The 66,709-nt window shown below is 40.1% G+C and overlaps 6 protein-coding genes across 8 annotated transcripts; 3 read left to right on the top strand and 3 right to left on the bottom strand.

Moving 5' to 3' along the window:
* The first annotated feature begins 6,166 nt into the window (after positions 1-6,166).
* On the top strand, positions 6,167-13,255 carry krt1-c5 (keratin, type 1, gene c5). Its single transcript, XM_072664341.1, has 9 exons — positions 6,167-6,565; positions 7,662-7,744; positions 7,851-8,007; positions 9,613-9,777; positions 10,253-10,378; positions 11,545-11,762; positions 11,849-11,874; positions 12,687-12,798; positions 13,179-13,255. Exons 1-9 carry the CDS (start codon positions 6,170-6,172, stop codon positions 13,219-13,221), a joined length of 1,326 nt encoding a protein of 441 aa, XP_072520442.1. The 5' UTR covers positions 6,167-6,169; the 3' UTR covers positions 13,222-13,255.
* Positions 13,256-15,354: 2,099 nt separating this feature from the next.
* Positions 15,355-19,356, top strand: zbtb26 (zinc finger and BTB domain containing 26). Of its 2 annotated transcripts, none has more exons than XM_072664342.1 (2): positions 15,355-15,415; positions 16,730-19,356. In XM_072664342.1, the coding sequence occupies exon 2, from the start codon at positions 16,737-16,739 to the stop codon at positions 17,961-17,963; it is 1,227 nt and encodes a 408-aa protein (XP_072520443.1). In that variant the 5' UTR covers positions 15,355-15,415; positions 16,730-16,736; the 3' UTR covers positions 17,964-19,356. The 2 variants fall into 2 exon arrangements, with proteins under 2 accessions (XP_072520443.1, XP_072520444.1); XM_072664343.1 differs by having other exon boundaries at positions 15,396-16,327.
* Positions 19,357-19,538: 182 nt separating this feature from the next.
* Positions 19,539-23,455, bottom strand: LOC140541636 (3-oxoacyl-[acyl-carrier-protein] reductase FabG). Its single transcript, XM_072664344.1, has 8 exons — positions 23,387-23,455; positions 22,995-23,165; positions 21,706-21,884; positions 21,509-21,602; positions 21,346-21,415; positions 20,672-20,708; positions 20,530-20,593; positions 19,539-19,776 (listed from the first exon to the last, which is right to left on the bottom strand). The coding sequence occupies exons 1-8, from the start codon at positions 23,408-23,410 to the stop codon at positions 19,618-19,620; spliced, it is 798 nt and encodes a 265-aa protein (XP_072520445.1). The 5' UTR covers positions 23,411-23,455; the 3' UTR covers positions 19,539-19,617.
* A 359-nt stretch (positions 23,456-23,814) lies between these two features.
* Positions 23,815-27,196, bottom strand: ppil3 (peptidylprolyl isomerase (cyclophilin)-like 3). Its single transcript, XM_072664803.1, has 6 exons — positions 27,044-27,196; positions 25,853-25,927; positions 25,641-25,734; positions 24,913-24,980; positions 24,704-24,822; positions 23,815-24,428 (listed from the first exon to the last, which is right to left on the bottom strand). The coding sequence occupies exons 1-6, from the start codon at positions 27,044-27,046 to the stop codon at positions 24,302-24,304; spliced, it is 486 nt and encodes a 161-aa protein (XP_072520904.1). The 5' UTR covers positions 27,047-27,196; the 3' UTR covers positions 23,815-24,301.
* A 2,379-nt stretch (positions 27,197-29,575) lies between these two features.
* On the bottom strand, positions 29,576-37,911 carry lrrc8ab (leucine rich repeat containing 8 VRAC subunit Ab). 2 transcript variants are annotated; one of them, XM_072664844.1, is made up of 4 exons: positions 37,805-37,911; positions 36,772-37,078; positions 34,500-36,603; positions 29,576-33,644 (listed from the first exon to the last, which is right to left on the bottom strand). In XM_072664844.1, the coding sequence occupies exons 3-4, from the start codon at positions 36,594-36,596 to the stop codon at positions 33,369-33,371; spliced, it is 2,373 nt and encodes a 790-aa protein (XP_072520945.1). In that variant the 5' UTR covers positions 36,597-36,603; positions 36,772-37,078; positions 37,805-37,911; the 3' UTR covers positions 29,576-33,368. The 2 variants fall into 2 exon arrangements, with proteins under 2 accessions (XP_072520945.1, XP_072520944.1); XM_072664843.1 differs by having other exon boundaries at positions 36,777-37,078.
* Positions 37,912-43,892: 5,981 nt separating this feature from the next.
* lix1 (limb and CNS expressed 1) lies at positions 43,893-57,388 on the top strand. Its single transcript, XM_072665122.1, has 6 exons — positions 43,893-44,137; positions 47,195-47,358; positions 50,292-50,432; positions 52,052-52,147; positions 54,110-54,187; positions 56,226-57,388. Exons 1-6 carry the CDS (start codon positions 44,092-44,094, stop codon positions 56,601-56,603), a joined length of 903 nt encoding a protein of 300 aa, XP_072521223.1. The 5' UTR covers positions 43,893-44,091; the 3' UTR covers positions 56,604-57,388.
* Positions 57,389-66,709: the final 9,321 nt, after the last annotated feature.

The raw sequence follows: 66,709 nt of genomic DNA, 5'->3' as shown, positions 1-66,709 counted from the left end.
TACTGCCAATAGAATAGGACGCTATCGAGAAGCATGAACATGAACCTGTTGGCACCATGCCTAACTCCAGGCATAGGCTAGAGGGGTAAAGCCCACAGCACTGAGCTGTGGAGCTGTGGTACTGTGTTCTCTGGAATGATGGTGTTGCTCCATCCAGTACTTTTGGGATGAGTTGGGGAGTCAGACATGAGGTGGGGGGTGATCTCTTGTCACTGAATGCAATCATCCTTACAGCAATGCTCCAAAACATTCAGGTTTTATTCTAATTTGATGACATAGACGGTAAGATCAGTTCACTGAACTGCTATTAATCATATTTTGAATGTGAAAAAAATGTAGGTGTGAGGTTAGTCTGGGAGATAGACTGGTCTCCTGTGTCTCCCGTACATTTGTCTTCATGAACGTTCTCCCACCTGCATGCAAGCGGCAGATTTGTGTGCCTCTGTCTTCAGTGGCATAGAGGGACGCCGAAACAATAGAGGCTGGAATTAAGAATCATGGCCTGATATGAATGAGTCAGGTGATCAGCCCTGCTCCCAGACTGGACCAGTTTCTCAGGGGTTTTGCCTTTCTGCTCTTTCTGACAGTCCATTGTCCCTGCTTCCTCCTGGCTAGTTTGGTCTGCAAAGGCCTGCCCCAATGTAGAGCAGAGTTCTCAGATTTCTGCCTAATGCAGCCTCCCTCTCATTGGTGTGTATAGTGTGGAACTGGACCAGTTCACATAGAACCAAGTCGAAACTCCTTGCAAGTTAAACAGGTTACGCAAGACTCACAAGTTTCACTAACTATAGTATACAAATCTGACCACATATATTTACTATTTGTAGACTGGGCCATTTTAAGTCACTCATGTAAACCCTTATAGGTTAAGTTTTTAGATGCGTCACTGAGCTATTTGTTTCAGGATTTAGAATTTAAAATTTAGGTATGTATATGGATTTAATTTACCAAAACATTATTCCTATACAAATATTGTAATATATTGAAAATGCATGACAATATATTCTGTCTATACTGTGAATTATACTGACAAAATCCAACCTTCATGAAGGTGGTCTTTACTAAAATGCTCCATTAGTCTAGTTATTCTTATTATATACACTATATGTCCAAATGTTTGTGGACACCTCTTCTAATGAATGCATTCAGCTACTTTAATTGCACCCATTGCTGACAGATGTGCAAATGCGCACATACAGCTTGTCTAGTCCCTGTAGAGAAGTACTGCCAATAGAATAGAATAGAATAGAATAGAATGGGAGGTTTCACTGTATTGAGACCCAGGTTTCACTGTATTGAGACTGTGTCTGTGCCCCGAATTAAACCCAAACGTAGAACATCTAGATCAGCTCGTTTTAATACTTTAATCAGTGTTAAAATCTCTCATTTCAACGATAACAGCAGCACCTCAGACCTAAAGCTTGGTCTACTTAACATTAGATCACTAACCTCAAAAGCAGTGATCGTGAATGAAATTATATGTGATCAGAAACTAGATGTTTTCTGCCTCACCGAAACCTGGATTAGACCTGATCAATATATAGCACTAAATGAAGCCACCCCCGCAGGCTATAAATATGTACATAGCCCTAGATTATCAGGCAGAGGAGGTGGAGTATGTATAATCTATCAGAATACACTAGAGATTATTCAAAAACACTGTAACACCTTCACTTCTTTTGAGCTTATCTACATTAATATATCAAATCCAGCCACAAATAAAAATGTTTTCTCACTGATTAATATTTATAGGCCTCCAGGGCCCTACTCTGAATTTTTAAAAGAATTTAGTGATTTTGCTGCAGACTTGGCAGTGTGCAGCAACAAAGTTATAATAGTAGGAGATTTTAATATTCACTTTGAAAAAGCAGACGATCCATTAACAAAGGCGTTTGTATCAATTTTAGATTCTGTCGGCATTATACAAAACATAACTGGACCCACACATTACTGTAATCATACCCTAGATTTAGTCCTGACCCTGGGTGTTAGCATTGATCAGCTAAATATTCTACCTCAAAGCTCAGTAATATCGGATCATTATCTAATCTCCTTTGAGCTACATCTAAGGCAAAATGTAAATTCTTCTCCCCAACACTGCCTAAAACGCACAATAACACCAATGACAACTGTACAGTTTACTAAAAATCTCCCACCCCTATCGACCTTAGCTTACACTCCGTCAGACCAAACGGAGCTCGTCAAATTAACAAACGATCTAGAGAATACCCTCCGATCAACCTTAGACAAAGTAGCACCGTTCAAAAATAAAATGATGAGGCAAAAAAGGCTTGCACCGTGGTACAGTGATCAAACTCGTACCTTAAAACAAACAGTGCGGAAACTAGAGCGTAAATGGCGGACGACCAAACTAGAGGTGTTCCACTCTGCGTGGAAGGACAGCCTTAGTCAGTATAGAAAGGCACTCATTAAAGCTCGCTCAGCGTATCTGGCCTCGCTGATCGAGAAAAACAAAAACAATCCCAGAGTTCTTTTTAATGAGATCTCTAAACTTACTAAAAGCCAGGCAGATACTCAACCCCAGATCCCAACATCTTTAACTAGTCATGTTTTTATGGACTATTTTAATAATAAAATAGAAAATATTAGACAACAAATCCAACCCTGCTTATTAAATCAAACATGGCAGTCACCCGATGTAGTTGCTTTAGAACAAAACTTAGTTGTAGAACAAAGGCTGGAAGCCTTCTACCCACTTCCACAGCCAGAACTAGAAAAAATTATATCCTCAGCTAATTGTACAACATGTACACTCGACCCGATTCCCTCTAAATTGCTAAAAGAAATTCTCCCAATTATAATCGGACCTCTTTTAACAATTGTAAATTCATCCCTTAGCCTTGGGCATGTACCCCAAACCCTTAAAATAGCAGTTATAAAACCTTTAATCAAAAAACCAAATCTTGATCCTAGCGTATTATCTAATTATAGACCCATCTCAAACTTAACATTCGTATCTAAGATATTAGAAAAAGCTGTGGCCCAACAACTCTGCTTATACCTGAGTAAAAATGACATGTATGAGAAATTCCAGTCTGGATTTAGACTCAATCACAGCACAGAGACAGCCCTAGTGAAGATTACGAATGATCTCCTTCTTGCCTCTGATCAAGGCTACGTATCTTTATTAGTCCTACTAGACCTTAGTGCAGCCTTTGATACAATAGATCATTCTATATTACTAGAAAGATTAGAGAAAATGGTTGGAATCACAGGGACAGCCCTATCATGGTTCCAGTCATATCTAACGGGACGCTTCCAATTTGTAAAGATAAATGATTTATCTTCAAACTACACAGAAGTAAGATATGGAGTTCCGCAAGGCTCAATTTTAGGACCACTATTATTTACATTATACATGTTACCACTGGGCTCAGTTATAAGCAGACATGGCGTTAATTTCCACTTCTATGCAGATGACACACAGCTCTATATATCAGCCAAACCTGACGATAAATTTAGACTACAGAAAATGGAGGACTGTGTAAAGGATATAAAACTCTGGATGTCACATAACTTCCTTCTCCTTAACAGTGACAAAACCGAAGTTCTCCTTTTAGGTCCAAAAGACTCTAGAAATAAACTATCAGACTTAATGTTAGACTTGGCAGATTCTCCCATCATTCCTGGTTTAGCAGCTAAAAATCTTGGCGTCACATTCGACTCAGATTTATCATTTGAGCAACATATAGCTAATATTAGTAGAACAGCCTTTATGCAGCTTAGGAACATCTCCAAACTAAGAAACTCCTTATCACTACAAGACGCAGAAAAGCTAGTACATGCTTTTATTACCTCAAGGCTAGATTACTGTAATGCGTTACTGTCAGGTTGTTCCAGCAGGAACCTCAATAAACTTCAGCTGGTGCAAAATGCTGCAGCCAGGGTCCTTACTAAAACTAGAAAATTTGACCATATCAGTCCAGTTCTATCAGCACTTCATTGGCTCCCAGTTAAATTCCGTATTGAATACAAAATTCTTTTATTAACATATAAAGCCCTACATGGCCTCGCTCCTGAGTACCTGCAGGATCTTATAGTATATTACGAACCATCAAGACTACTTAGATCTCAGGGTGCTGGCCTCTTACGCGTTCCCAAAATTCTGAAAACCTCAGCAGGGGGAAGAGCCTTTTCCTATAAAGCCCCCCAGCTCTGGAATAACCTTCCAGATAATGTTCGGGACTCAGACACAGTCTCAATCTTTAAATCTAAACTGAAAACTTATATGTTTAGTTTAGCTTTTGGTAATTAATGTTTCTTAGATAAGGGCTGCAGGTCCAGGGGTTCGCGGACCCAGGGAATTGTAGTACTCTGAGATGCTGGAGCTGTCGTCTCGCTGCTTACACGCGATCACTCAGGTTTGTTGACGGTGGAGCAGATAGATGCTGGTGTTCTCAGGGTGCACCCGTGTCCGTGTTACCTTCTGGCTCTCTCCTTTTAATTATGCTGTGATAATACCCAGATGCTGATGATCAACATTCTCTGCACTCCATAAAATTCCTCTTAGAACTAACTTCTCTCTCTTTACCTTCCCCGAGTAAATGGCCACCCAGCCCGATCTGCAGGAAGATTGCCCGCTGAGGTCCCCTCTACCTGCATCTAACCAGCTGCCACCTACCAGTCCAGCCAGCGGGTCCCCCCCAACCCGCCACCACCCATGGCTCACCCGCCAGCCGCTGCTGCCTGTTTGGTGGCCGTGCTGAAACCTAGATGGACTCGTGCCTGTCTGACACTATTAATATCACAACTATTAACTTTCTGTTGTACCTGGTTTGGTAATTTTTATCATTAATGTTTAAAACAGTCTGGCCAGAGGAGGATGGGTCCCCCTTGTGAGTCTTGGTTCCTCCCAAGGTTTCTTCCTCCAGCTCTGAGGGAGTTTTTCCTTGCCACTGTCGCCGTTGGCTTGCTCACGGGGGTCTTTGACGCTTCATGTTATTTCTTCTTTCTTCTCTGTCTCTGTTCTTTATTAAGTAATAATTATGTAAAGCTGCTTTGTGACGACAACAGTTGTAAAAAGCGCTATACAAATAAATTTGACTTGACTTGACTTGACTACTGACTAAATAGGGTGTCAGTGCTGCATCTGTGGTGTTTCAGATTGATGATCTTATTTGTTTGTAAAACTGTTGTAGGGTTTTTAAAGCAAAAGGACACTGAGCAGTATTATCTGGTCAGTAAAAATCATCTGGGGTAAAAATCATCTGGTGTTTTCGTGTTGATGTGAATCTGCTTCAGGAACAATGTTGAAGCAATTGGTAAAAACTACAAATAACATGCAGCCTGTGGAAGAATCTTGTTGTCTGGTCATGAGCAGTATAGCCAATCGCAATTCACCAACAGGCTGAACACAATCCACCCCCCGGAAAGAACACACTACCAGAGTGTATAAAAGACACCAGTGCGTAGATAAGGCAAACACAGACTGTGAGCATTTGGAGAGCGTCAATGTAAGTACCACATCTAAACTTTTTTTCTCTTTTAGTGACTTATGTGTATATTTGATTTACTTCAAATGTGTGTATGTTTAAAAATAATTATTTTTATATCTATAATTATTTATATAATTATAATAAATAATTAATTTGAATTACTGTTCTGTTTAAGGGCTGTCACTAATCATGTTCATTTTGATGATTATTTGAAAAAAAATGCATTTAAACAGAAATAAATATCTAATACACATTGCCATAAACGGTATCATTGAGCGAAACTTCATCACGCAAATAATCATTTATAGATAAATTGATCTTTTTTTCACAAGGGCTGGTATATGGTAACTTGTTCTATCTAAAGATATTTTTATGATATACATTGTGTATCTTTTTACATGCTCATGATGTTCACAATCTGCTCAGAAAAGCAGTTTGTGATTCCAGATAACAAAATACATCACAGTACTACTGAAATATTGTCATATTGCCCACCTCTTCACCCACTTTTATGTACATCTCTTTTACAAAATTGTTTCTTCTATGGCTTCGGTCTAATACCCCTTTGTTTTATTGTACGGTTGGGCAGTTGTTTAAATTTGGGAATAGGAAGGGGTCTGTGTAGTTTACAAATCCAGTAATTCCACTGTATTCACTCCTTTCTACAGTCAACCTACATATACTACACCAATCTCCTTTTCACCGTTGCCAAAATGACCTCCAGCCTGTCTGTGCGTACATACTCTGCGGGCCGCCAGCCTTCTTTCTCCAGCCTCTCTTTGCGAGATAGTGGCTCTCGTGGCCGCTCTAAAACACCAGTGTCCCTCTCGTCAGCCAGCACACTGTCTCTCTCCCGCTCTGTCTCCATGGGCAACGGGCTCAACATCCTGAGCAATCTCTCTCTGAACGGCCTGGCTGTAGGTGCCAGCGAGAAGGAGACCATGCAGGGTCTGAATGACCGGCTGGCCAGCTATCTCAACAAGGTGCATTCTCTGGAGAAGTCCAACGCTGACCTGGAGCTGAAGATAAAGCAGCTGATGCTGGAGAGAGCACCTAAGGGTCATGACATCGAGAGCATGATGGCTCAGGCTCATGCTATTGGGCAAGAGGTTTGTATGGGTCTCTCAAATTGATATATTCTGAGGGTCATGTTATAACTGTTAATTGTTGAAACCCCTCAAATTGCAAGGGTCTACATATAGGTCAACGCTTCATAAAAACAAAACGTTGATAATAGCTTCATTGTAGCGGTTGGGGGAGTACACCACACTACACCAATACAAAGATTTTGGGCAAGACTCCTAACAGTACCTGTGTAACACAATTCAAATGTATACTGATCAGCCATTACATGAAAGTGAAAAACATTGATTATCTTTATCTATAGTGGCATCTGTCATGGGTAGATATGACAGAGGGCCAAATTGTGATGGCAAGACAACTGGGTCAGAACATCTCTAAAACATCAGACAGGTCTTGTGGGGTTTTTTCTGGTATGCAGTGGTCAGTATCTGCCAAAAGAGTTCTAAGAATAGACAACCAGTGAACCCGTAACAGGGCATGGTCATGGGCACCTAGACTAATTGATGAGACACCACAGGAAGCCTTCAGAAATCTTGTGGAGTCCATGCCTCAATAGATTCGTTGTGTTGACACAAGGGGCACCTACTCAATATTAGGCAGATGGTTACCACCCTCACAGAAGGTTGTTACACAAAATAATTACAAAATAAATACACTTCCATATGCCCAAAACATTGTAGTATCTTTCTTCTTAGAAGATTTTGACCATTAACATATTTCTAACAGCCATACATGGCAGAGAAGCACATACAGGATGTTGGAAGGCAAAACAGCCCCTAAAGAAAACATCAGATTCAGATTTATCAGCATTTTAATATCATCAACATCACGTATAAAACCTCAGACACACGTAGATTCACTGATTGTTTTGGGCAGTAAATAAAATGACTGTATTTGCATTTTAGACATCACACACTCTGGTTCCTTTCACCATTATTGTAGAGGAATTTGAGTTAATAAAGTATCTCAGAACAGAATTACTGAATTATGAAGTTTAAAAAGTTGGTGGAATTTCCCTTTAAAACCGAAGCTTGTATCTACATGTACCTGGTACTGCATAATAGGCCTATGGTTCAAGACCATCTTAGAGTGAAACACACTGATCTTATTTCTGTGCTTTAGGTGAGGAAAAAGACTCTGGAGAACGCTCGCATTATGCTGGAAATCGACAACGCAAAGCTGGCTGCTGATGACTTCAGGATTAAGTGAGCGTCACCTCACTGGGCTTTAAAAGGAAAGGGATTCCATGGAAAATCCCCCATGGTGTTTCATGGTGTGTGTATCATATGCCCATTGTATTTCTGTTTGTAGATGGGAAGCAGAAGCTGCTCTTTGTCAGTCAGTGGAGAGAGACTGTGTTGCTCTGCGTAGAGCGAAAGCAGATCATGACCAGATCATCACAACCCTCAGAGGAGACCTAGACAGCCTGAAAGAGGAACTGTATTTCCTGAAGAAGAACCACGATGAGGTGATGTTTCTATTTAAAGAAACCCACTGTATCAGTTATTAGTATCACATTATAAGTGTTTCATATGAGCATGGCCTCAAAACAACCACAAACATCTAAAGAAGTGCAGTCATAAAAACACACTCCACAGAATGTTTTTTATAGGACCATATGTCCAAACCAGGGACCTTTTTGGTGTACATTATGGCAACAGATATCGCTTATCAGTATATGAGAGTAGTATAACATACCTGCCTTGTCAGTAAAGCAATGACAGCTGTGAAGCTGTTGATGTCTGCTGTAAATGGAAACACCCAGTCCATCTTTTTTCTCTGTAAATACTAGCACATAGATTCACATACAATAGTATGAGACAAAAGTCTGGATCTGAAGGCTGGGTTTGTTTAGACAGGCAGGTGCGGTGCTCACATGACATCACTCCACAAAGATATACTGCATATATACTGTAGCCCCCAGATGAATATAGCTATAAATGCCTATAATAATATGATTAAAGGTATTAATATATTGATTTATTTGCATATTATATATAACTATTACTTTCATATTATAGTGCAGTGTATATCTACTAATATAGAGTCTCTCTATAGTGGCTTAACCTTAGGTGATTCAGTTATTAGCCCTAACGCACAAACCATTATAATTTAGTTGGTAACCGTTCAGCACATAAGGCTGTATTAGTGTTTGTGAAGTGAGCGTGAAGAACTGAAGGGGTGCACAGGGTTTGTGGGGTTAAACTTTGTGCTTTAATTGTAATAGTTTAGATTCAGCTTGTGTCAGTCAGTGTACTGTCAGCATGTTTGTAAGCCAGTTTTCATGCCAAAACTGTTTTATGGTATATGAGAAGTAGATGGATGAAAGGCTGAAAGAGTACAGTAAGCCCAGAAGCAAAAGCATACTGCAGTACTGTAGAAATTGTGTGTGTGTAAAAACACTGTATAACATTCAAATACATAGACTTTATAACACAGATCTAAAGCTAAGTAAGTATAAGTATATAATTAAAGCTCTAAAAATGACCAATTTGAAGAACTGAAGCATTGGAATCCCCTACTTTAGGATCTCCACCCATCTCAACGATATTTACTTTGTATAGAAGCATTAAGTAAGACATCATTAATTTAGATCAGGGCAGAAACGTACGTTCTACTATACACTAAACAAAACAGTATGTAAATATATGGTTGGTGTCTGGTAGTGAGCAACACTGCCCTCCCTGTGGCAGGCTAGGGTTCAATTTCCCTGTCAGGCACTGCACTCACCTGTTACACAATCTGTGTAACATGATTCAAATGTATAAAAGCGTCAAATAAATACTATAAAAGTAAATAAATACAAATAAATAAATTATTTTTTAGTATCAAGCCCTTACAAATATGCGCTCGAGTTCATGGAAGCAAAGTTAAGGGATGTTTTTCTGCCAGTATCATGACGAATGACAAATAATTATAACAAATTCTGAGGACCCCCCCCCCCTTGGAGGTTGAGGGCCCTGAAAGAGTATGTGTACTTCTTATAATGAAAGAGCTAGAAATGCATTTGAAGCTAAAACATACAGTACATCCTTGTGTATATAACTACACTTTTGACTCTGTCTGTCTGCAGGAGATGAACTCACTGAAGGCTCGTTTGGCCAATGAGCAGGTGAATGTGGAAGTGGATGCCACCCAGGGGCCAGACCTAGGAGCCATTATGACTGAACTGAGGGCCCAGTATGAGGGCATCGCTCGCAAGAACAAAGAGGATGCTGAGATGTGGTATCTGAAGAAGGTCAGTTGGGATAAAGGATCCCCCCAGCAGGGGATAGAGACTTGCATGTTTCTTTTATCAGTGAAACCCTATCATTTAAACATGTAATCGCTATCTGATGGATCAGTTATAATATATTATATATATATATATATATATTTATAATATATATATATATATATATATATATATATTCTAATTCAGTTAAGAATTAGAATTAGTTAGAATTTTAATTTAATCAAACCACATCGTAAAAATAGTAAAAATATGTAATACATAAAAAATGAGTATAAAAAATTAAACGACTATGAACACATAAAAGAGTGTAAATGAATAAAATACAGTTGATTACCCCAGCCAATGATGTTGATACATACTTGGTAAAGAACAGAAAGCATTTACTCAAAACATACTCATTACTGAACCCAGATTTGCATTGCCGGGTTGAAAAGCTCTGTAGTATTCCATTGAAAATGTATTTGTTTGTGTTTGCCAGCTGGAGACAGTGCAATCGGAGGTGAAAGAAAGTAACGAAGCTCTACGGTGCGCTCAGGGCGAGCTCAGTGAGCGGCGTCGCTTCCTGCAAAGCCTAGAGGTAGAGCTGGACAGCCTACGCAAGCAGGTAAGCTTAACCCTAGGTAAAAACACTGCAAATGATGCAAATGCACAAATGTTCATTAGCTGCTATCCTTTCAACACAGCAAAACTTGTCAGTGACAGTGTCATTTTAGGTAGTTTTTTTTCTTCAGTGTAATCAGTCTGTCAGCAGTCTGGCAACATGTCTTTTCATTTAGCAGCTCAGGAAGCTGCAGGCTCAGTGCATCTGCTGTTTGCTATGTTTGCCTGTAAGCACACTGTAATTAAGTGTGCTTACCGCAGCATGATAGGCAAGATCAATTTTACCAGTGATGAAATGGTGCAGGACACTGAATATACTGTATAAACACTTCAGATCAGACACTTATCTTTGTAAATATTATATTTGGCTATGACTTTTCAGATACTATTGTACGGCAACCCTTCCTTTTATTGATGTAGCTTTAGCTGCTTTACTTTCGTCCTCATGCTCATCTAGTAAAGCTTTAAACACTAGAAGCAGTCAAATCAATAGATGGGTTATTATGGTTATAGATCGGTATTTGGGCCAATTTGTTACCAAGTTCCAATTTCCCACTAAAGAAAAGTAAAATAAAACATTTTGGGGGTCTGACAACAAAGAATAGGCTTGAACCTACTGTAGCCAGAAATACTAAACAATGCTAATTTTAGAATATCATTGCATAATAATATTGCATACAACAATATTGTATAGTATTATGATAAACCCCAATATATATGCCCAAATGTCTGTGGACAGGCATTGAGCTACTTAAAATTGTACTGTAAAATTGTAATTGCTGACACAGATGTGCAAATGCACACACACACAGTTTATCTAGTCCCTGTAGAGAGGTGCTGCTAATAGAATATGACTCTATGCCTAATGCCAGGTGTGGGCTAGAGGGGTATAAAGCCAGTGTAAGAACTTTGTACTCTGGAATGGTGTTGCTTTATCCAATACTTTTGGGATGAGTTGGGGATGAGGTGGTGCGGTGACCTCACTCACACTATTGTTGCTGATTGCAATCAAATCCTCACAGCAATGCTCCACAATCTAGTAGAAAGCCCTTCCTGGAGTGTAGAGACAGTTACTCCAACATAAGCAGGATAAACATTTTTTAAAAACCCTTCAATGAATGACCTGGTGTCCCTATTTATTATTGAATCAAACCGCATGGCTCTCTACAGGTTGGTGTTCTGGAGGGGAACCTCGGAGAAACCAATCAAAAGTATGCTATCGAGATGGAGCACATGCAAGGCACTCTAACGCAGCTTGAGGACGAACTGTCACAACTACGTCTGGACATGCAGCGCATTAAAACTGACTACGAACAGCTACTGAGAATCAAACAGAACCTGGAGCTGGAGATTGCCACCTACAGGAGGCTGCTGGAAGGAGAGGAGGTGTAAGTACTGATGTTTCCAATTAATCAGAGAGGAAATCAGGACAACTCTAAAATGGAATCACATTTTGTTTCTTTTTGTATTTTAGGGTGAAAGAGGTTGCAACCACTAAAAGTAAGTCCACAAGCAAACGGCACCACACAGTGAATTTCATAGGCTCATATTCAGCATTCCCACTTCTTATCATTTCAGTGTGAAAGCTGTGAATGGTTGGTCAAATGTTAATTTCATCATGGTTTTGACATCGTAAACATGACAAACTCAGGGCACGTTTCTGCAGTTTAGTTTCCATAAACTGATCAGCCATAACATTAGTACCACTTTCAGGTAAAGTAGAATAAACACACATGACATCTACGGTGGCATCTATCGAGGAGTATCATATATCAGGCAGTAAGTGAACAGCCAGTTCTTGAAGGTGATGTGTTAAAAGCAGTAAAATTAGGCAAGTATAAGTATCTGAGCCACTTCGACGAGAGACAAATTGTGATGGCTGGACGACTGGGTAAGAACATCTCTAAAACATCAGGCAGGTCTTGTGGGGTGTTCCTGGGATATGCAGTGGTCAGTACCTATCAAATGCAGTCCAAAAAGTCATTGACCTGACCCATGGAGGCTCCACCTCACAACTTACAGGTCTTAAAGGATCTGCTGCTGACGTCTTGGTTCCAGATTCCACAGGCCACCTTCGGAGGTCTTGTGGAGTCCATGCCTGATCTGTTGTGGTGGGCAACCTACTCGATATCAGACACTAATGTATTAGGTACTAATGTTATGGCTAATCAGTGTCTACGGACTGTATCCCATAAACGGTATGTTTAACAGTGTTTCCAGAGTGCATAACTTGGTTGTTGATCATATGGGTCCTTTAAACCAAACCCTTAACTTCTTTCTTTTTTGACACAGCCTTTTCTGCTATTTTGTAGAACAGCCTGAGGTGAGAACGCGGAAGATTGTGAAGGTGGTCACCCAGACTATGGTCAACGGCAAAGTGGTGGACGAATCCAGTGAGGTGGAGCAGATTGAGGAGCGCAAGAAGTGAGTCCTGCGCTCCTTCATTACCTCTCCATCAGCCACATCTCCAAGGAAATAAACAGCTCATATTAAACAACCCCAAAACTACGCGTATAACATTAGACTCGGGCAGACTATCTGTGAAACCAGTGCAACCTATGACAATAACAACACTGAGGCGGATACTGGCAAGACGTCAGTATCGGTGGTATTTGTTTACTGTTTGAATGTGAAGTAAATAAACATTGTGTTTGAGATTGCTGTGCTGTGTCAGGTGTCTCTCTCTTTTTTTTTTTACAGAGACAGTTTGATTAGTAGAAAAAGGCTTTGACTAGACTGCTATGAAAGCAGGTATCTACTTGTGTCATGGTCTTACAGTGTTATTTTTTCTTTTATTTTTACAGGTTTGATCCATCACGGAGTGTAATTCTAGAGCGGGTCATTTGAACATAACAGAAAGCCACAGTTTTCAGGATACAGACATTTTCAGCCAAGTATCACGCTGTATTCAACTGCTCTACAATGTAGTGCTAGATTTAATAACGGGGACAGAAACCAGTCTGGTCAGAGGCCACAATGTGGGGATGGTAGAAACTGAGCAGAGTTACAAAATCCCAGCGGCTCTGTGAGAACAGAGGGAGCACAACAGCCTTGGTACACAAACTTTGGTACACTATGGGTTCAAATGTCAGTTCTTTTGTAATGGTTTGTAAGTGAATGACTCTCCCTGGCCATGCCCACTCCGATTGTGTTGAACAAGCCTTTTTCACTCTTCTGTGAACACAATAGTAATCTTACTGATTAGCGGATTTCTACCGCTAGCTCTAATTCTTCCCTGGCCGCCCTGCAGGGCACTACAATGACAATGAAGTGTTAATGCCATGAACATTCCCGTGCATTTCTGGGTCACCTTATTATAGGAGGAAGATCGTGTATCGCTGATCATGAGCTACTTGACTTTCTACAGGAGTTTCTCAGGATATGAACTCTCTGAAGTAATCGTTCAAATATAAATCAACTGAAATGTTTGCAAAACATATATTTGTCTGTGTACTTTCTTTGAGTAATCTAAGGTCATGAGGAGAAAATCAAAAAGATAACCTATACCTACTTATGGGAGAGCTGCATAATTTTGGGGGATATGGCACACTTTAGCATCACTTTAACAGGCAGCTATTAGATGATGAACAGGCTTCTGCAAAAACGGGGATATAGAGTTAACAAAGGTGTGAGGGATTTGGTTCCCCTGAGGAAACGATGGAAGAAAGCTGGGGTAAATTCAATACTCTAAAACCTTCAGCCTCACAAACTGATTATGGCAACTTACCATAATCAGACGCTTTAGTCATATCCCAAAAAAAAAAAAAAAAAAAAAAAAACTGGCCTATGAAAAACTTTTTATATCTTTTTAACATAACTACAAACACACACATTTGGTCTTCATTTTAACAGTGCAGAGAGATGGAGGTTAAATGTAAAAATAAAATACAAATGCTGCGTTCTTGTGAGGAAAAAGTTAAGATACCCAACATTTATTACTACTTAAGAAGCCTAAAATCAGAATCAGATGCTCCACATCAGCTGCAGATGATAAGAACATGGTCAGAGAGGATTTTGGAGGAGCCTGTCTTATTTACACCTCAGACATTTAGTCTGGTTTACTCTTGACTGTTGAATTGAGTGGTGAAGTTTACCATAGTAAAATCCAAATAGCTCTCTGAGGCCTTCAGAAAGAAGGATGTAGACGCATTCAAGAATAGAATGAGATTAAAAATAAATAAATAAATGAAATTAAAAATGAAAGAAGCTTAAGAGCTAGTTTAGGAGCTGACCACAAGAGAAGTAAAGAAGCAACAATCCAACAGTCCTAAGTAATGTAGACTGAATAGCATGTATAGCACTGTACTGCAAAAAAATCTATTCAGTAAACTGGTTTAAGCCTTTTGGATTCAACTACTCTTAATTAAACTACAATAAACGTTAAAATAATATAATTATTATTGTTATTGTATATGTATACTGCCGCCTCCTGGTTTCTATTGCATGCGACTGCCCCCTGGTGGATAACACTGAAAGTGTTCATCAGTATATCAGATCGGCCTGATTGTGCAAACTAATTTAAAAATAACTCAAATGAACTTATTGTGATAACCACAAGGTATCTAAAATCTAATATAAATAACCTGACCTTTTCGAAATAACATTTAATTATTTATTTAAATATCTTCGCCTTCGAGTCATGTCGAGATGGGTGCACATGATGCTGCTGATTCTGTTGTTAGAGCTGAGTTTTTAGACAACAGGAGCATGGCTGGCTATTATCGTTTTCTTCTTTTCTTTCTGGATAAACTATTTCTCTCTGAATTTCCCAGTTTCAGACACCACTCGAACGGCGGGCAATGTAACAGTTACAGCTGTTTATCCCACATTTATCGGTAAAAATTTTTTTTTATTGATATTGAGTATATTTCTGTTCTCTCTGGTTTAATAGTTAACGCATTTAAAGGGAAAATAAAATAAAATAAAATAAAATAAAAACAGTGCCGCGGTGTTTCCCCCGGTCTCGGCTCCGCCCCTTCCGCCGCGCTGCTGCTCTCGAGCTGATTATGACAGAAGCTTCTACCTCATCCCCAAACAAACGGTTCGCCTTTACCTCGTCTTTCTGCTTTCTGCTCATCTAGCGTCTGATTTAGTTGTTTTATCACTTGTCTTTAAGTTGGGTTCAGGTCCACATATGCCACGTATTCATCTAGAAGGACAATTACGAGAATAGCCTGCTGCCTAGCTAACTTGCTAACCTTTAATGTGTTGTATTGCGGACTTGTCGGTTTGTTGTCTGGGAGAACTGTAGCGCGCGCTCGCTCGCTCGCTCGCTCGCTCGTGACTAGCCTGTCACCTGCACAGACACCCCCTTTATCCAGGCAGACGGTGATAATATTTGATTAAATATTTGTAGGCTTGTGTACAACACGACCTATTGTAAGAAGCTGGGGGAAATCCTGCCGTGTAAGTGCTCTCTCTGAGTTACGGCAAAGCGCCCACGTCGTTGTACCGGTCTGTTGTATTAGTGCTGCACAGGAGAAGCACGCCGGGCATGTCCGTGTCCGTGCCCGTGTCCGTGTCCGTGTCCGTGTCTTGATGCTAGATTGTCGATACACAGTGGTTAGCTAGCTAGCTAAGTTAATAAAAACACAGAGGTGGTGATCCTGTGGAGCCCCTGAATATAAAGGATTAAAAAATGATATTTAGAGACATAATTGATTCCCTCAAATGATCTGTTTCCCTAAATTAATCAATCGTTCCCTCGCTGTATAGAAAACACATCAGTTCAAGCAAGGGAATGATTTATTAACTGTGGGAAATGACAAAATATTATTTTTCTACATTAATAATATTACTTAAACGACAGATCTACATAAGACCGGTCTGTAGTTGCTTATAAATGTAGCCAGTGCTTCATTCTTTACAATTTTAGTAATCCATCTTTTTGATTTGATATGAAACACTCCTGAAACATTGAAGATGTTTGTTTTGTAAATCTGAAACATTGATGGTAAACAAGTAATATTATATACATATATAGATAGATACATTATATATGATATAAACATCTCATGTTACTTATTAAGTTGGAGAAGAATAACACCAACCTAAAGGCAGTAATAGGGGGGCATAGCATTCATTTGCAGTCAAGCTTTATTTATTTATTTTTTTGTAATAATCCGTCTTAGATGGCTTTTTTTAAAACATAAGATTAATTTAATGAAAGATGTAAATGTGCCAACATCACTGTAACTCAAATGAATAATTGGTGTAGTTTAATATTGAGTGAGGTGGAATAAAAATTTAGTGGTGATTCAAAGTATACTTGATATAAATCTTTAATGGAAAAGCAACAAAAGTCCATATTTAAAGTATGTACATTTAAGTAACTGCTCCTCTTGCTCTTTTTCAGGTGAACCATGGCGCAGGACGGTGTTATTCTGCAGTTCAGCTTCGCTACATTCGGGGACTCCATGCTACAGAAGATGGATGCTCTCAGAAGAGACCGGCGCTTCTGTGACGTGATTGTCCGCATCAATGACCTAGAGATTCCTGGTCACAAAGTTGTGTTAGCAGCTGGCTCTCCTTTTCTCAGAGACCAGTTTTTCCTTCAGGACTCGCAAGAAGTGGAGATATCTACACTCCAGGATGCAGAGGTTGGCAGAAGACTTCTTCTTTCCTGCTACACAGGAACGCTTGAGTTTCCTGAGCTGGAACTGGTACATTATCTGACGGTTGCCAGTTTCCTACAAATGGGTCACATTGTGGAGCAGTGCACACAAGCCCTGAATAAGTTCATTAAGCCACACAAGGCTGACGGTACCCATCACTCTCTTCAGCCTTCCAAAGTGAATGTACAGCAACAAGACCCGTCGCTTATTGAGACAGTGTATGACGATGAAGACGGGGACAATGACATTGAAGATGAGAACGATGATGATGTGATTATTGAACCGAGGTCTCCTCCTATGTTTAGGAATTCTCAAAGCAAGGGCCAAGGAGAGGAAAGCCCCATTAATATCATTAAGGTGGAGTCTGTGGAAGATCGGATGCAGGAGATGTCAGAAAGCTACCAGAGCCGGCCCTCTCATTCCCCCACGTTACACTCCCCAGAGCCACAGCATTCCCTCATCAACTCCACAGTGGAGACGCGGTCTGCTGAGATGGCTTCGAACCCTGGGCTTGAGTATCCGCTATCATCTCCTGGCCCAAGTGGCTCTGGAAAGGAGAACGTCTGGAGCTGCTCGAGAAATGCAGACAAAGGCCTCCAGTGGTACCACCAGTGTCCAAAATGCGCCCGTGTCTTCCGGCAGCTGGAAAATTATGCCAACCACCTGAAGATGCACAAGCTTTTCATGTGCCTTCTCTGTGGCAAGACTTTTACACAGAAGGGAAACCTGCACAGGCACATGCGAGTGCATGCCGGCATCAAACCGTTCCAGTGCAAGATCTGCGGAAAGACTTTCACACAGAAGTGCTCGCTGCTGGACCACCTGAATCTGCACAGTGGGGACAAACCACATCGCTGCAACTACTGCGACATGGTCTTTGCACACAAACCTGTCCTCCGCAAACATCTGAAGCAGATCCATGGCAAGAATAGTTTTGACAATGCCAATGAAGGTAGCTTGATTGAAGGGTTTTAAATGACCACTGAATGACCACGTATGGACTTCTGTAAAGAGTTTCATGGACCTGAAAACAATCATGTGTATATATCTGGTAGACCCTACACACATACTTATGGTCAATATGTACCTATGTTACTGGAACTACATTAGGTTGTATTGTTGTCTGGGTTATAATTGTACTGTATTCAAAGGCTGCTGTGTTTTTAGTCTTTTAAAGAATGGGGTTCTTTCTTAAGTGCTATTTGGATAATCTCTGATGTTAGCTGTGCAAGCCTGTCATGACAGTAAATGTTACAGACTAAACACTTCAACTTCTATTGGGCAGCTTTTATTGACTATTAAATAAACCTGGGTAATATCAAGTATTGGTATGTAGACATATTACATTCGGGGCCCTATATGGTCCAGTGGACTAAGGCACTGTCACTATGATGAGAGGATTGTTGGTTCAAATTCATCAGCAGCCGATGCCCAGAGAGAGCACAATTTGCCTTGCACTTGATGGGTAGCTTTTAATGACTATTAAAAATAAACTTAGGTAATATCAAGCTTTGGTATTACATATTACAGTCTGGGCCCTGGGTGGTCCAGTGGACCAGCAAATCAGAGGATTTGCTGATGGCAGCCGATGAGACAATTGGCCTTGCTCTCTCCTGGGTGGGTATATGGCACTCTCCCCGCACTTCGCACCATACGTCTGCAGGCTGGTGTGTTCAAGCGGCAGCTACCCTGGGTGGGTAGATGGCGCTCTCCCCGCACTTCGCACCTTGCGTCTTCAGGCTGGTGTGTTGAGGGTATGTGTTGCTTTCCTTCAGACGCGATGTTACTTAAGTGTCCAGTGGAAATTGAGTGGCTTGACTGTGCACGCCTCTCGAGGGGGTGTGTGCTAGTCTGCCTTTACCTGTAAAGCACCTTCTTTAACGGTGTGCTCCATAACTAATGCCAAAGAAAATGATCTACTGAAGGCTAGTAGCTTGGTACATAAGTATAAGCAAAAGATAAATGTTAAGATGTGTAAGTTATTCAGAGATCTTATTTCTCATGTAAATCCATCATAAATGTGACAAGTATTGTGGTAGCATTTCTTCATTGACATACTTTATGTCCAAATAGTGCTTTAGAGCAGAGAGAGGAACCGTCTGACTGTTTAACCTTAACAGATTTTATTTGTACTTGGATGCTGCCAAAAATACGCATGAAACCTGAATCATCACTACTGTAACGTTCTTCTGTTGCCTGTTCTGACCATGTAAATTCAAGCATAATTCTTTAATTCCACCAGTGAGGTAGCTTGCAACATTGTGACTCATTAATAAAGGGTAATGAATTTATTATTTAAAAATTATTCAAGTGAATTTTATTTTATTATATCCATTTTGATGAATAAATGGATTTTATAAACACTAAACTGTTCTATCGCATGATTTAAGAAAAAAGAAGCCTGTATTATATGAAATTCTGCCTGGGGTGCGTGTATGAGGGACAGCAAAAGTTAAAAGTGTAAAGACAAGCATCTACTAAGCTCTATTTGTATTTAGATCTGAGTGATAAAAAATATATACAAAAAGAAAAACGTCACTTCAAAAGAGATTTGTTCATTTACCTCTTTTGTAATTTATTTTCCTTCCCATCTATCGCACATTACCAGACTCACTGCAGAGACTGGATGCTAGCGTGGGCACATGGCATGCCGGCCTCCATCCACTGGCAGATTCACCCCTGTAATAAAGGTTGCAGCGTCCGATGCCAGGAAGGCAATAGAATGAGCTACTTCATCCACTTCACCTGGTCTGCCAAGGGCATGGGTGACCTTACACTTCTCAAGGAACTAAAGCAGGAAATTATAAGGCAAAAGGAACAGAGCAGAAAAGAAGGCTTGAGTTAATAAACTCTACTTGTGAGGCCAAAAAGGCAGACTTTTACTTTTCTTCAATACAATGTTTTTCATTTGGTTAAATCAGGCTCTGGTTCATTTCCCCCCTTGGTGTGATTTGTTTGGGAAGGTGTGAACACAGTAATCACACTCAGATGCAGACCAAAACAACCGCACCGAGACCCGTGAGAGGAGGTGATCTGACTTCAGTCCAACCCAACTATTAGGTGTACTCCGCAAGTTCGAGCTAAACCGTGATTTAATTTGGTATACTGCTCAGATCATTATTACACCTATGAACAAATGCCATCGCTCCATGTTAAACTGCACAGAAATATACACAAGTCCGCAATACTGGACTTCTTTTTTTAACCATATTTACTTTCCTGCTTCCACCCCAGAAAGGTCTGAAGAGAACATTCTCATATGGTTTGTTGTGATGCATTTTTGGTGGATTTTGAAACCATCACAGTACAGCCAACAATAAGGACAGCATGGTGCCTTTTTATAGTAATATACATCACAGTAGCACACAAAAAGCTTTAATTGCACATACAATGACCCTTGCAGACATGCATGTGTCCCAACTAATGTGCTGCAGCATTCAAGTGGACAAAGTCTCTGAATGTATCATAGCAAATAAAGGATTAATAGAGGTGTCCTGATCTGAAATTGTAAGGCTTCACACTTATTCCCTAAAGATCCTACCTGTTTATACTGTTCTTCATCCAGGCCTGCACGCTTATGGACCTCTGTAACAATTACTCCTGGGCTGTGACAGAAATACAGACACTGCAGCCGTGATCACATATGTAACTTACAACAATACAAACAATAAAATACAACTTACCAAACAGAATTGACACGCACTTGCTTGGATGCCAATTCTGAAAGACACACACAGACATCCATAATTTCACCTGGAACAACAATCCTAATTACATACACTACATGTCCAGATGTTTGCGGACACCCCTTCTAATAAATGCATTCAGCTACTTGAAGTTGTACCTATTGCTGACATTCATAGAATATGAACCTTTTGGCACCATACCTAATGCCAAGCGTGAGCTAGTGGGTTAAAAAGCCTCCAGCATTAAGCTGTGGAGCAGTGGATCTGTGTTTATTTAAAGTTATGGTGCTCCATCTATTACTTTTAGAATGAGTTGGGGATGATGATGGTGATCATCCAACATCCTGAGCTCACTAAAGCTCTTGTCACTGGATGCAATCAAGTGATCCTCATAGCAGTGCTCCAAAACCTCAAAGGCTTCCCTGGACAGTAAAGACAGCTACTCTTTTTAATGTCCCAGTATTTTTGTCCATATAGTGAATAACAAGATTGTGATACGATACCAATCAAATACAATGATATATAATAATGCCATAGTAATTCACTTAATTTTAAAAATAGATTTTGAATTTTGATTTTGGAAGAAATGAATGACCAGGTGTCCCAATACTTTTGTCCATATAGTGTATTTCAAACACATTCTTTGTAGATTAATAGAAAGTTCTCCTCACCAAGTGCTACACAGCGTGTAAACTGGTCAATGGCGGACTTGGACATGCAGTAAGCGAGCACTCCTGGAAACTACGGTGTAGAAAAGGGCAAAAGTCAGACCAACTGGAAAACACTGGTAAAATCAAATTCCCATGTGCACACTGGTGATTTATCCACACTCACTGATCGCTGGCCATTCACGCTGGACACGTTTACGATAGACCCTTGCGTTTTAATAAGGTGTGGCACACAGAGGTGAGTCAAGTGGTACACTGATCTGAAATGTAGATGATGTAGAGTGTAGAAAATGTAGATGTTAGTCTCTTTCTTTTTCACTCAAAAGAACAAAATATTACCCCCAAAAAATACAAACGTCTAACCTGACGTTGACGTTCATGACCTTATCATACTGTGCCATGTCTGCTGTTTCTATAGTGCCCATGGCGAGGATTCCTGCACTGTTGATGAGGACATCCAGTCGTCCAAAGTGAGCAATGGTCTGTTCAACAGTCTTCCTAACTGTATCTTCATCAGTCAGGTCACCTGGCACCAAGAGTGGCTGTAAACAAAGACAACAACAGTATAAACCCACTGTTTGTGAGTAGGGTGGTGATCAATCAACATCCTGACCTCGCGAACGCTGTTGCCGCTGAATGCAACCGAATCCTCATAGCAATGCTCAAAAAGTAGAAAGCTCTCTCTGGACAGTAGAGACAGGTTCTCCAACAAACGGAAGATACACTTCTTTTTTTATCATCCCAACTGAAAAGGTGTTGATGGATTATTTGCGTGTAAGAATACATTATGTACTCATAAACATGTTTATATGTGTATTCTGCTATAATGACCATGCCTGAGACAGTCAGCATTTCTGTACTCAAGGCTAGAGTAATACCCTTGGGGGGCTAGGCAGAGCCTACTTGGGGTGAATCAGAGGTGAACTGATTGGAAAAAACCCAAAATTCTGCAGTAGTGTGATCGTCAGCACAAATGGCCTTGCAGGTGTTAGCACTCTTTTAAAAAATAAAGTCGTAAGAACGAAGGACATAAGCGAATACAAAAGTGACAGGGTTAAGGGGTAAGGGGATTCCCATAGTAATATAAGCGGACCCAATCATGAGATATTATGATAAAAAAATATGCGTGGGGGTAGCCACAGCTAGATAAGGACAGTATATAAGGCCCAAGAGGAGCCTCACTTTTTAGACTGCTTTGGGAGAGTGCTGGCTGTCTCAGGCTAATGCATTACATGTAGTGCCTTAGTCTTCACCTTACTTTGTACACTTTATACAGAAATAAAGGTTGCACTCTGCCTTTCTATTGACTACGGAGCTGGATTCTTTTATGCACCATTTCTAAATGCTTATTAGCTGATTGGGGGAATTTATAGAGAAAAAGAGCCGACAGTGTCCCTATACTTTTGTCCATATAGTGGATGGACAGGAATGGCTTTCCATTATCCTCAATGTGACAGACGACAAATACTGTCTGATCAGTGGTGGTCCTTACTCTAACTGACCCGGACTCAGAGGGACGTGTTCCTGGGCTGAATGAGGGGTGACTGCTGTGAGATGATGCTGAGGAGCCCTAAGAATTGACAGGGTAACTCTGCACCTGTACCCCTACACAGTGCACATACCCAGCAACTGGATGCAGGAGTGACACCAACCTTAGAGGAACCACATTCCTCGCATTCCTTGGCCACTTTGGTGAGGTTCTCCAGATCGCGGCCATTCAGAGCCAGCTGGGCACCGAGCTTGGCGAAGAGCACCGCAGTTCCAGCTCCGATCCCAGAACTGGCTCCAGTGATCAACGTGACTTTATCCTTCAGTGAGCCGACCTAAAACACACAGCAGGTATTTTTACTCTGAGACAACGCCATGCACTTAGTAGTGCGACCTGCATTAAATAATAATTATTATTATAATAATAATAATTATTATTATTATTAAGAGCTGACTGTTCGGCAGCTTGCTAGCATTTCTGCATTGCTTTTTCTCCGACCGCCTGGACCACACTAAATGATCCCAGCACGGGGCTCCTCAAAGGGGGGGGACTTACTTTAAAAGTGTCCGCAGACGACATTGCAGATCTAAACGCTGTTACAGTGAACTCGCTTAAACTCTTCACGTGCTGGTTTAACGTCACTGCGAAACGCCAACGCATGCGTGGGCGTGGCCTAGCGACACCCACCTTCTAAAAAAAACTGGCGAAATATTTATAAAGCAAAAATTAAACCTCAATATTATCCATAGTTAGAATATTTAAAAACATAAATTGGCAAAGAAATGCGCACTAATATATATAAAAATTTAAAAAATAATAAAATGTGATCTGTGATCTGTTCCGGAAATAATAAAAGTCCGCAAACGTCAAAATAAAAGATACTCAAATCACTGCTCTGCAAACGGGGACCTAAATGCGTAAGGAGATATTTACTTCTTAATCGTATTAATCACTATTACAATAAAACATTGCCTCTCCAAATATTTACTTTAATGTAATACAATTTTATTATTTCAAGTGATTTGTGGACCACATTTCTATTGGTCCAGCAATCATGACATTTTCACACAATGTAACATGAAGTGTGTTTGTAAATAGGTTAAAAAAGGGACAAGGAAAAAAATGGAGATACAAGGTTTGGTTCCAAAAGCTACAGTGTGTTTGTTGTCAGAGAAATTCAACTGTGAAAAGCTCCCTCTTATTTTTACTTAAATATTTGCATATATTTAATGTAAAGCACAATCTCAGTCCACAGATTTACTTTTCACTTTTAGTAGTTATGAGCAGAAAAATCCTGAACTTTAAAAAGGAAAAATAAAAGATAAAATGTACATACATCATCATAATGTTTTTTAAAAAGTTGCAAAGTACCACCACTTTGTACAAATATTTAACATTCCCACAAGAATCCTTCATTCAAGGGTATTACTGTCAGACACAAAGCATCACCACAGTCCCTAAAGAAGACCATCATCCTGCAAATGGATTGGCATGGATAGTAACATCCTTAATGTGGACATCATTCAGCGGTCGAAAAGTCTTTTCATTGATGGGAAGTTTCTCCAATTCGTCCAGAGTTTCCAGGCCATCGATTATTCTAAGAAAGCAAAGCAATGATGGATTAGTGCTCTGTTCATAAAAACAGGTTCAATCAACATGCTACTGGCAAATACCATTTTCTTATTATTTTGCTGTTAATCTTAACAGACAAAGTGTATGCACAACTCATGAAACTGAAAAATACACATTTTTATATGTTTAACCTGGAGTTACTGTAATTACAAACATGCTTGGTAAATCGCCCAAAAAACATTGTAATGCTCTACACAAACTATCTTATCTCACAAGATTAAATAAATAAAAAGGACATACTTTCCAAACACTGTGTATTTCATATCCAAATGTGGCTGCTTGCCGTAGGTGAAGTAGAACTGAGATGCATTCGTATTGGGTCCATTGTTTGCCATCGCAACCACACCCCTGACATTGTGCTGATCAAAAACAAAAACAGTCTGTTCAGATAAAGGGCTTGTTATGATTAATATACTTTTGTAATGTGTTTTTTTGAAGCAATATCTTACTTTTAGGTGTTCACTAAATTCATCTTCAAACTTCCGCCCCCAAATACTTGTTCCTCCTTTTCCTGTGCCTGGAATAAAATTAAGACAGCAGTGAGTTTGAATTGTTTCACAACTGCCTTTTTACACACAGATTTATCAGATTATGTATTAAGTATAAATGGTACCTACACTTATTGCCCATTTTAATATAAACACCATATACAGTTGTATGTAAACATTTGGTCACTCCAGTCAAATTATGACTGTTGCCTTTGATCCCAACCATCAGTGAAAGGGAATCAACACAGCCGTGTTGCTGCTGTTTAGAAGTATGCACACTTACTGATAAGCTCTTTTTATACCCTTGGATTATCCTGTTTGTTTGGAGTAACTGTCTCTACTGTTTAGGGAAGGCTTTCTATTAGATTTTATCAACCACAAGAGTGTTAATGAGATGTTGGGTTGGGATGTAGGGATGTTGGATGATAACCACCTGACCTCATCTCCATGCCTGGCATTAGGCATAGTGCCAATAGGTTCATATGTATCTGCTAGAGAGTCCTATTCTACATAGACTAGAGAGCCTCACCCTAATGTTCCTCTCTTATTACATAAAATAAAGGCGTTAAATATTGATTTGATCTAGAACCGGTTTTATGCAGAAACACTTTAAACACAATTCTGCTTCTTTGCAGTATGGTGCTTTATATCACTGGGCATCCCTAAGAACTGATCATCTGAATGATTACCTGTGGGATCTCCAGTCTGAACCATAAAGCCTTTAATGTTTCGATGGAAGATGCACCCATTGTAGGAGCCACTGGCACACAGGGCGAGAAAATTCTGTAAAAAGACCATTTTGAATTTAAAACATATGACACGATCTACAACCGAATACTAACAAAATGAAATGTGAAATATTTTTCACATACTATTTTGTTTTTTGGGGTTTTTTTTTTACCTCACAGGATTTCGGGGCTCGTTCACAGAAGAGTTCGATTTTTAGTTCTCCAAGATCTGTGTGCAAAGTGACAGCCTAGAAAAAACAGAGATAAACAACTTTAAATAATTACTTTAGTCAGAAAAACACCCCCCAACAGGACCAACTACTTAGAAGATCAGAAATAACCACCCAGTGGAACCAACTGTTGGGATGGTCAGAAAAACAGCCCAGTGGTACAGACTATTGGGATGGTCAGAAAAACAGCCCAGTGGAACCGACTATCGGGATGGTCAGCCCAGTGGAACCAACTATTGGGATGGTCAGAAAAACAGCCCAGTGGAACCAACTATTGGGATGGTCAGAAAAACAGCCCAGTGGAACCGACTATTGGGGCGGTCAGAAAAACAGCCCAGTGGTACCGACTATCGGGGCGGTCAGAAAAACAGCCCAGTGTAACCGACTATCGGGATGGTCAGAAAAACAGCCCAGTGTAACCGACTATCGGGATGGTCAGAAAAACAGCCCAGTGTAACCGACTATCGGGATGGTCAGAAAAACAGCCCAGTGGTACCATCTATTGGGATGGTCAGAAAAACAGCCCAGTGGTACCAACTATTGGGATGGTCAGAAAAACAGCCCAGTGGTACCAACTATCAGGATGGTCAGCCCAGTGGAACCAACTATTGGGATGGTCAGAAAAACAGCCCAGTGGTACCAACTATCGGGATGGTCAGCCCAGTGGAACCAACTATTGGGATGGTCAGCCCAGTGGAACCAACTATTGGGATGGTCAGCCCAGTGGAACCAACTATTGGGATGGTCAGCCCAGTGGAACCAACTATTGGGATGGTCAGAAAAAAGCTAGGATAAGATGATCCTTTATTAGTCCCACAGTGGGGAAAAGTCCAGTATTACCAAATATTACGTTTTTTAGAAGTAAACTACTGTATAAACTACTGGTCAGCCCGGTTGTGCCATGTCAGGTCAGTTAAAGAAACAGCTTAACTGTACCAACATATGAACTATGATAACTACTCAGACAGCCTGAGGGGTGGGAGAAGTCGGGTTCTCCTACGCGTTTCCAGTTCCACCTTAACTGCAGTGGTTACGCGCTGTGTGTAGATGCTTCATTTAAGGTGGAACTGGACTAATCAGAGATCCACACTGAGCCACAAACAGGGTAAACATGGCCAGACTGTGGGGTCCTACCATTGCGCTTGTATCCCGTGGTTTCTCTTCAGCTGGCCGTTTGGACTCCGCTCAGACCGCAGTTGAAAGTGGCGGTGGAAAGTGAGCTCCACAAAAAACAATTCGGATTAAAACTGACCCAGGGAAGCATGGTTCCCCTTCTTTTTCGCGAGTGCCTGAAGGCGACCATCTCATTACCGCCACCTTGTGGCAGCCTTGGACAAACCAACATGTGGACCAACATAATTACAAGCTAATTTAAGCTCAAATCCTTAGCTTTTGTTATCAGAAGTTTATTCTGAGCAAGCAGAAAATGTAACAAGTAAAATGTACACGAATAGTAGGAAATATAATGCGGCATAGCTCTCACTCATAAGAATTCATGGGTGTTTGGTAGCTACCCTGTCCAGTGAGTATGCCGGGCCTTGGGCCCAATGATTCTGGGTGGGCTCCAGACCTACTGCAACCCTGACCAGGAAGAAGCAGATAAGAAGATGGGTGAAAGGGTTTCCCCATTTAGTTTAAGGAATTTAATAGTCAAATTTCTTTTAATAGTCAAATTTGTAATTCGGTATAAACAGCACCTCATTAAAAGCAAGTTTTCTGAACTAAGGTCTAGTCAGTTTTCTGAAGTCTGAGGATTCATTCTGTGTGCATATAAAACTTAAACAGTGGTCTCATCAGTTATGACAAGACATACCAATAGGATCTGGCTGGAGATGTGTACCTAGAAGCCAGAGGGCAGGCTGATCAGCCATAACATAAGCACCCCAACAGATCTGACCACCTCAATACCTCTGAAGGCATCCTGTGGTATCTGGTACCAAGACGTTGGCAGCAGATTCTTGTAAGTCTTGTAAGTTGTGAGGTGGGGCCTCCATGGATGGCACCAATGAGCCTTAGGAGCCCTCGACCCGGTCACTGATAAACCAGTTGCTTCTTTTTGTTTTTGAGTACTGCTGGTATGTACTGACCACTGCAGACCAGAACTGCCTCTCGAGACCTTTCTAATGTTTTGGCGATGCATTGACCCAGCCATCTAGCCATCATAATTTAGTTCTTGTCAAAGTGACCCAGTTTCCTGATATTCACACACCACCTTTAAGAACTGACTGTTTACTTGCTGCTTATGTCCCACACCTTGACAGAGGTCACTGTAGATGAAGATGACAAATGTTTTTCATATCACCCGTCAGTAGTGCTAATGTTATGGCTGACAGGTGTAATTAGCTTATTTTGTGCTAGAACACACCTGCTTTAATGATCATTTAGCTCTGTCCATTTAAAATAATAGAACTACAGTAGGCTACCTCTCACAGATGGCAACACTAATGTGTCTTTGTGTGATTGGTGTGCAGTTGGACACACTGGCACACTAAACACAGTACATGTTTTCGATCTGGGCAATATGGGATAAGCATCATATTAAAGAGGCTTTCTCCCAGTTTTTCCATGATGTTGACTGTACAATGCTTTTGGCTAACTGGGGTTTGGGCATGTTTATCACTGTGATATGTTGGACATAAATTTAAAAGAGGTACTCTCATCCCTGTTGATATTAAAGCCCGAATGTGCATGTCCTTTGTGCCCTCTGGCATTGTTCAAGACCACACCGTGTGCATGAACAAAAAGGCATATTGGAAAACATCTTAAAAACTGAATTTCTTACAAGGGTAGAGTACTGGCAACCAACAGTACATAACAGACATTGTTTATAGTAAATAGTGAATTGTGGTGATCGGGTGTCTGTTATGTTATTACCAACAGAATTCATAATAACCTGATGTAACCTGGACTGCAGACATGAAGGTCAGTAATGCTTTCCATTAGGCTCAAAAACAATTTATTGGAGAAATGCTGTTTGCATTTGCAGGCTTGCCAGTGTGCCACGTCTGCTAGCACTCCCACACCATCCTACCAGCAGCACAGAAGCAGAGGCCTAAGCCCACAACTCTCTGCTGCCTCAATTCCCAGTACAAGTCCTGGCCTCCAGAACATCTGACCAGATAAGTCGTGGAGAGTCTTTATTGTCTGAGCCCACTCCCAGACCATTTAAAATGTCCCCACTGCTATGCTACATTCTGCAAAGAGATATAAGAGCTTCAACACATCTTCAAAGCATCTGAGTGGATGCAACTCTGGGAACATCTGCTGTACTGAAAAATCAGGCTGAATTCTCTGTACTATCCCAGCTTTAAAGTGAACTCTGGGGCAAAGAACATGCCATCATGTGTGAATTGGAAGAGTGCTTGCATTTCCAGCAGTGGGCAAAATGTAGTGGTTTGATTTTCAGCCTTTGTGAGCAAGTCCATTCCCTAGATTATTGCTCTCAGAGATCAGCATCTTAAGAGATCTTAGAGCTCAGAAATCCTTGAAGATGTGACTGGGCATACGCCTTTTAGTGAAGAAACGCATGCCGTTTCCAGTTTAGGTTACAGTGGCAGGATCTACAAAAAACATCTGCTTTTCCATCCATTAATCAGAAAGCAGGAGAGTAGGTTGGCAGATGCATGGGCTGAATGTCTATAATTACTAAAAGAGACAAAAACTAAATTTTAATGAATGATTTGTGTTTATTGGGTCTTAAACGGATGGAACACCAACAAGGAGCACTAAATAATAAACAATACATGAAATATAGCTGAAAATAGCTTAAGTCGAGTATTCACACACTGATGACACACAAACATGAGGACTGTCCTTCTAATAAGCAATGCCATCACAACACTTCATTTACAGCACTATTTGATGCTGTTTTGGCACCAACATTTTCAGACTATTCATGACTGTTCATGAGTCCCAACAACATTGAAATGAATGTTCATACGAAATATTCATAAAGAGTTCATAAAACAGTTCAAATAAAATGTTCATATAGAGTTTTAGAGAGTAAAACATGCCAAGAGGTGACTGTGGCACATTTTAAAACCCAAGAGCTTAAATGACTTTCCTCGGATTTGGACCAATCAGTAAAGGCCTGTGTCCAAGTGGCTTAAAGAGTAGTAGAAAGGCTATTGCTTTTCGTCTGCTAATCGTAAGAAATCACAATACAACACAATACGATGCTATACAAAGTGTGAAATTACATAGTCAAATGCTACAGGTAATTTGTCTGAATGTCTACATCTACAGACGTGTGATGAAGACTATATAAATAATGGTCATTTCACGCTCAAAAGCCATGCTGTACTTCACTACACCGATTTACGTATGTGATAATATTAGCAATTAACATAAGACTCCTACCGCAAAGAAAGAACATAAAAAAAATAAAAAAAAATCCACCAGCTGTGGTAGTTAGTTACACATTTCATTAGTAGTCAGCAGTAGGTCAACATATGACACAACAAAACAACTCATTCATAGTTTAAAAAAAAAAAAAAAAAAAAAAAGGATTTTAAACTGAAATCATAAACATACTTCATATAAATAATAAAAGTGAACCAAGTAATCAAAAACACTATTAGAAAATTCATTGCATGGATATTTCTTTAAATTAAAACCATTTTAAAATACTTGGAATAAAAAAAAAAGTCAATAAGTCAGTACAAAGTTTAGTGGCATTTACCTGAGTAACAATTTAAGCTCTTAAAAAGGAAGAAAGAAAAATGGTCCTAACTTTAAAAACATCAATATTGAGGTAACAAAAACAAGCTGTAGATAAGTTATGGAACAGCTTGATCAGAGTTTGTCCTCTGAAATGGCAAAACAGCTTATGAGGGCTAACTCAGAGTCAGTGCTAACAGCAGATGTATTTTGAACATATTTCTCAGCATTAAAAACAAACACTCATTCATACAAACTACGCTGATCAGCCAGAACATTAACACAGATAAAGTCTAACAGAACACTGATGACGTGATTCCAAGGGCAGCTGTCATGAGGTGGGATAATTCAGTCAGCAAGTGAACAGTCATGTAATAAATGACAAGCATATGAGCAAGCATAATAATTTGAGACACTTGGACAAAAGCCATCAAAATTGTGATGGCTAGATGATTGGGTCAGAACATCACCAGATTGTGTGGGGTGTTCCTGGGTTATGCAGTGGTCAGCACCTAACAAAAGTGCTCCAAGGAAGGGCAGCTGGTTTTCTCAATAACAGGGATTCTACCTCACAACTTACAGGACTTCTGCTACTAATGTATTGATGCCAGATACCACAGGACACCTTTAGAGGTCTGGTGGAGTCCACGTTTTGAAGGGTCAGAGCAGTTTTGGCAGCACAAGGGGGACCTACACAATATTAGGCAGGTGGTGTTAATGTTATGGCTGATCACGGTATATTACACAAAAATAAACTGAACGTATAGCCCAATACTTCACAAGGTATATGTCTGATTGTCTCGTCAGCAGTGCATTGTTTTCCATACTAAAATGACGCATTCGCAACAACACCAATGTTAAGTGCAATGTTACAAGGACAAAACCTCCTCAACATGAACTCCTCTAGATGCTACTTTAGTGGAACAGTGAACATTAACATAAGACGTAACAGAAAAGATGAACCTTTGGTCGAAACAGTAAGAAAGTAAATTTCCCAATAACACTTTTACAGTAAGTACACTGGTGAAGGTAAGGTGCTGCCACGGCAAAGTGAACAGTAATCAATAATCTAGAAAAATGAAGGAAAAAAAAAAAGGAGTTTTTGCTTCTTGAGAAATAAAAATCATCTGCATGCTAAATATTCAGGTAATGCTATGACACCAATTTTCACACGAAGATGCAGGAGTGCGTTTTGTTCTGTGTGCTTATGTTGTTTTGCATTGTTAAATTAAACATTGTAAACATGCAGACACCTTCTAAATAATACTTACAGTACATTAGAATAATGACCCAAGTCTCTTTCCCAAGTCGTTACATAACCGAGAGATAAAACAAGAAGAGGACGAGCTCAGCATTATGAACATGAATAATGCATATGCAGTGGTGGCTGGGCTCCTGCTTTCTGACATACAATGAGTTACACTGCGGTCAACCTAAACAAATCAGTGCTCATAACACACTTTCTACCCTGCTGTATAGTGTCCTTGCATACAACAGAGCATCATTTTCACATATACAGTGGTATGCAAAAGTGTGGGCACCCCTTGTCAAAATGTGTTACTGTGAAGTACTTTTGTAACTTCATCAATCCACAGGACTGGTTTCTAAAATGCACCAGGTTTGCTTAACCTACAGGATGTTCCTTTAAAAAACATCTGACACTGAATTTTGTGGGGGGATGAGGAAAGGTTTGCTTTTGAGGATTCTTCTATGTAGATTATATTTGTGCAGGTGTCACTGCACAGCAGAACAGAGCATCACCACTCCAGAGTCTAAAAGTTTTCTGTCTTTTCTTGGACCTCAACTTGACCTCCACCATTTCGGTTAACTGCCATTTTGACATTTGACATAATTTTCTGATAGCCTTATTTAATTATTTTAATAATCAAACTGCTAATCCCATGGTTGCTGTTTGCTAGGAGGAGAGTATTTATTAAGTTCTAAAAATTGTATTTTCGCATCTATTGCAAAAAATGACTGTAAACAAGCCATAACTAACAAGGTAAATTATGTTTAAGACTATGCTCAAGTGAGCTCAGAGCTCTTGGGGTGACCAAGCATGGTGCTGTTTTTCGTTTTACTCTAAAACTGAACAAAACTAAAAAGGCACATATCTTGCTTGAATTGATTAAAAAGAAAAAGAAAAAAAAAAATGTTACAACTTTGTCTTTATTACAATGCACAAAGTCGATCAGTTTACCTTCTGCTCAGCTATTCCAGTAACAGCAATTTTTACTGGGGTGCTCAAACTTTTGCATGACAGTGTATTATGTCTTCTGCCTAACCGGTTACTCAGGAAGGGCTGAGCAACCAATAACTAACAATCAAAAACCAATAATAATTCCTATTAGGAAAAACACAAGTCCTCGAGAATGATAGCATTTACAAACTGAACTGAATTATTACAAATTCAGATTCACTCAAAGTACTAAGAAATAAAATCAAATTTAAGTGTGGAAAACCAGGCAACTGTAAAGTGCTCATGACACACTTGCTCACAAAAACTTGCTCACCTGGCTCATTCTAAATATTATCACCAATGTGTAGCAGATTTAATTTAAGGCAAAGATGAGCTGCACCTTCCAGATTTTTATTCTTCTCCAACTTAGAGAGCCACTGCACAGAGATCATAGAGCTCTTAGTGTTTCCCAACAAATGTATTTAATCCCATGAGTAGTCTGTTTACTACAAACAGTTGTTGCTTGGGGCCCTGCAACCATAATCTGGGCTGCCCCATATTGCCCGGGTGCTGTTTTCTCAAACCTGGGGCGGTACTTTCGCACCAGTATGCTTAGCGGTCTCACGCTGCCTCTTTTTCAGTTCTCCAAAACTGCTCTTTAACCTCTGAGGGGAGAGTGTTGAAGATGCTCTCTTCGACAATGAGGCCACTGCGCTTCAAGAGACGACACTCCCCAAGCTCCACAGGGAGGCCCTCCAGGCGGTTTCCTCTCAGCTCCAGTTGGGTCAGGTTGGTCAGCTCCCCAAAGCGAGAGGGCAAAGACAGCAGGCAGTTATTGCCCAGGTTCAGTGTGCGCAGTTTCTTACATTGGAACAGCTCCGGAGGAAGTTTTTCAATCTGTGGAGGTGATGGACAAAAAAGAGAGAAAAATGTTGGTTACAGATTCAATTTTAGAAATCTCTTTTTCATTTATTACATGTCTTGGGGTTAGCAATTTTGGGAATTTATTTTAGAAGGTGCCCAGGCTCTGAAATGTTTTATTAATCTAACAAAAACTATCTACGTACTACAGAATTAATAATTTCATAATGTTTAACACCATAGGTGGACACCCCTTCTAATGGATGCATTCAGCAAATGACTCTCTAGAGCAGACAAACATGAAGCTATTGTCACCATGACTTATGCCAGCCATGGCCTAGAGTGGTATAAAGCCCCCCAGCATAGTTCCAAAACCTAGTAAAAAAGCCTTCCCTGATAGTTACTCCAACAAATGCAGGATAAACTCAAGGAAGCCACAGTGAAAGAGCAGGTGTCTCAATACTTTTGCCAAGTGTAATATTCACCATATATTGAACATGAAAATATGCCATCATTATGATGCATTTAAATTGTGCGCATGGTACACATTAACATAAACACAATGTACACATTTAGGCATATTTTCACCATATTGTAATTATTTACAATTGCATAGTGACATAGTGAATTCGGAATTTTGTGTACTGTTACACCCCTGAAAAATAAAATATGTTTTCAAGGGTAATTCGTAGCCTGCAGAATTCTTACATGTTTTCTACTGTATAGGTAGAAAATGTGTATATATATATATATATATATATATATATATATATATATATATATATATATATATATATATATATATATATATATATATATTGATATTTCAGAATCAGTAGATAACCAATATTAAGGGCATAAAAATATCTGTATGCTTATGAACTCACTCACCCTGTTGGCAGTTATGGCAAAATATTGAAGATTCTGAAGACTCCCGATATCAGCTGGGATGCTGGTCAGATTGTTGTGACTTAAATCAAGATACCTCAGCTTGCGACAGAAAAACAGCTGATTTGGTATCTTCTCAATCTTGTTTCGATTCAAGTAGAGGCGCTCCAGGTTGGTCAAAGTGCCTATCTGGATGGGAATGTAGGCAATCTGGTTGTACCACAGTTTCAGGCAGACAAGTCGATGGAGATGCTGAAAACTGATGATCTCTTCAATGGTCTTCAGATTGTTATCCTTCAGGTCAATTTCCTGCAGGTTGTGGAGACTGAAGATGGAATGGGGGATGCGCTCCAAATCACAGCGAATGAGCTCCAGCTCAGTCAGGTTGACCATCTTCTTCATGCTATTGAGAACCATTAGCTTGGTTCCCTCATTATTGATTGACAGCTTCTGCAGATGCAATCCAACATCAGTCACTACCTGCGGCAGCTTAGTCAGGTTGCTCTTCAGCCTAAGAACCTTGAGTCGCTTTAGTTCTCGCAGGCCGTCAATAACAATATAACGATTGTTCTCGGCACTGAGGTTCCCTGTGAGGTGTAACTCACTCAGGTTCTTCAAGCTGTAGATCCAAAGAGGTATCTCCTTGATGTCAGTGAACTTAATGTGCAGCGATTTCAGGTTTTCTCTTAGAAAAGCAAGGGCTGGCGCTTCTATTTTAGCTGGCGTATGGTACAGCCACATCTCGCGTAGGTTTATGAGTTGGGCAATGATTGGAGGAATGGTGACATCAGGGATAAGCTCCAGCTTAAGAACTTCCAGCTCCAGTAGGTCGAAGACTGTGTCGGGAATGCCACTGAGCATGAAGAGGTGTAGTTCTAACTTGTCCTGAGAGTTCTTGGTGATTCTCTGCCGGAGTTTGTCCAGTGTCCACTCGTTGTTGAGGTTAAGCTGACGAAGTTTATTCTCACTGACTTCCGAGAGGAACACTGCAAAGCGCTTAGAGTAGAGGGGATCATACTGGTCAATCATATGTAACATAAAGGCAAAGTCATTTTTGACATCTGGAATGTCACTATAGCTGCTCTCTTCTCGGATGGACTCAAATGAGTACTTTTTAAGGGAACGCCTCAGCATCCAGCTAAGGGTGTACACACAGATCATGCCATACACAACAACAAGGCTAATATAAAAGCATGCTAATATTTTGAAGAGTGTGGCAAGAGGGTGGGCACAATTAAACATCTGGTAACCTGTAAGGTTCTCGATGTTCACGCTACAGTCCACACTGAACTTGATATTGTGAACATAGTAACCAGTGTAACAGATGATCAGGATGAATTTAACCACTTTGATAATAGTCTGTCGGATGTAAAGCCTGTAGACAATGTCTCCTTCCTCAACGTGAAGCCGAAATTTCTTAACCTTTTCAAACAACGCCTTAGCCTGCTCCCCCTCCTTTTTATCCAGCACGCCGGTTTCAGAGTGGTCGACAATTCCCTGCTCAAATCGAGATTTTGGCGCAGACAGCATCGGAACACTGGCCTCCACGTCTTCACTCACATATGACGCCTTTTTGTCGATGGAGCCGTTCATCTTCCCTAGAGCTTTAGGATCGCTCTCCTCAACCACGGTCTCAGACAGTGCCCGTGTAGTCCATGGTGAGTCAAAACACTTCAAAAGAATGGAGACAAAATGTTCCAGTTTGGAGCTAGTCCAAGGGAACTTGAACCAAAAATTGCTGCAAGCCAAGAAGATGAGCGTATGCAGCAGCACCAAATATGGGAAATACTTAGCAAACCAGTGAAGCGTGTTTTCATAGCACACAGCGTCGACATAGTTGTACTGGTGTCTGTCAAGGTCATATTGGATTCCTTGCGGCTCGAAGGCTGGCTCCAAATACTTCTGACAGGTTTGGTTTACTACCCATTTGCAGGGCAGGCATATCATCTTGTCCTGGGTGACTTGCAGAGTTCCTCCAAACACTGCAATCATCAGCATCACAACAGACAGGTAGTCCGTGAACACGTCCCACCATGGCTTTAAAATGCGGTAGGCAGGTTGGGTATCCACAAAGTACCGCAGTTCAGTGATGGGAATCATGATTTATCTGGGGGACAAAAAAACAACAAAAAAACAACAACAACTGATAAAGTACTTTGACGTTAAACATCCAGCTTTGTGCTTTATATCCACCATTTAGTCCAGTTAACTACAATAATTTAACATAAAAAACCTCTAAAGAATGGTTCTCAAACCATGAAACAGCCGAGCGTACTTTACCAGAGGCGATGACTCTCTGTTCTGGCTTCATTTGTAAGAACAAGTCTCCACCAAGAGAACAATTTGGCTTTCTTGTCAGCTATTATTAGCAGCTTCCGCTAATAACACTCAAGAATTGTCTCTTCTAGCTATGGAAAGGGAGTCCATGACCCAGAGTTCAGATCCTGTTTGTCTTGGGGAGGGCAGAGTCTCAAGTAGTGTCTCCTCTGTGCACAGTTATATGTTACCTAATAGTCCACATGTTCAGCCAGGAATTGGCACTCATCACAACCCCTGTTTTGTCAGGATGAGGCGCAGATTTCCTGTCAAGATAAAGAAGGGACACACCAATGTCAACACCATTTTGCCCTTCGATATTACAATAAAATATGGATTTAAAAAAAAAAAACCCACATTATTAAGCTTATTAGCTACGTATTTCGTACCTTTTGTCTTTAGCTATTTGTGTAACACTGAAGTTAGTTAGCCACACTGACACAAGCCAGGACTGAGCTGATAAGACCTTAACCTTAAATTAGCTAGCTAGCTAGCTACCTGTTGAAAACAGAAAAACAATAATACAAATAATTTATGGCCACAAAAGCAATCTATATTTGCTCAGTTAATGATAAATAAATAAACTGATGTCAGATCAGTTCACATCTAACGTTATCTAGCTAGCTAGCTAGCTAGCTAGCACTAGCTAGCCACTCAGCCAGCCATCCAGTACACAGTTAGCTAGTCTAGCTAGATAGCTAGCTAACAAGAAGCTAGCTAGCTAACATGGTAGCACTAGCTAACGGTTAACGTTAACTGTCAAACTAGAAACTGTCAATTTCTCCTTATTTTTACACCCAAAAATCGTCAATGAGTCGAGGCAATGAGTTCACAAATTGTAGGTTAGCAAGCTTAGCACCTTCGTTCTAGGTTATGGGACTTCGTTCTTGAAAACAATTATTAAAAAACAAATAAAATAAAATGTTCAAACGATAGAAAGGGATGTTATCTCGCTGGCTAACATCCTGCTGATAAATGTGGTGAACTCTTACCGAACTCTGTGGTGTCAGCTTTGTTCATCGTGTGCTAATCTGTCGACCTACACACTGGACCCCATGAGAAAGCACCGCTAGAGATGGGACAACAGCAAAACTGCAGCTATCCTTTCTCTCAGTGCAGCTCCACCACCACAACATTAGATGGCAGGGTGGACGAACAGGTCAGGGAATCTCCTTCCAAAGGCCACTCTCTGGTTCCTCTTAATGAAACCTTATCGCCATCTTGTGGACCAGAAATGTCATTTCTTCATAAACTGGCTTTGTATGTGGACCACACAGAGGTGTCACCCCTCCACAAGCCACATAAATAAACTGGCTAACTAGAGATGGAAGCTGAGGGAATGTCCAAATGTTTCTGGACACTCCTTGTAATGAATGCATTCAGCTCTGCACCCATATCTGACACAGATGACAGATGCACAAATACACATGCAGCTTGTCTGGTCCCTGCAGAGAAGTATATAGCCAACAGAATAGGTCTCTCAGAGCATAAACAGGAAACATGTACCATGCCTAAGGGGTATAAACAGGGGCGCCATATGGGGGGTTAGGATGAAGGGCCTGTGATTGACAGGAGAGCATATGAAGTATTATTTGAGAATTTGGTCAGGATTGTTATTAGTTTTAGGGTTTTAGGGTCCAGTGTAATATCGTTTAATGGGGCCTTTTTTTTTTTTTTTTAAATCCCTGACCGTACCTCTGGGTATAAAGCTCCCCAACGTTGAGCTGTGGAGCAGTGGAACTGTAGTGTCTATATACTTTTTGGATGAGTTGGGGAGTTAGGGATAAGGTGGGAAAGGGGACATCCAACATCCCGACCTCAGCAATGATCTTGTTGCTGAATGCAATCAAATCAAACGACAATGCTCTAAAATGTAATAGAAAGCCTTCCCTGGACAGTGAGCAGGTGTCCCAATACTTTTTTTGTTTTTACCACATAGTGTAGTTAAACTCTGACAGTTGTTCTTTACACTACTTTAGATTTTCATGATGAATGGACCAATAGAAAAGCTCCAAAAATCACTTTTTGACTCTTGTGGAGAACAAAAGAAGAGGACCAAGGAATTGAATACATAGCTTCAGCACCTGGGGAGCAGTTGGGGGCTGGGTGCCTGGCTCATGGCTCTTCTTTATGTATTTGTATGCAGAAATCACAAACAAACAACCTAACAGCCACTTTAAGGATTATGCCATTGCTAATTACAATAATTTCTAATTTTATTTTACAAAAAAATATTATATTGGTTTATTGTAATATTTAAATAGGAAAAAAACAGTGTTTCTCTGCAGTATTCCTCACATTTCTAAGGGTGTCTGATCATAATATTTCAGGACAAATCTGTAAAATAGTGTTTCTCTGCTGAACTGAAAAATAAAAGTTTCCACATCTTTTTGGGGTTTTTCCACTAAATTTAAATTAGGATGTTTTAATTTAGTTTTAGATTTTAGTTTGACAGCCATTGATGCCAGTTTATGCTTATTATTATTTTCTTTTTATTATTATTATTTGTTTTACAGTGTACTGCAATTCTGATTATTTGAACTGTAGTGGAAATGTATTGTAATGGTGTAATCATTTTTGTGTAAATTAAAATGCTAAACCTCCAGAATTAGAGGTACAGACACAGTCATCAATGTCACATAATGAAATGAAATGTAAAGACAGTTTATGATTGTATTCAGAGAATCTGTCGGCCTGGAAGTTCCTTTTTTGCATTTGCCTATTTTTATTGGGAGACCTGTTCAGACCCCAATCATGTTGGGTAGAAAACTGATTGTCGAATGGAACAATGAAAATTAGTTCACGTGCCATCAATCACAGCCTGACATAATCTGCTAACTAGGGTGGCAGTATCTCAGCGTGTGTCCTACTCTCTAAAGGAACTCTGGGTAAAAAAAAAGAAGGAAAAAAAGGGTAGTCTGCATGTTTCTGTGCTTTCGTGAGTCTGTGGTATTCGGCCACCCAGAATACATATACTAACAAAATCTATGGCATATTCCCCTCTGACTTCACTATAGGGAAGTGTATCTTACTGGCCATCTCTGACTGTCAGGAATGTCAGCACTGTAGTGCTAATGAGATCATAATTCAAGATGCTTACCTTATCCTCACATTAAGGGTATATTTTACTTATGTTATTGCTGTGCAATGTGAAACAGTACATATATGTCTGTACCTTATATGAACTTTTTTCTCTAATCCAGGATCATCTCCATCTACTAAATTCAAACCTGACCCACCTCAGAATAACCTACAAGCCCGATCTCTTCTACCGCACCTCCATCAGAAGGCAGTGCCAGGCTCAAGGAGGCTCCCATGTGTCACCGTTTACATTTCCCACAGCGGGAGGCTTAAACAAGGGCCACTTCATCCAGGAAGCCTGCAGGTTATGTCAACACAACCCTTTACTCCACTTGGCCAAGTTCTGCTCTTAGAGGCTCCTTTAAACAGTGCTTAATATAAATGTGAGGGTTGCATACAGTCTAAAGAATATACATCTTAAAACTTTGCCAGGACTTGCCATGAATTTTGTACAATATAATGAATGAGGCTGTAAAAATGCACTAATGCATCAATCTGACAAACCTATTTATTAGAATAACATTTATTAAAAAGTGTGCCAAAATAATTCTTAGGCTATTTTTACATTAGCAAATGTGAATTTGTATTTAAACTATTGTGTTGAATCATTGTAAAAATGTAATTTATAAAGCATTAAGTTTGGTTTCTAAAGCAAAATTGTTCGTCAGAGATTTACCCCCCCCCCCCCCTATTTTAAATACACACACACACACACACTAAAATGTTGCTAATAGGTATAGGATGGAATCAGTTTTTAATGCAGAAAAGCTTTACTCAGCCTATCTTTGTGTTTCCTGTCCAGACAAAGGTCATGCCTCAGATTAAGATGTAGGATGATTCAGTGAACCACATGTATGCAAGGAAATACAGGATATGGACAAGGTACTCAAACATGGACTCTGTCACACTCTGTGTCATACACACACACACACACACACACACACACACACACACACACACCTGACCTATAATGTATTCATTCATATGTCTCATTTGTATTGTATAACTGCAAGTGCTTTCAAACAACAACACCACCACCACCACCACCACATCCCAAATAATTCGATATAGTAGCAATCAGAGCTATTGGACTTCCAAAATTGTAACTTTTCAGGAGGAAAAGTTTTTTTATACATGTCATTTTGGACCATTTTCTTGATATCATGAAATAGACAGACTAAAATGGTTATACAGAGTATCATACTGGGACATGAAAAGTACCATTTTGTAATACTAATATGCTCTATGTGTATTATATAGACTCACCAAGGCCTTTATTAGGAATGTCATTCATAGTCATAGTAATCTACCAATCATATGGCAGTAGAGCAATGCCTAAAATCTGGCAAATGCAGGTCATTAGCTTCAGGTCATGTTAACATCAGCTGAGGCTGCAGTAGACACATGCTCACAAAAACAGGACAGTTGCAGAATGGTAAAATGTGGCCTGGTTTTAATGCCTGTCTTAACAACATGTTTTCCCCACACTGTGGGCCTATTGATATCAAAAGAAAAATCATGGCTTGAATGAATGAATGAACGAATTTGAGCACTGTTGCAGACCATGTGCATCTCTTCATGGACACAACTTGCTCACCTTCTAAGAGCTAATTATTTATTTTACACTGTATCCATCCTAGTCACTGGATCTCAATCTATTAGAACCTCTTTGGCATGTGGTAGTAAGGCAGCATTAAAGTGCACTTGTCTATGACAGAAAGTCAGCATGGACCAGGGACATTGCCGAAATCTTGTGGAATCCATGCAATGAAGAACTGAGGCTGTTTTGAGAGCAAATGAAAGCGTTACCCAGTATGAAAAAAGAAACACAGCAGTGTAAAATGCACATGCGCCACCATTTTTTAGAGCTACAGGTGGTAGGATAGTCTTGCTTTTGTCCTTTTTGTTACAGGATGGAGGTGTGGTGGACCCAAGAGCAAAGCCTCCTGGTTTATTTATTTATTTTAACAGGGAGATAAATAAACTGAGAAACAGATACCTAAAAGTGGAATACTACTCCAAGGAAACAACTCCAAACAAAGGAGACACACAAAATCGTGTAGGCTGCAACCGAAATGCTTGTTCACAAAAAATGTATAAACTTAAAGGCGGCGTGCTGAGCCCTTAGTTTAGCTCACACTTTAGACCTGGAGATTCCGTCCTAAATTAAAAATTCACTTGACTTGTTTCCTTTTTATTTCCTTCCTTTTCTCCTTTTTTCTCTCTTGTTTCTAGTTTTATTTCTTTCTTTCTTTTTTTTTTTTTTGCATTTTCTTCTGTTCTAGTTTTCTCTTTACCAGTTTACCGTCTGCCCCTCTACAAAGGTGCAGCACTGAGCCCCTGTTTGGGAGAGCTTTTATGCAGAGCCCAGCAGGTGTGTCGGATCAGCTGTAATTAGTGCTGGGGCTTCTGGGAAATGGAGTTTTTCAAGCTGCTCTTTTTGCTCTGCTTTTTTACTACACCACCTTGGCCCCCTGCTGGTGACTGGCAGACTGAACCCTTACAGTTTTCTTACAAAGTCAGGATATTTCATTCTGGAATTGTACAAAAGTATGCCTTCAGAAGCTCTTAAAAGAGCACATCAGTCCCTGAGGTAGTTGGAAAACACAGTTGGGCATTTGAATTTTTCTAAAGAATCCTAGTTTTACGCCCCAGGTGGCACTTTGTTTGTTACGTCTTTGCATTTTTTTTACTCACTTAAGTGAGAGAAGATTCTGACAAGAGATTATAAAGTATTTCCAAGTTAAATCTCATCTATTATAACTGCATGGTGCCTTTCTCTTCTCGTGGTGCTTTGCTCATTCATTTGGCTGTATTATTTCGACAGCTCCGCCCCATATAGTGATTGTCATTTATGCTAAACACCTCTCCCCTTTCCCAAGACATTCTCACAATGGCACTGTGCCCTGAATGGACTCCCTATTCCCTAAAGAGCCCACAGAGCAAAGACATAGGGAAGTTGGAAAGGGGGCATTAGACGTTTAAAAAATGCACTTTAAGCAATGGTCTACTGTGAATAGAGCTTAACACACTCAGCGCAGAGAGCTGTAGATTTGCAGAAAGAATAAGGAGGCAGAGAATAAGGTGCGCTCTAAATTCTTCATATTGAGGGCCCTATTCAGAAGCATGCTCTTGAATGCTTGGCGCTGTTCACTGAACAATTACCATTCAGGCAGAGCAGTTGAATTCAAACACATTTCATACTGTGATCTAAGCAGCAAAACGTCTTAAACTGAACAAAATTACACATCAGAATTAACCCAAGGCAGAATCCATTAAAGGCTTGGTGGAGTTTGGCCTATCTGGAGGACTGATAGGTGGCTGTGTTTCAGTTAATTTCAGTGTTAAATCTAATGGTGTGTTTGTTCAGTATCCTTTCTGGAAAGAAAGTTAAAAAATAATCATTGTCCACATTTCTTTACTGAACCATTATTTGGATATTCTTTATCATTTAAAAAATGTTTTACACTTGCTTTGTCTCATTTACAAAAATGGATCTATAGAACCATCCATATCCATATCTAAAAGTGATTACACCTTTTCTAGCACCTGTGAGGATGATAGTTCTTCGTTAAATTGTGTTATTTCGCATATAACTTGATACAACATTCCACATTTTTGTAAATTAAGTTCTCCTTGAAATCTGAGAAGATGTATTTTGGTGGCAGGAAACAAACCTTTAGTTTGTCTGAAAATGTAATATTCCTTATGAAAAACAATCTTTTGCAAGAGGAGGAAAAATCCACAGACTGCACTGTGATCTTTGATCATTCACCTTCTGAAGTAGAGGACGCATGTGCATGTTGGGCTAAGACAAGCCATGAATGAACAGAGAAGGGGGCTGCATTCCATTGCCAGGGCTTACTCGACTCAGTTGAGTGGATGTGTGCAACAAGCCGAGCATATGTGTGTGTGTGTGCGTGTGTGCAAGAGAGGAGGGGGTGAAGTCCGATGGCCAGCCTCACAGCTAATTAGTTCAGCTCTTGACAAAGGTGGGCCAGCCACAGAAGGGAACCCCTGAGGCAAGCTTAACAGCGCTACACACTCTGCAACTCAAAGGGGAGTAGCTCACACCAGTGCTCTCCAAATCAGAGCTGGGGTCTGCAGAGCAACATCGTTCTCCACTCCAGAGCATGCTAGAGGGCTTGAGGACTGTGAGAAAGTTACTACAGGACATTTGTGGAGACATTTGTGAGAGATGACTTCCATTCCAGACTCAGATGATGACAAAGCCTTTAAAGACTGTGAGTAGAACTATTACAACTATCAGTCAGTCAATATGGAGATGTGTCTGACAATGTGGAGAATACACATTACTGGAGTTATGATACTCACCTGCTTCTAAGATCATAATGATTAAAACGTCAGTGAGATGAACTGAAGTATTAAATAGCATGATAAAAAAATAACATTGAACATTACAAAGAACATAACAAAGAACATTGATTTTGATGTAGTATGTAAACAATGTTAAACTTCATTACATCATAGCGTTCATTCCTTGGTTATGGAAATAAAGAATAATAAACTAATCCTCGAAATGGATAAAAAGCAAGACGTTTCAAAATGACTGTAATGTCACAAACGCTGTGTGATGTCACAACCAATTCATCAACTGAAGTACTTTAGTTTGCTCATTAGTGTTGAAGTTATAAGGGGTGTTTCAGCCTGGACTGCTTTTAAAATGAGGCCTAATACGGGAAAACAGGGCAACCAATCAGAACGGGGGTCATTTACATGCATCAGCCTCAAAAAGACCATTTTGATGTATGTAAACATTGTGATGTAAACATGATGTCACAAACAATTCAACCCAAAGAACTTTAGACTGATCATTAATGTTGAAACTAAAAAGAGTGTTTCAGCCTGGACTGCTTTTAAAATGAGGCCTAATATGGGAAAACAAGACAACCAATAAGAACGAGGGTTATTTACATGTGTCAGCCTCAAAAAGAACATTTTGATGTATGTAAACATTGTTATGTAAACAAGATGTCACAACGCGGTGTGATGTCAAACAACTCATCCGAAAAGAACTTTAGCTTGTTCATTAGTGTTGAAGTTATAAGGAGTGTTTCAGCCTGGAATGCTTTTTAAATGACGCCCAATACAGGGCAACAGGACAACCAGAACAACAATCAGAACAAGAGTCATTTATATATACACATGAGCATTAAAGGCACAGAATAAATAGCTTGTGCCATTTGTTTTGTAATAAAAAGAGGGAGGAAAGTAGTCATGTAAAAAAAAAAAGGTCACACAAGTAGATAAAAAATGTCCAAAGTAATTACAGATCAAATGTAGGATATGGACTCTTTGATGTGTGAAACACTAGAATTAAAATGGCTCTATATTTGAATTAACTATATTGATAGATTTATTTTATTAAAAAGGTGAGATATGGTGAATTAGACAGGACAGATAGATTAGATAGGGTAGTTTCACACTATAATATAGTATTCAGCATTCAGCTACACTATGGACTGTGTTACACTGTGGACATCCGACCTGTGGGTGGTATCCACTGTGGCCTACTGTCTTCAAATAAACAGCAAGTCGGACATTTCTGCATTGTAAAAGCAATTCCACATTCCCACATATATGGTTCCCTTTAAAATAATATATATTGGGTTCCCCCTCACAATAATTTTGCCGACCCTTTATGAGGGATGGACCTGGTTAAAGCAAGACTGCGCAAACACTTACTGAGGGCATGAAGCATATTGAAACCATTTCATAGATTTTGCTATCACTCCCCCCTTTTGACACTTCTCCACCCCACACACTCAGGCCTGTTATAGGCCAAACACCTGCTCATTTGGTTAAACAAGCTTTCTCTTGTGTTGATGTTGGACTGCTGTTGGTATAAATGACATGACAGAGCTGGAGGTAAACTTTTCTGTTTTAAGCATGATGTCAGCTCTCTGTGGCACATCTCGGGCACCGATTTACTGAAGGGCCAAAGCCAGTAAGATTTGCACTGGAAAATGGGAAAAATGTGGAAAAATAATATTTATACTTTCATATGTGGAGTACCTCCACTCAACAGCTGTGCAAAGTTTCTGTGATGTACAAGGTGTGTATCGTTAAACGATGACAGTAATGTATTGCAAAGCAAAAAACTACCTTTGGGGAATCTGTGAAAACAACTCAAACCTCTAAACGAGAAAGAGAGAGAAAAAGACAGAGAGAGAGCCTGAGAGAGAGAGATTAGCAATACATTTGAGAATATTTCTGCCGGTCGGACACAAAACCACACTGTTTCTTTATAGATGGTATCTCTGCAGCATAGCTGACTTTATTACAAAAATCTAAATTGAACCTGAACCCCTAAATTAGACTTTGAGGGATATTTTAGCTTTGGCACAATGCTAACTGATGCTGGTCCTTCACACTTATCTAAGACCAGTATTGCGGTTTGTTTGTAACATTAAATTTAGAATTTAGCCAAGGACCTCCACTCCCAGATCAGCATAAAACTATCCAAGAGGTTTGGCACTTTCTTCTCCTGATGCCTTTTGATGAATAGTTCAGATAGTAGAAAGAGAATTCTTTGGCCCTCGACTCAAGTTCAATAAACATGAAGGTCCAAATCTTTGCCTGTAGCCACTTACTCATCTCAGGCCGTGATCACTCGACATTATACGCAGTTAAACGTAAACAGTCTTTATCAGGCTGAGCCATCTGTGAGGTGAATGTCAAACACTAGCAGGCAGGCTTCTTACTGAATTTCACTGGATGAATAAAAAGGTGAATTAATGATCAACATTTAATAGGAGGTGATTGATCTGGTTCCTCAGATGAAATGCAGTATTAGACTAACATGCATTCACAATCAAGTCTTAAGTTTGTAAGTCTTTATCTCTAACAAGGACTAATTTGAAGTGTCTTAAAATGATCCATAAACTTCAAGTGGTCCATAAATAGTGTTTGTCTTTATCCTGAACAATCTTGCCTTGTGCTCTAGAATCCCGCTTTTCTCACCTATAATAACTATACTTATGTTAGTAAATTAGACAGGTACCTACTACTACTACAATTACTAGTACACCTACTACAACCACCCCTACCACTATTACTATCACTACTACTACCACTACCACTATTACTACTACTGCTATCACTATTACTACTATTATTACTACTACTACTAGCACTTACAACTGCAATTACAGTAGGTAAAATACAGAAAATACAGTAAATAAGTAAATTACAAGAAAAATATAAGCTATAGGTCCTTTAAGGGCCGGCCTCACCAGTACTTGTTTAGTCATTATTAAATATCTTGTTTGTCGTTTTAGTGAATGTTGTAGGGATGCTTCATCAGTTCTGGGAGCAGAAGCAGGTGAAAGGAGCCATGGTGGAGACAGAGAATCTTGTGGTGTATGAATCTATCCCCTCGCCTGGTCCTCCATTCATCTGCTATGTCACCCTACCAGGAGGGAGCTGCTTTGGCAACTTTAAGGTAAGTGAACCGAGCTCTACCACCCAAGGTGCAGCGAGAGTGGTCGGGGTCACTGTCAGCAGGTTAAACCGCTCTGTATTTCAATGCCAGCATGCATCAGATTTGAGGGCAGTAAGCCTCCAATCTGTCAGTTAGAAGACAATTCCAGCATTGTCGGGTCACCTCAAGTATAAAGGGCATGTCTCAGTGTGGTCCGGCGCGTCCGCTCAATCAGTCCCATCAGCACTATCCCCCCGGCGCAGGAGAAGAGGCTCTTGTGTGAAAGTCAGGAGGCCTAACAGGTGGTTCTTATTAGCCCAATTACTCCAACTCACCGCAAATCAGGCTGAGGAGTTTGCTTTCAGCTCAAGTGGAATGTTCTTGAGAACATAGCAGGCATTAAAACTGGGGAAAAAGTGGTAACCGTTTTAGTTTATTTATCCATTTGTCAGGTTGAAAGAGTCGTCTGATTATGAAAGGGAACTTACAACAAGATAGAGTTTTAGTATTTTATCATTCATTCGTCATCTTCCTTTTAAAGTGGGCACGGATTTGAGCTGATTCAAATAAACATGACGTTCATGTGTGTTTACTGTGCATTTGTCACAAGCCTATAGCCACTTCAACGCTGTAATAGTTATCACACCTCCAACCCATACAAAGTCACTCTGCACTCTGCACTTACTTACTTGCTGGAACTGTGACCAAATGCTCAATCACACTGCACCCACCAGAGAACCTCCCCACTCACAGTACACTTGAATGTAACATCTAATCCAAAGTCTATAGGTAAATAGTAATGTAAACATTTTACAGATTCTATATTAAACCTGTACATTATAAACATTGCAATAATGTATGTATAGTATAAATTAATATGTATACATTCAGTATTTCTCATTTTGCATAATCCTGCATTTTTACTACTGCGAGGGACTATGTACCTATGTTTTTTACTCACCTTTACACCTGTGTAAACCTTAATGTGATGTATCAAAACATGATTTGATTTATAAAAACTGTAAAGCAACAAACATTTTAGAGATAATCTTACTGATAGTCTCTTGCTGTAACCCTCTCAGGTACTCCATAAGCAAATGGCAGTTGTCACACAAAAACTTTATATTTCTATTTTTGCTGTTTTTGTTTTTTTGCCATTTTGGCTTTACCTTGTGACTTCCATTGGCAGGTGTTTTTATTCTCCTGTAAAGTTGTTGTTTTGGAGACACAAGCCTTTTGCGTGGCAGCGACAATAAAATGGCATGACATGCCACTCCTAACATATTGTTTAACTATTTTTTTTTAAGTTGAAATTAAAAGGAAATGTGTCAAAAGCTTTTAAACTTTTAAAGCCTTTACATAGCCACATTTGTGTTTATAAGATACTTAAATTTAAAGAGTTATTCAATAGTATAACTCTAGATTTCTGGAAAAATTAAATAGTAAAAAAAGTTCATTTTAGCTTCAACCATTTACAAATACAGTTTAGCCCCTTCCATTTACATTGTGTCTGAAATTGTGCCCTATTTAGAAAAAGTAGTGTGTACTTTTTTTAGTGTACAGTAACAATCCCACACTGCATCTTAACATATAGCATAGAAACTATGTACACTAGCGAACATGGAATACCCATAATCCAGTGCATTGTTTGGTTTGAAGATTCATGCTCAGCTTCTCTGAGGAAGACTATCAGGTTGTTGCACAGCAGTCAGCCCACTTGTTCACTCGTTCCCATGTTTTCACATGTAGGGGATAGTGAATAGGGCACAGTTTCGGAGTTCCAAATGAGCAGCCAATCAGAACAGAGGTTCTTGTATATATATCAGGATTTAAAGTACTATTAAAGACTGAGTGAGGTTAGGAAATCATCATGTATAAAACCATGAAACCACAGATAAACCAACATTTCAAGGGAAAAAATGAAAATAGGATATGTGCTCTTTAGACCACTAAGGGTAATCATTTTATGTGAGAAATGCAAACTGCATGGTTGAGCCCTGAGGAATGAGCCAGAATCCCTCGCTCAGTAACCATAGTTCCGTCTTCAGAGCGCTGCTATTTCAAGGAACATTCAGGGCCAGCTGCTGCCCTTTGGTGGGACTGAGGCACACTGGGGAGTTAGCCACTGCTGTTTGAATAGCTATCCGTGCCTTTGATCAGCCTCTGGGCACCGGAGGTCTGCACCCCGCATGGCCTGTGAGGGCGTCCTTTCTGTGGACTCTTTTCACGCTCACAGCGCTGTGCCGACTCCACAGAAAAGCATTTCTTGGCCTTTTCCCTTTGGATCAAAGCCACACCACCACTTCGAGCCTTGATCATTCCTCATCCCCTCCCTCTTACACTCCTCACAAGTTTTGGCTGTCTCTATTTTTTTTTCTCTCAACCTTTTTTTTAAAATACATTCTTCATTCAGCATCAGCCCTGTGTGGCCTTTGCATAAAGTTGGTGTGGCACACAGTCTGTTTTTTCAGCATCGCTGGAGAGCCAATGCCTGATCTCAGCTCGGTTAGCCTCACAGCTGCCTCTGATCACCCCTGAGTGCTTGGCCATAATCGGATTCATAATCCTGTGATGGGGCTGGCATGTGCCTACGTGTTTAGCACATGCTTTTTGAGGCGTTATGGAACTTTAAGCTCAATCAAGGGTGTTTATGTTACTTGGAGAAACTCACATATGATGTAGACACGACTCCTAAACAGTTGACGTTATCATATTTCAAAAATGTAATGGACCGAGTAATTCTCTCTCTCTCTTGATCTCTTTCTTTTTCACTCTCTCTCTCTCTCTCTCTCTCTCTCTCTCTCTCTCTCTCTCTCTCTCAGGCCTCAGTCAGTTATTTGTGAGACTCATGTTGGTATATTTAGTTTTTTTTCTCTAAAATGAACATAATTAAATAATAATAATGTAATAATTGTATCTCCCTCCGTATGTCTCTCTCTCTCTATCCTCATCAGTATTGTTATACAAAGGCAGAAGCTAGACGAGATGCAGCTCGTGTTGCTCTGATGAACTCTACATTCAACGAGTTGCCCTGTCGCTGTATCACCCCAGACTTCATTGCCCGCAGTATAGAAGAAGCCGTCATCACTACCAGCGTGAGTATGACGGCAGCAAGACCAAAGCCTTTCACTGTAACCTGCTTAACGCTAAAAGCTGTTCAATACACTATAACCTTTTAAGCCCCGGGTTTAATGTTCTGTTATTAGTCATGTTATTGATACAGAAATTACTGTGAATCATTTGGTAATAGTTTAGCACATTTTATGAGGGTAAAGAACTGAAGTCTTGCCAAATGTACAGGGTTTAAGGAATTAATGTATATATACACTACCCCTGCTAATGAATGCATTCTGCTACTTTACTTTAAGTTGCACTCATTTCTGACACAGATGTGCAAATAAAATAAAATAGGACTTTCAGAAGAAGATCCAGACAACCCCCCCCCCCCCCCCAACTGAATCTGACTGCCAGTTCTGTTACATCAGCTAACAGTTGCCACCATTGACTAGCACTGCGTTGAGTGATGGGAGGAGAAGGAGTGTGTGATGGGCCACCCAGAGAGAGCATGGTCAATTATGCTCACTTGGATTCCCTAGTTTCTCACTCATTATATGTCCAAATGTTTGTGGACACCCCTTCTAATGAATGCATTTAGTTACTTTAAGTTGCACTCACTGCTAACACAGATGTGTGAATACACACAAACAAGTTGTCTTGTCCCCGTAAAGAGGTCCTGCCAATATAATAGGATTCTCTGTATCAGATAAACATGAACCTATTTCGTATGCTGGAGGGTTATAAATCCCCCCAGCATTGAGCTGTGAAGCAGTGAAACTGTGTTCTCTGGAATGATGGTGTTCTAACCAATACTTTTGAGATGAGTTTGGAGAGTTGGGCATGAGGTGGGGTTGTGATCATCCAATATCCTGACCTCACTAACACTCTTGTCACTGAATGCAATCAAATGCTTCATTTTTAATACCCTTGATTTCAGAAGAAACAATTAATGATCAGATGTCCCAATACTTTTGCCAATACACTGATTAAACATCAGGAATTCAAATAGAAAATGCAGCTTTACCAGTCTATCAATGCCTGATTTGGTTACAATGCAAAAAAAAAAAAAATAATACATGAGCACAAGGCCACAGTGCTGATAATACAAAGAAAAAAATGCCCCAGGCATGTTGGTACTGATACGTGCTAGCAGTTCTGTTCATCAGCTATGAAATATGAAGTCTGCTGAACCCCTGCACTTCATGAAGGAAGACTGAGTGTCACTGAGAGGATCCACTGTGTTGAAAGAAAGCAGAGAATATAAGTATTTATGCCTATGTGCACATTCTTCACTTAGTCCATATCAGGGTGCACTACAGGAAGCCTAATGATTAATTGACTTTGTTCCAAAACATACAAAACACACCACAAAGACGCCCTTCCCTTCTGCAACCCCCCAATAAACTCCCCAGCTCTACTTGAGGCTAACCAAGCTTGTCTGTGGGAGTCAGTGTGTGTGTGGTCTCTCTTCACTCTCCTGCCATTTCTCATGTTTAGTCTTAGCCTTTTGTTCCCCAGCAATGATTACAACTTGCTCTGATGACAAAGCAAAAGGGCAGTAGCAGGACCCTGCCCTCCCCCTGCATTTGTGTTTGCTACAGGCTGAATGATGGCCAGGCTGTAAGTCACTCTGTCTCCGATTCACTCTGGTTTTCAGGGCAACATGGAGGACGCCTCAGACCCCAGCACCAGTATAGGTGCTTACTGCCTCATGCTGCAATCCAACACTGGCAAAACCATGCTGGAATTTCAGGTTTGAAGAAAACATTTTTACATTTAAATTGACATTTAGTCAAACAAAAGATGCTGTTATCTATGAGGCATTAAATTAGAGAACAGTACACAACGCAAGAACTGAAATAACCTGTAATAATACTGTCCATGGTCTCACGTTGTTAACCCCCCTCCCCCATAGATTATAGTTTACATGATGATGAACAAGCGATGTAGTTCCCAAGAGAGTATAAGGGTTAGATTTAAGACTGGGGTTAGGTAAGTATTAAGTTTACAAGATACCAACAGCTATACGTGTTGACAATTTTACTGCAATACATTGTTTTCACTCCCCCCCATCAATGTAATGTAACGCCCCCACACTAACAGATGCTTGCTCTGACACTTGTAAAACTAACCATCTAGTCACCAGAGAGAGAAAGACCAATTATGCTCTTTCAGGCTCCGGCTGGTGATGGCAGGCATGACCCCGTATTTGAACAAGCAATCCATGGGACATAGTGTCAGCGGCTTAGTCTGCTGGGTCATTCGGGTCACACTTTTCTAAAAAAAATCAAGATAATTACCAGTACCCATGGCATAAGTTATGTTTACCTGACTAAAAATCTGGCACTACTAGCTCACTGTTTCTGTTAAAAAACTAAATACATTGTATTGAAGGAGGAAAGCAGCAACCAAAATCCTGAGGAGGGAAACTTTATTTTCAGTGAAAAACTGAACGCAGCAAGCTCCTAAGCACTGCTCACCTGCTGTACACTAACTAAGTAAGGCTAACTACATGTCTGTATGTAAATTAGTCACATAGTCACAGAGTCACAAAATATGTAGTAGCCCCATCATATCATATCATATCATACCATATCATAATAACATATTAGGACACACTTATGATAAAATCAAATGGCATTTCTAAAACATTCATTTTAAAGAATGAATGTTAGCTAACAATACTGCTGTGCTTGCTTACAATATGTTGTTTTTCTCATGCTGTTGATTATACTTTGGACATTAAAAGTAAACAGATCTAGAAGGAAAGTAGCCTTGCTTACAATGCAGTTGTCCCAATTTGTTTATTCTTGTCATGAGGTCATGTCTGAGCCCACTAGATGACATCATAGCTTGGTCTAGTTTAATATATAAAAACAAGTGTAGACTTTGGGGGCAAATTAAGCACAACTGTTTTGTTGTTGTTTTAGCAGCAAATCTTAAGGTCCACTGTAGGCATTTTAAATACTGTTGCTGTTAAAACCTAGTATTTTCTATAATGGTAACTTTACAAAAGTCAATATTAAAAGCGTTTATTCCATCCAAGTCCATTTTTAAGCATTTCTAATGTAAAGAACAACTGCCAGATTCAAATCATGTCAAAAGTGAAAAATGAAAAGACAGTGTTCAATGATATACTAGTTTGAATCTATCCTACAGTGGTAGTGTGTAACATTAACATCATTGCTTCAATTGCAGTTAAGCTTCTGAAAACATAAGGAACGTTGAAGCTACTCAGTGTTGGCAGCAGTTGCCCCTGAAAAGCCCCTGAAAAACATCTTTACTAGAGTTTCATCTAGGGCTAATCGAGGGGTGGGCAGCAATATTTTCCTTATTTAAAGCAAAATGCCTGAACATGGATGCTTTCCAAAACAAACATTTTGTTCCTACCCGAAATGATGCATGTCACTTTACCTGCACCACCCATTTGTTAAAAAATAATGGTCTTCTGTGTTTTCTGAACCTCTTGTAGACTCGGCATCGCTCCTTATTATGAAATCGATCTGAGGTTAAGAACAACATGACATTGGTTTTTGAATGTATAACGTGCTATAGAGCCCCATGTAAGCACGAGGACTTGTTATGCACCAGGGTGATGAGGTTTCAAAGTTTGTACAACTGTGTTTGATTACAGTCATTAGCTCAATGGGTTGGCCACCAGTAAGGCATAATGACTAATGAAAAAACACAGCTTTCTCTTTTTATTTTCTTTAAGGAAATAATGACAGTGTTTCAGCTGTTGCACTGGAACGGGACGCTGAAGGCTTTTAGAGAGAGGAGATGTAGCCGTCAGGTAGGCCCCGCTCTACAGTTATAACCTAATGTATTTTTAGTTTAAAGTGATAGTTTGGCAACAAGTCAGATGACACAGATGAAAAAAAAATGGCAAAGCCTGTAGTAAGGAAAGAAGCATGTTCATTACATACACTATATGGGTAAAAGTATTGGGATCTTTTACACCTACAGGAGGAGCTGGTCTTTTCTAAGCAGCTATAACAGCAGGTTTGAAGCTCTGCAGTTAGTGAGTCAGCAGATTTTATACATTTGTGGCAATGGAACTGAATGTAACTCCTAAATTCAACAATTAAGAGGTGTGTCAAACCAATACTTTTGTCTATATTGTTTAAATACACTAGAAGATCTATACAAATAAACAGAAACATGCTACATGGCTAAAAGAAATACTTAATCCTGAATTCTATCTGTATTTTAATAGGTAACAGTATGTCATACAGCAGGGAGGAATGAAATGCTGCACAGATTGATGATTACCATGCCCAAACACACCTGCTACAACTCATCGGTTAATTGCCAGATTTAGTAGGTGTGTAGCAGCATGGAAATCACAAAACTGTGCTGGACTTTAGACCCCCAGAGCATGAATTGATGACCCCTGTCATTTTAGAAAGCGCAAAAGCAAGCTTGTTTAGCATTTTTCCACTCACGCTTTTATGCAGAAATGTAATGGCAACTAAAAAAGAGAAAGTTCAAGTATAATTTAAGCATAATTTACAGTAATATGTAAACAATCAATCAGAATAGTTTCATGTTAAATGCTCCAGTCTAGAGATGCACTATATAGACAAAAGTATTGGGACACCTACTCATTCATTATCTTCTCCAGAAACCAAGGATATTGAAAAAGAGCTTTTCTTGGACTAACTGCTGATACTGTCCTGGGAAGGCCCTTTTACTAGATTTTGAGCACTTCTGTGAAGATTTAATTGCATTCAGCGACAGGAGCAATGATTAAGTTGGATGATCAACACCCCACCTCATCCCCAACTCCCTATCTCATTCCAAAAATATTGTATGGAGCACCACCATTATTCCAGAGAACACAGTTCTTCCACTGCTCCACAGCTCAATGCTAGCGGGGCTTTATTCCCCTGTAGCCAATGTCTGACAATAGGTTTATGCTCATCTGCTCTAGAGAGTCCTATTCCATTGGAGGGACTTCTCTACAGGAACTAGACAAGCACTGTGTGTGCATTTGCACATCTGTGTTAGCAGAGTTAGGTGCAATTTAAAGTAGCTGAATGCATTAATTAGAAAGAGTGTCTACAAGCATTTGGACAGGGGTATTTATCAAAAAAAAACTAGAGAAGCCTTTTTTTCACAGTGGTAGAAACCTGACGTTCATCACAGAAATGTATCACATGAATACACTGCCGGGTGCCTGGCGATAGTTTGGGCCTTCATAGATTTTGGACTAAAATATATTTTTTTAACTCCTTTTATGGTTGAGAGGTACCTGCTGTGCAATGGAAGAAAAATAGTAGCAATATAAATCATAACATCATTATTGCCTTTGTTGCTGAATGCAATCAAACCTCACAGAATTGCTCTAAAATCTAGTACTAAGCCTTCCCTGCAGAGTAGAGACAGTTACTCCAACAAAAGCAGGATACACTCTTCTTTAATACCCCTGATTTCTGAAGAAACAGTAAAAGAGCAGGTGTCCCAATACCTTTGTCCATATAGTGTACATCAGCAGTAAAGGTCTGCCAGTACCGTACCAACACTATTTGAGATTATTCATCTCAACATGGGCCGAGGCAAGTGAGTGATGATTTGGGGATACAATGTTCATCATGCTAACCTGGCAGCTATGAGCTTCCATTGTCTGTTGACTACATTAGCCTTGTAGCTCGAGTGCTAAGCTTGAGAAGCGAACCGATGACACCAAAGATGTCTTGGCTGATTCCCTACATTCAGAGAAAATCAATTATAGGCCACAGTATCCCTAAGTGCAGTTGTCAACTCCATGCTAACATCCTTGGAAAGATCAGGCAGTGCTCGCTGTGACCTCTGTCCATCCTGTGGAACAGGAGGTGATCAGCTACTACTCGCAGCAGCGACTGGACGAGTGCATGCGGAGTCACATGGCGCTGGACTGGCTTCAGAGGGAGAGGCAGAGGCCAGGGCTTCTGTCCCACGAGCTGCAGCTGGCCTTCAGGGAGTTGGCCGAGGCGCGTCAAGCCGGCAGGGAGCTCCGCTTTTATAAGGAGAAGAAGGAAATCCTCAGCCTGGCCCTCAGTCAGGCCAGCGCAGAGGAGCTGGAGGAGGAGGCCTGGAGGGCACAGGAGACTGGGCTGGAGTACTTGACCCACGGAGGCCTCTGTATGGAGGGCAGCATGGTGGACTCAACAGAACACTGTCAGTTTTATTACCAGGAGAGTGGTAGTGACCAAGAGTCCCTGGGCTAAGGTGCGTGCCCTGAAAGTTTGGATTTTAGACTCACTTTCAAAAGGAGCTGCCTGCCTTTGCATCACCTTGTCAGCTTACTGTGAAAATAAAAGACATGTTTACGCCTAAATAGGCTCCACTGTAAAGCAGAATTCTTCTATAGAAAATATAATAGTAAGCTACTAGTATATTTTGGGACCTCCGGAGAACGATGTGGTTGTCCCAGAGTTCTTTTGAATGTAAATTGTCTTTGTTTAGTTGTTTTCTATAACTTGCTTTATATTCAGCAAAGAGTATTTTTGATTTACTGCGAGATTTAAAGGGAATTTGAATCTGGATATGCAGAGTGAATGTAAATAAGCAAGCTCTTTTCTATACCAGCCACAAGGTGGTGCCATAACCTGTAATAGCTCACAAATATTTCAGTATGTGCGGTTCCACTCCCAAACACTGTACATGCTTTGTCCTTTATTGAACTGTATAAAAGAAAAACGTAATAAGCTTGGAGTGTATTTGCCAACATAAGGCACTGTTTCACATCAACAGTTGATCTTAGTTATTGTCAAGCTTAGAAGTGCCATAAAGCCTTACATACAAAGCATACACATGATAGTTTCTATTTACATACAACATTCTACATGTACAGCCCTACTTTTTATACATTTTCAGTGAATCTAAAATGTAATTTAGAGTTTTGTTGTGTTTTGTTGTAAATATTTGGACTTTTATGGGATCTAACAGGTTAACTCAATGAACTACATTGTAACGGGGAGTAGAATGCATCAATATTTAAATACAGTGACCTTGAAGCCTGCTTGTTTCTTGTACTGTCTTATTTTTAAAACAACCATCACTAGTGTACAGTAACAAGAACACTTTGGTTCTGAGCTACATTGGGAACATATTAATATCAAAGCTGATTAAATTTAATAGGTTGGGTCAACTGAATAACATATACATTGGTTATTTGTATATACATATGGATATGTACATTATATGGACAAAAATATTGGGACACACTTCTTAATGATTGAATTCATTCATTTTATTCAGTCTTATTGCCACAGGTGTATAAAATGTAAGCAGCTAGCCATGCAGTCTTCTTTTACACACATTAATTAAAGAACGGGAGGTACTGATCAGAGCTCACTGAATTCCAGTGTGGTACTGTATGTAATAGGATGTCACCTTTGCAACAAACCAGTTGGTAAAATTTCTTTCCACCATTCATGTCAAAGATATTTGATATCATTATATATATATATATATATATATATATATATATATATATATATATATATATATATATATATATATATATGATATTATATACACACACGTGGGAAATGGGCAAAGATGCCCCCTTTAAGAACAATGCCCATTTACTCTAACCTCGTTTTTGTGCAAGTTTATCATGTACAGGTTGATGATGCATAACCCCACACACAGTCAGGGGGAAAAAAACTGGAGCAGCAGTCAATTTAGTTATTATAGAACAAAAAATAAAATCTTGTAAAGGGACGTTTTGGACCACTATCGAGGCAACATGCCCCCACCACCCAGGTTAAGAAGCCCTCGGCAGACTCTTGACTCTTCTTTGTCTTCTATGTTTTTCAGAACACATAATTCATACGGCTTCCTAAAATTGTGCTGGTTTTGAAAGTACGGCACATTTTATAATGAAACTGGGGCCTCTTTCTGTCACTGGAATATAGTTTCTTACTGTACTGCATGTTTCTGAAACAGTCCCACATATTACATACATATTTTACGCCCATTATTTTCATTTGCTGTGTGTATTACCCAGAGATCAGATGCGAGAAAGGAGGGAGTCATTAGTGTAAGATTCTCCAATTCTTTCACTCCTTGAGCAATCACACAAAACTAGGCCATAATAGATCTTGTTTTTCCTCAACTTTTTTTTTCTCCCTCACTGTGGTTGCTAGGAGACTGTTGAACCTAAGGCAAGAAATCATGAGCTACAGCAGGGATGGGCATGTGTCCTCCGATGTGCTCTAAGTGGGAATTGATAATGTTATATAAGATGCTAATTTACTTCTTTTCTATGCCATTTCTGATTTAACTGAGCCTGAAGTTTTCACTCTCTCTCTTTCTTTATTTTTTTGTAACTCGTTAACTCAGAAGAAAAGAGCGTGAGAAGTGTAGTGTGGTGTGCGCGTGGTAAAGGTGGCCCTGCCACCCCACACACCCTGCCCACTCACCACCCGTTTAGGTTGCTCAAATAGCCCACTCATCCGTGGACCGCAAAGACTTCCAGTCTATAACCGCCTTGTTATTATTCGCCCTGAATCACTTATGCATAATGCATGATTTTGCATAAATTAATCAAATTACACAACAAGCCAGCTTCCGCTCAGTATGTTCTTCTCACACAGTCATCTGTGCCCGGTTGCTGCCTGTTTCGCTACTTTCGAGGAGGAATGATGTGTCCAATTGAATAGTTATAGAGGTATAGGCAGGAAAAGTGGCAGGATAATAGCATATTTGGCTCTGTTTTCAAGAGAACATGGTTTCCTCTCTCCAGGGAAGGAGAGTAATTTTCCAGAGCTAATGCTTGTCAGAGGCCTGATGGGCCAGACTTTGTGATGTTACTGCCTTTCTCCAATTTACTGGGCTAAAACCCATTTGAAATCAAATAGCGTGACATCCCATCCTTTCTGATTTTCGGCTCAGGGCAATGAGATGCAAATTACACAGTCCTGTTCTAACACTGATTGGGAGGAGGAAGAGACTCAGAGTATCGGGGTGAGTTATTCCAGACCATGTCTGTGTGAGGCTGATCAAATGGGAGCGAAATCATATTTTCATTTCGGATATTGAACAAATGGGCAGATGGGCGGGAGAACAGACTAATCAGGTCCTTTTAGAGGGCATATTGAAAATTCCTGGTCCTGATGAAAACCTTATGTCCCTACGACACTTTTCACTTTTTTCCCTGATGAAAATGTTCGTGTTACACACTCAAAAGGGTGGCAAAATGTTGTTTTTTTTTGGCGAGGTGCCACAGAAGAACTACTTTCGATTACCTAAAGAACCTTCCAGTGCATGTTTTGTTAAAGGCCAGAGCACATCAACTTAGTAAACATCTACAAACTCAACACATTTGACAGATGTAATGAGGGCTGTTTGTGAATGTTTGGAGGAGCTAAGCGACATCATTTTTAGGGGCCACCAATCATATTATTTCTTCAGGAAAGAAAAAGTTCTAAGGTGAACATAATAGAAGGGATATCAAATATTAAAATGGACTGCATTGCGTAACTAAAATAAAATAAATGAATAAATAATTACAAGAGTTTTTCTCTGATCAACACATGCTGGCAGGCCAGCTGAAGCCGTCGTCCGCTGGTATTAGCTGCGTTGGTGTGCCGTGGCCTTAAAGAACCTTTTCGATAGATGTGAGATGTTTGTTTTAGAACAAAATGTTCACTGTCCAGTCCACACAGTCCAAATTTAGGCAACTATGTTGGAAAAACAGCTTTTTAAGTTTACTGTTTTTAAGATATAAATCTCAAATATCTGAATATTCAGCCTATAGCCATTAGCTCCACTCTTTCACATCACAGATATAAGTCTGGACTGCTTTTTGAGGCACCAAGTCCAAGACAACAGCAGATCCTATAAGTTCTGTAAGTTGTGAGGTGGGGCATCCACAGCTCGTATTAATGGGCCTTAGGTGCCCATAGCCCTATAAGACTCTTCTGGTAGGTACTGACCACTGCATTCCAAAAACAGCAACAATGCGCAAATTGGCTGTGGCATTTAAGCCATGATTGATTGGTATCAACAGGCCCAAAGTGTACCAGTACAAAAAAACCTGAGGATGAGGATGTATACTGGTGTTTCTAATAAAGTGCTAAGTGAGTGTATGTGTGTGTCGCTGCAGTTTTAACCTGCACTGGATTTCAGGTTCTGTCGATTACCCTTCTCCACCTTCCTTGCGACAAGTATCCACTCCAGGTTGATTGAAAGATGAGGGGCAAGGTCAAGGAGCGAAAACCACTTCGCTTTCACCTCACCTATGAGAACACAAGACACCTTTTTATTTCCCCTTGCAATCCCTTTCTAATAGCCATCTTGCTCGCTCTTTTGCTGGTTGATGCCAAAACACAGTGACATGCCAGAGGAAGCCTGAAGTGTTGTCAGGTCTGACAACACTAGGGGAACTAAGGGTGAATCTCAGAACAAACAGCGGTGTTCTGTCCTACTCAATAAAAAAAACAGAGAGAGGAAAAATGGAGAAAAAAAGATCTCCGCTTCTGCAGTCATAATTTTGCATCTTTTTAACCTTGTGTGGGCCCTTCTGTCAAAACGTGTGTGCAGCGTTGTGATAGCTGAGCCGGGCCCAGCATGAGGGCCATGTGGCCACACTCTCCCACCTCTCTCTCTCTCTCACTCTTTCTCCTTCACTTCACACTTGAAGGACATCTCACCCTTCTCTTCTCCTCTCCTTCTCCTTTCTCTCTCCGTCTTTCTTCTCCTTCTCACTGTTTTCTGATTGCGCTGACAGCATGGCCGGCTCTCATGCGCCAGCTTTTGATGAGCTGGACATCGTCATGTAGCTTAAGGCCACAAAATGAAGCAAACAGCATTTGAAATTGTGTCTGCTCGCCTCAGTTGCCTTGTTACGGACAGATTTTTGATCAAACGTGTCAGCCTACCGTGGAAGGGAGTGACATCTCTGGAAAAGTGACACCACACCAAGAGAACAATTTGATATGAATGATGTCCAACAGACAACAACGGTGTGCAGGTAAACTGCTGTGTTGCTGTGTGGCTGTGCTGTGTGTGTGTATGCGCGTGTGTCCTTTGAAAAAAAAAATAAACTGAGGCAGATGGAACTGTCAGATTGTCCTCTATGCATAGCTGAGCTGCTGAAGCCTCATCCACTTTCCTGCTGAAGTCTGCACAGCAAAACACTCCGACATAGTGCCATCCACTCCACGTAACTAACTCCAAAAACAGCTCTGAAATAGAAACCCAGCATGAGCCTCACTCACACTCTTATTTACTGCTCCACGCTGTCAACCATGCAAAGAGAATTGGCTCCGAAGCAAACCTTTCAAGGAAATGCCGCAGATAGAGATGAACTTTAAATTGCTGGCTGAAGGCATGCTTTCATAATTGGAGGATCTGCTTAAATGAAGTCTTCATTTTTAAATGCGGCACTCTCGGAGTGGTCTTTAATCAGACTTTTAGTATAATAGTCCCCCTCGAATCCCCTCTTGGCTTATGACTAACGCTGCACGGTGCTCTCTAAGGGCAATGTGTTTCATCAGGAATAAATTGGTAAACTTCCATTCTGCCCAGCCTGTTCTCACCTCCTCTATTTCTAATGAATTAAACGTGTGCTTCTATGCCTCCAGGGCCAGCGCTCCAATCAATTTGCAGTATTTACAGAGTAATTGCGAATGACTGCACCTAACTGCATTACTGTATTAGAGCATAACCTGAATGAGATCAAGTACAAACAATGAATGCTGATGATCAGGGTTCAAGTTTTGTACAAGCACTTTGAAAAACTTCTTTAATGCATTCTTTAATACTTTCAATTAGAAATGTACCATAAAGATGTACAACAAAATTCAAGCATTTTTTTCAATCAAATTTCCTTCCTAATTTTAGACAGACAATTACCCAACCCACTCGTTACCCAACTACTCTCCCCCATCATATGTAATGCTCTGACACTTGGAGGGTGAGGACTGACACATGCCTCCTCCAACACATGAACAACCAGCCACTGCCTCTTTTCAAACTGCCGCTAAAGCAACACAGATGCCCCGCATACCCAGCTCTGATGAATCAGCTAGCAGACACCCCTGCCAGCCAACATCACACTTAAGTGATGTGGAGAGAGAGATAGCCACCAGAGAGAGCAAGGCCAATCAGCTCCGTCTACTGATGGCAGGCAGCATGACCTGGGATTTGAACCAGCAATGTCATAGTGGCAGCACCTTAATCCACTGGACCACTCAGTGACCCAATCTCCACATTTAACTATGCATGTAAAAAGCATGTCCAAACCCAGTCCCTTTGAGCTGTGCAGCACACATGCTACCTGCAGTAGCCCTCTGACTACCTGTTTGCAACCTAATCATGTCATCATGCAGAAATTTTGAAATAACTGTGGAATTCCCCTTTAAATCTAGTCATAGGTTACATAAGGATATTAAATTTATTTTGTGATTGGTGGTGTGCTAGACCTCAACCACATGCCTTAAAGGCCTTTGAGGTTTGACATAAAAAATGACTCTGTTAGATGTCATGACAACTATTGAACAAAAAAACCCATCAATAATAAATTGGTAAATATTTTATGTTAATATTGTGCACAGGAACAACTAAATGATGTAAAAATGGCATATTATGTTACACCCATTAAGAAGATTTATGAATATGTTCAGTCATGCAAATTAAAAATGTCTGTATGCCTTCCCATCCTTCAAAACCTTTCTCCTGATTATTGGTGAGGTGGAAGAAGGGGTAGGTGAAAAATGATATTGCTGGTTAATATAATTGTGGCTACTGGGCTGTGTGTATTTGCAAATTTAGCCTGTAATGGTCTACAAATTGCTCTGCTTCAGCGCTAATAAGCTAACGTACATTTTCACTTGTGTTTAATTGAGCTACCTATGTCAGTGTGATGCGAGTCCGAGAAATTGGTGATGTTTGTTGGGATTACTGCTAGTTATATTGAGGGCAGAATCTATTGACCCACTGCTGTCCCTCAGGCTGGTTGGTTCCTAGCTTAGCCATTGGGCATCGAGAGCTGCATATTGCAAGAATGTGCAAGCTTTTAAATAAAGAGCAGTTTTCTGATACAGCCTCTACTTTGCCATTGTTACATTATTTTTTCCCATCAAGTGGTGCAGTGCAATGGAGACCTAGTTAATATAAGTGATTGCATTTTAAATTATGTAATATCAATTTTGGTTTCATTAAACACGGGTCAGTTCCAAAAAGGTCAATTTAGAACTTAGAGCTTGCATTTTGTAGGCTGTCTTCATGGTTGTATTGTAGGCTTCCTAACTCAGAAACAGTTATTTAAGTTAAATGTATAGTATGGCAAAAAAGTATTTAGTCAGCCACTGATTGTGCAAGTTCTCCTACTTAGAAAGATGAGAGCAGTCTGTAATTTTCATCATAGGTACACTTCAGCTATAAGAGACAAAATGAGAAAAATCCAGGAAATCACATTGTAGGATTTTTAAAGAATTTATTTAATTTAAATTATGGCAGAAAAAGTATTTGGTCAATAACAAAAGTTCAACTCACTCAATAACCTTTGTTGGAAATGACATAGTTCAAACGTTTCCTGCAAGTCTTCACCAGGTTTGCACACACTGTAGCTGGTATTTTGGCCCACGGGATGCGATCTTGCGTGGGGCCCCAGAAGGGGGGAGTTTAGCAATGGTCTTGTATGTCAGCAATTTTCTTACAATTGCTTCCACAGTTGATTTATTTACACCAACCAGCTATCTACTGTAGATTCACTCTTCCCAGCCTGGTGCTGGGATTTTCTTCCTGGTGTCCTTCGACAGCTCTTTGGTCTTGGCCATGGTTAGGTTTGGAGTCTGACCGTTTGAGGCTGTGGCCAGGTCTTTTATACAAATAACGAGGTCAAATTCTTTAAAAATCCTACAATGTGATTTCCTGGATTTTTTTTTTTCTAATTTTTTGTCTCTCATAGTTGAAGTGTACCTATGATGAAAATGACAGACCTCTCTCATCTTTCTTAGTAGGAGAACTTGCACAATCAGTGGCTGACTAAATACTTTTTTTTGTTCAGCAAAGGTTAAATAGAAACACAAAGCAGAATTATGATCAAACACTAAAATGCACTCATCAGACCTTTCTGCAAATAGTCTGGGCATGGCCCTAATACTCTAATGAACGTGTGAGACTGACAGTCCTCCATCAATGGCAAATAACATTATTTTTACATTACCATGGCAACACACGCAGCCTTAAGACAAAGTTGTTGTGTTTTTTCGATTTTCACTTTGAATTACAGTTGTGATTTCACAGATCTTTAGTGTTTACTGAAGTTCTGATATCTGTAACCGAGTTACCAGCCCAGATATAAATACAACCTAGACTCACAAGCCCTGTTGTCCCTCCTGTCCGGTGCCCATCACCTCTCTGCTTCTCTGCCTCGGTGGCCAACTACGTGCTATGCTGGGAAGGGCAGGGCCCATCCGTCCTGGCACCCAGCTGCTTTAGCTTTAGTTCTCCAGGTTGCTCAGACTCGTAAAACTTGACCCACTTTTACGATGACTCAATCCACATCGAGAGGAGAGCAGTACTGGATAAATACAGCAGACATTTATTAAGCTTTGGGAAGATATTCAGAACACACACTCTGCACATTTGCACTGGGTGCTCTGAGGAGCCAGAATTAACTTGGAGGAAAAAACTCAGATTTAGGTTCCCAGGGGCTTTAAATCTCAGTATTGATACATCTTATTCATTACATAGTGCATGTGTTTTGGTCCATGTTTTTACTTTGTGTCTCGTAGTGGGTGATCCAGATCAATATGAAGGACTGATATGAATGTCAGAATTCTGAAAAAGAAACCTTGATTAACTAATCTAAAAAACACAGTACTATTATTCATTGTACTCTCAGTGTTTCTGAAAGTAATGTGTTTTCAGTTTAGCTGTTGGCATGCCTGAATGAAAATCTATTAAGATATCATAATTCTAAAACCTTACATACCATTTGAAAATATCGGAGTAGCATGGATTCTAGTGACACAATACAGCATATGCCATTAAATGACACCCTCATGCAAATACTTGTTACTGTGAAGGACCAAAACACCAAACGTACAATGCAACGACAAGCAACAGGGCCTTATTTGGTGTCTGAAGTTAGTTTTTTTTGTTTTGCACTGGAACTACAAGGGCAAAGTACATTTCCTGCTCACACTAGCCTCATAGATTAGGGGTAATAAACCCTTTATTTGGACACCAAACAGGTCCTGATCAATAGACAACTAGCTAAGAGCATCTCCACAGCAATGGTAAGTACAACGAGTGAACCGGTGACAGGGTCATGAGCATCCAAGATTCATTGATGTGATCCATGGAGGCCCCGAATCACAACTTATAAGTCTTAAAGGATCTGCTGTTTGAATGTTATGGCTGATTGTTGTATGGAAACACAATCATACAGCCTTTCCGCCAAGTGTACGTTATTCATTGACTGATATTGGGCACATACTATTTACACAACCATAACACACAACTTAAGTTTCCTGTCAAAATCGTATCTTCCCCTTAAACACCCTCCCTAAAATAGTCCATTGATTGGATAGGTCTGTTGGGAAAGTGTGAGAGTGATATGTCAGTCTGTCACACACAGACGCTGTGCGCCACAGGGCCACACTGTGAGACATCACTGGATTCTCAGTGGGAGCCCGACTCTAATGCCGAAGGATAAAAGAGGAATTACTCTTCTGGAAGCTGCATCTGTCGCCACTCTGTCTCTTCTCCCTGCCGGAGTTTAAGGCGCAGCCTGTTTGCTGGCAATTGAGAGGTTGCATCAGTGACAAGAGATCACATCTCTAAATTACATTTCCAAAAGCGGAGCAGACAAAGTCAGTTGTAGGACCAACAGATCAGTAATGATATCACAGCATAAACAGAGCGCTGCATTTAGTCACTGGACCGAGCCCAGCTAGCATGCCACAGATTTAACATTTCTCTGATTAGTTGCAAATTGGATTTTGAAAACAAATGGAATGGAAAATATGATTGTAATGACAAATCCAGTCAAGCATATACATCAAAATCCAAGCATATCCAACCCCGATACATTCAGATCCCTTTCAACTATAATAGAAATTAAGAACTAAACAGATCACATACCTAAATGCCTAATATTTGTGGAGTACAGACCACCATTTACCAGAAAAACAGATGATTTCAGTGTTCAAAGTTCAAAAGCTTGATTTCAGTGCCCTGTTGTGTCAGGGTTGTGTATTGACTTTTAGAACTATCTTTATCCTGTAGAGTGTGCTGTATTGATCGATCAGTGAAGAATATGCAAGCAAAGACCTTGAGAGTGTTGGTAGATTGCAAGTCTTTTGGAAATCAG

This window comes from Salminus brasiliensis, chromosome 20 (assembly GCF_030463535.1).
Source record: "Salminus brasiliensis chromosome 20, fSalBra1.hap2, whole genome shotgun sequence".
NCBI lineage: Eukaryota > Metazoa > Chordata > Actinopteri > Characiformes > Bryconidae > Salminus > Salminus brasiliensis.
Note: the sequence above shows the minus strand (reverse complement) of the source record. Positions and strands in the feature narration are given on the sequence as shown.

Excerpts from the sequence above, each read along its gene's own strand:
- ppil3 (XM_072664803.1), bottom strand. Across the intron at positions 25,735-25,852 it reads GAGCCCCGAAATCCTGTGAG|AATTTTCTCGCCCTGTGTGC; the intron begins GTAAAAAAAAAA and ends GTCTTTTTACAG. Across the intron at positions 24,823-24,912 it reads AATTTAGTGAACACCTAAAA|CACAATGTCAGGGGTGTGGT; the intron begins GTAAGATATTGC and ends GTTTTTGATCAG.
- zbtb26 (XM_072664342.1), top strand. The coding sequence starts at position 16,737 with ATGGCGCAGGACGGTGTTATTCTGCAGTTCAGCTTCGCTACATTCGGG.
- LOC140541636 (XM_072664344.1), bottom strand. The coding sequence starts at position 23,410 with ATGTCGTCTGCGGACACTTTTAAA. Across the intron at positions 21,885-22,994 it reads AGGAATGTGGTTCCTCTAAG|CCACTCTTGGTGCCAGGTGA; the intron begins GTTGGTGTCACT and ends CTTTGTTTACAG. Across the intron at positions 20,594-20,671 it reads GTGCGTGTCAATTCTGTTTG|CCCAGGAGTAATTGTTACAG; the intron begins GTAAGTTGTATT and ends TTTCTGTCACAG.
- krt1-c5 (XM_072664341.1), top strand. The coding sequence starts at position 6,170 with ATGACCTCCAGCCTGTCTGTGCGTACATACTCTGCGGGCCGCCAGCCT. Across the intron at positions 6,566-7,661 it reads CTCATGCTATTGGGCAAGAG|GTGAGGAAAAAGACTCTGGA; the intron begins GTTTGTATGGGT and ends TCTGTGCTTTAG. Across the intron at positions 9,778-10,252 it reads AGATGTGGTATCTGAAGAAG|CTGGAGACAGTGCAATCGGA; the intron begins GTCAGTTGGGAT and ends TGTGTTTGCCAG.
- lix1 (XM_072665122.1), top strand. The coding sequence starts at position 44,092 with ATGACTTCCATTCCAGACTCAGATGATGACAAAGCCTTTAAAGACT. Across the intron at positions 47,359-50,291 it reads GCTGCTTTGGCAACTTTAAG|TATTGTTATACAAAGGCAGA; the intron begins GTAAGTGAACCG and ends TATCCTCATCAG. Across the intron at positions 52,148-54,109 it reads AAACCATGCTGGAATTTCAG|GAAATAATGACAGTGTTTCA; the intron begins GTTTGAAGAAAA and ends ATTTTCTTTAAG.
- lrrc8ab (XM_072664844.1), bottom strand. The coding sequence starts at position 36,596 with ATGATTCCCATCACTGAACTGCGGTACTTTGTGGATACCCAACCTGCC. Across the intron at positions 33,645-34,499 it reads TTGCCATAACTGCCAACAGG|ATTGAAAAACTTCCTCCGGA; the intron begins GTGAGTGAGTTC and ends TCACCTCCACAG.